This window comes from Poecilia reticulata, linkage group LG12 (genome assembly GCF_000633615.1).
Source record: "Poecilia reticulata strain Guanapo linkage group LG12, Guppy_female_1.0+MT, whole genome shotgun sequence".
NCBI lineage: Eukaryota > Metazoa > Chordata > Actinopteri > Cyprinodontiformes > Poeciliidae > Poecilia > Poecilia reticulata.
Window position 1 is genome coordinate 14,697,902 of NC_024342.1, and position 70,451 is coordinate 14,768,352.

General features: G+C 38.1%; 6 protein-coding genes and 1 long non-coding RNA gene across 9 annotated transcripts in view; 2 read left to right on the forward strand and 5 right to left on the reverse strand.

Annotated features, from left to right (window-relative positions):
• rc3h2 (ring finger and CCCH-type domains 2) overlaps nt 1–140 on the reverse strand; it is a 31,998-nt gene extending 31,858 nt beyond the window's left edge. Inside the window, exon 1 of the mRNA XM_008424022.1 lies at nt 48–140. The gene's annotated coding sequence lies outside the window, so the exon portion shown is untranslated. The remainder of the gene's footprint in view (nt 1–47) is intronic.
• A 939-nt stretch (nt 141–1,079) lies between these two features.
• LOC103473643 (zinc finger and BTB domain-containing protein 26) lies at nt 1,080–8,745 on the reverse strand. 2 transcript variants are annotated; one of them, XM_017307935.1, is made up of 5 exons: nt 8,660–8,745; nt 6,536–6,603; nt 3,135–3,459; nt 2,848–2,922; nt 1,080–2,557 (listed from the first exon to the last, which is right to left on the reverse strand). In XM_017307935.1, the coding sequence occupies exons 3-5, from the start codon at nt 3,441–3,443 to the stop codon at nt 1,508–1,510; spliced, it is 1,434 nt and encodes a 477-aa protein (XP_017163424.1). In that variant the 5' UTR covers nt 3,444–3,459; nt 6,536–6,603; nt 8,660–8,745; the 3' UTR covers nt 1,080–1,507. The 2 variants fall into 2 exon arrangements, with proteins under 2 accessions (XP_017163424.1, XP_017163425.1); XM_017307936.1 differs by lacking the exon at nt 2,848–2,922.
• An 18-nt stretch (nt 8,746–8,763) lies between these two features.
• jak2a (Janus kinase 2a) lies at nt 8,764–43,440 on the forward strand. The gene is made up of 24 exons (XM_008424029.2): nt 8,764–9,061; nt 20,171–20,423; nt 27,249–27,372; nt 27,504–27,624; nt 29,506–29,651; nt 30,748–31,042; nt 31,150–31,269; nt 31,933–32,090; nt 32,193–32,304; nt 33,014–33,200; nt 34,585–34,706; nt 35,966–36,100; nt 36,183–36,270; nt 37,114–37,241; nt 37,381–37,519; nt 37,727–37,878; nt 38,136–38,286; nt 38,511–38,644; nt 38,944–39,133; nt 39,300–39,424; nt 39,517–39,689; nt 40,265–40,382; nt 40,548–40,661; nt 40,736–43,440. Exons 2-24 carry the CDS (start codon nt 20,189–20,191, stop codon nt 40,841–40,843), a joined length of 3,375 nt encoding a protein of 1,124 aa, XP_008422251.1. The 5' UTR covers nt 8,764–9,061; nt 20,171–20,188; the 3' UTR covers nt 40,844–43,440.
• rln1 (relaxin 1) lies at nt 42,435–45,168 on the reverse strand. The gene is made up of 2 exons (XM_008424028.2): nt 44,566–45,168; nt 42,435–44,308 (listed from the first exon to the last, which is right to left on the reverse strand). The coding sequence occupies exons 1-2, from the start codon at nt 44,756–44,758 to the stop codon at nt 43,962–43,964; spliced, it is 540 nt and encodes a 179-aa protein (XP_008422250.1). The 5' UTR covers nt 44,759–45,168; the 3' UTR covers nt 42,435–43,961.
• Nucleotides 45,169–45,354: 186 nt separating this feature from the next.
• plgrkt (plasminogen receptor, C-terminal lysine transmembrane protein) lies at nt 45,355–57,177 on the reverse strand. The gene is made up of 5 exons (XM_008424032.2): nt 57,051–57,177; nt 56,557–56,645; nt 47,150–47,280; nt 46,852–46,961; nt 45,355–46,080 (listed from the first exon to the last, which is right to left on the reverse strand). The coding sequence occupies exons 2-5, from the start codon at nt 56,635–56,637 to the stop codon at nt 45,953–45,955; spliced, it is 450 nt and encodes a 149-aa protein (XP_008422254.1). The 5' UTR covers nt 56,638–56,645; nt 57,051–57,177; the 3' UTR covers nt 45,355–45,952.
• A 3,001-nt stretch (nt 57,178–60,178) lies between these two features.
• On the forward strand, nt 60,179–68,275 carry LOC103473645 (programmed cell death 1 ligand 1). Of its 2 annotated transcripts, none has more exons than XM_008424035.2 (9): nt 60,179–60,282; nt 61,710–61,779; nt 61,964–62,220; nt 62,716–62,812; nt 63,310–63,576; nt 64,374–64,484; nt 66,785–66,850; nt 67,037–67,087; nt 68,103–68,275. In XM_008424035.2, exons 2-9 carry the CDS (start codon nt 61,716–61,718, stop codon nt 68,117–68,119), a joined length of 930 nt encoding a protein of 309 aa, XP_008422257.1. In that variant the 5' UTR covers nt 60,179–60,282; nt 61,710–61,715; the 3' UTR covers nt 68,120–68,275. The 2 variants fall into 2 exon arrangements, with proteins under 2 accessions (XP_008422257.1, XP_008422256.1); XM_008424034.2 differs by lacking the exon at nt 60,179–60,282 and adding an exon at nt 60,450–60,623.
• Nucleotides 68,276–69,914: 1,639 nt separating this feature from the next.
• The window catches only part of LOC103473646 (uncharacterized), a 5,015-nt gene continuing 4,478 nt past the window's right edge, over nt 69,915–70,451 (reverse strand). Inside the window, exon 3 of the long non-coding RNA XR_535055.2 lies at nt 69,915–70,005. This is a non-coding gene — a long non-coding RNA (uncharacterized LOC103473646). The remainder of the gene's footprint in view (nt 70,006–70,451) is intronic.

Here is a 70,451-nt window from a genome sequence, read left to right on the forward strand (position 1 = left end):
CAAAATAAAAAAGGGGGGCTAACGGTATAAGAAGAAAGCGTCTCTACCTTGACTCCCGGTGTTCGCAGTGGGTGAAACATGCTTGCTAGCAAGCAGAGCCGCTCTGCCTCTTCTAGTGGTGATCAACACTTTGCAGCCACGCAACGCCGCCGTTCCTCTGCTTGGATCTCCGGATACCTGCCCCTGAGCCTTCCAGGACCCCACTTTACTCTTCATGTTTCTAAAACTAATTTATCTATCTGCAGCATCATCGTCGAAATGCCCTCTGTCTGTCTGTCTGTCTCAAGACTCCGGCTGCGAGTTTTTTCCCTCTTCCTCTTGCAGCTAAAACCAGAGCGCCACTGCCTGCTGGATGCTTTGCACAGCATTCCGTTTGTGCAAAACAAAAACCACTAAACTGCAGACAAATTACGAATTGGGTGTCGCGGATCGCTCCAATATCAAAACTTTCCGCCAATTTCGCCATCTCACGGTTTTCCCCCGCTACTCCTTTCGCGCCGCTAATCCCTTTCCCGCTTCTCGTCGTTTCGCGTTACTTGCGTAACGTTCCTCCGTCACTAAGCAAAAGCGTGTTTTTTTTTTCATTTGTTTTATAAATATGTATTTTTTCTTTTTCTTAGTAACAACACATTTGCTTTCATATTCTCAGAATAGCACTGTCTTTAACATTTCTATGATATTCCGGGGGCGGGGGTAAGGGTAGCTAAATTATTTTAGCATAACTCCAGTTTTACTTGGCAAATCAGCAATTTAAAAACAAGTGTGCGGTTAAATAATCTCCACTCTAAGTTCAAATTGAAGTGAGACTCAGGGAGGCGGATTCTTGGGGCTTCGCCTTCCCAAGCCACAAGGGGCAGCACGGTGAAAAACTTATTTATTTTTTTATCACCATGTTATTCCTTCATCAAAAACATACCTGGAGTCTTACTTTGTTTTGTTTATGCACATTTGAGACATCCATGAATCTCCCGAGGTAGCACTGGAAGTGCAAAAGGGATTGATTTCACCATGCGCCTCATTTTCCACGCAACAACTTGAGAAACTTTCATTTCAATTAAAAAATATAACAAAAGACAGAATAAGGAGCTCGTCAAGCTTTATTAGTAGAACATGCACAAATGAATTGTGTGCAATGTATAATTAAATTTAAACTGTTTAATTTAGGAATGTGCATAGTGAGTGAATAAAATATTCAGAGATGTCAAGCACAGAGTCAGTGATAGGTAATCCTGTTCATTTTGAACACCAAAGAATTCACAACTAAATTAAAATAACCTTGACAATAGATATCTAACATGAAAAACCTCTGAGACATGAGGCCCACACTCTTGTCATCTTTGGAATCTTATATAACATTTTGCAGATTTTTTTTTTTACAGTCCCTCAAAAAAAGCTGTCCTTTTGCATGTGCATGTTTTTCTACAACTGAAGTTGGAATCAGATGTCCAAAAAAGACAAAAAATAATAATAAGCAGCCAGAACATACAGCAGTGATCGCATTTTAATCCTAACTTGCTCCTCCACCCTTCTCCAGCACATCTGTCGGGCCATTTTTCTCTCCCTTTAGGCCTGTAAAATCTGACTTGTTTGTTGGGTTCAAACTATGCTTGTGCCCTGTGTGCAGGTTGAGGTGTTCTTGCAGCCAACCCTTTTGGATGAACGTTTCATGGCACAGTGGACATCTGAAGGGCTTGACGTCAGGGTGAACGTGTATGTGCCGGGTCAGTTTTCTCTTCTGGGAAAAGCCCTCCCCACAGACCAAACAGGAATACTGTCTGTGTTCCTTCAGGTGGCCCATGTAGTTCTCAAGGTGCTGGAAGATTTTGTCACACTTCCTGCACAGGTATGGTCTCTCAACTAGGATGCTGTGTGAAGCCTCTAGTAGTACATCCTCGCCAGGCTTTGTGGAGTGTGCCTCGGAGAGGTTAGATATTTTTGAATCTATCAGGCCTCCACCATGTTCCAGTTGAGCTTTGTGTGAATTATCTTGTTTTTCTTCATGTCCTACTTGTTTGTGTTGTTTTTGGGAGATGTCCACCAGCTTTACGTGATCTGCAGCACTTCTAATCTCTAAAGCTGGGAATGAAATGAGGTCTTGAAAGACTTCATCCTTGAGCGCTGCTGTGGGGTTTTTCACACCTTGCTCTGACTTCAAGGTGTCAAGCTCAAATTTTTGATCCTCTGTTGACTCCAATTTAGGTTTCACAAACTTCATGTCTTCTGTAGTCACATTAGTCTTTTCATTATCCACCTTAGATTCTTGGCTGACCCCATCCATTGCCTGACCAATAGCCACTCCTTCTTCCTTTGTCTTATCTTCCTGGATGCTGGTGCTGGGCTGGGCCACATCCTTTTCCCTCCGATTTTCAAAACTGGAACATAGCCAGCTTCTCTCTGGCTGCTGGTTTTCAGTTTCCTTGGAGCAACTTGCAGATTTATTGGAAAACATAAGGGGTTTAAGGAACTGCATCACAGCTTGACTGCATTTCTCTACCACCTCGCTCATCTGGAGGATGCTGGCTGCGCTCAGGTAACTGACCAGTTCTGCCAAAGGTACCTGAATAGCAAAAAAAAGGAAAAACCAAATATTAATTGCATACCATTATCAATTCTGGTGAGATTATCTGTCTCTGATAAAGAAAAGCCTTTAACAGCCAAAGGAAGCCTCTATGTTTCACCAAGCAGATGGTACGGTCAATAAACAATAATAGGAGAACATCAGGTATGACCGCTTTCCCTTTTCCTGTTGAAAAAAAGCCTTGGGGATGGTGTGTTGAAGACACTTAAAACACTGTTACAAGATCTCGAATACAAAATATCTTTATCATATCAGGATGACCAACTCACATTGACTCTTAAGCATGGCGGTGGAGGGAGTATGGTTTGGGCTGGAGGACTTTTTCGTTGTGCAACTTGCAGTAACTGAATCAAACACACCATTCAATGAAATCAAAGTGGACAAACAAGCAGTGGCACAATGTTGTTTGAAAGGGAGTTTGTCAAAGTTCTTCTACATCAAAACCGCAGACTGATAAAGTCAGGCCTATAGAAGCTGCTACTTCTAAAGGCGCTTCTACAAATGTGACATTGTTTTTTTTTTCCATGACTGCATATCTGCTGACCGAGTACTGCACCTCGAGGAGTCCAGTGTAGCAGGACAGCAGCAGCGTCTTCGCCACTCTCGCACTGGAAACTGCAGCCACACTCATCTCTGCCTGGTCTTCATGGAGCAGGAACTGATCACGGAAGAAATCAGAGGATGCTGCAAGCACCACCCTGTGGCCGTGAAAGTGGACAGACTGGTCCGCAGAGGTGTTTGGGCTTCCTAGGACGAGCGTGATGTCACAGAACCGATGGTCTTCTCTTAGAGCATTCATCTTATGCAGGACGGAGTTCCCATGGGCAGGCAGACTGAAGTACAGAGTGTCACAGGAGCTTGACATGATGATCTTCCGTTATCTAGAGTGAATAGATAGACCACAATTTTACTTTTTAAAGACACTGTTGTGAGTCAAAATTATTTCTTTCAAATGTTTTGTATCAGTCATGGTTGAAAAGCTAACATTGATTCAACATGTAAGTCACCAGTCACTGTTTGTATTATTTAAATATCAAGGCTCCAACATGGATTTAATGATTCAGCCATACCATATTTCAATGTTGATTCACTCCTATTTTACTGTCTTGGTAGGTTTGCAATCGCTTGCAATAGTGTAATACATGTTCATAAAGCAATTATAAGAATTTTATTTTAAAAAAGAATTGAAAACCATGTATTAAACTCTTTCTTCCCCACAACTATGCAACACTTTGTTATAGATTATTGCACAAAAAATACTTTTGCAAAAGTAGTAGTTAAAAGCTATTTTAAGTGTGTGTAATTAACTTTCAGTTACAGTTATGGTTCATATAAAAGGCAAAATACAATTATCAAGAACAGATTTAAAGAAGCAGCCCCACCTTGTTCTGCAGGGTAATCCAGGTATAGTAAACAAAACGACGCTTCTTCAACTTTATTGGTAGAAAAAGGAACTAAATGACTTTTTTCAAATTTTATGCACTTGAGAAAATAATAACTGGAAATAGTTCCTGCATGCCGGAGGAAAAAAATAATCTCCCATCTCTGAGGAGTCTGCCTGACTCTGCGATCCATCTGCTCTGTACTGCAGACTCAAGAGATTCTGATCGACTCTGAAATCCTTAACTCTTTCAGTGCTTTGAGTAGGCCACAGCCAACTCTTCTGGACCTGCAGGAGAAGGCGTGAAATACCCAAAATGAACCACATGGTGGTGGTATTGCTCAGCAATAAACTTATCACATACACTCATTCGCTTCAGACTGCAACTCAAAAAGTTGAGTTGAAACTGGAGCCACACTCCTCTCTACTATGGTCTTCATGGAGCAGGAACTGATCCTGGAGGATTTTGGTTTCACCCTGTGGCTGTGGGCAGACAGAGCTGCTTGGGGTCCAAAGGATGAGTAAGATGTCATGAGTTCATTTTGTGATAAAGTTCCTACGACCATGCAGAGTGAAGTCAGAGGCCAAATTTTTGAAGTCACTGATAAAAACAGTTGGCTTTAGAGAAAGGTTTCAGATCTGCATATGCTTTGGTTTTGGATGTTCTCGTCACAAACAAGTTCTTTTTGATAACTGATTCTCCTCCCTGCTCATCTTTACTTTCTGTCTTATCTGGTTGGAGATGTTCCCTTGTTGATTTGCAGTGGCTTTATTACTAGTTTCTACCTTAGTCACACAACAGGTCTTAGTTTTCAGTAAGGATTCATTTTTCTGTTTTTGCAAGTTCACTGAGTCTTTGTAGTTGCCCCAGCTTGTCAGTTGACGGTTAGTTTGACCTTTGGTGAATTCTGAAAAAAAATCTCCCTTACAAAACTTCAGGTTTTGCCCCATCAGCTTAGATAACAAATTAGTTCTCTGTTCCTTCTTCTTGCACTCAAGTCCCCTTTTGGCCTGTTAGAAACGAGATCAGCACAGCATTCTTTTACGAACACCTGAACAAACCTGATCTTTTGTCAATTTCTTTTTAATTCATGTGAATTCTTTAGCAAAGTCGGCGCAAAGTATCTGTGGTAAACATCAAAATGTACTTCAACTTCCTGTCATAATATGTTTGAAATTAGTTAGAGGATGTGGGTCTATATGTGTCATACGAACAGAAGCAGGGGATTCAGCCACCAAATGTTGTACATCTGGACCATTTACAAACTAGACTGAAAAGACCTGGGGCAATTTTTGAACACACCTGAACTCCAATAACTTTTTGATATATTATTTTAATCTTTTTGTAAGTTGCCACTGATAAATCATTTCAGACAAAGTAAGAAGCAGAGTTAACCCTCAGACATGAAAATGTCTTGATCATTTAAAAGATTGGGAATATTCTTACAAAAAGTCCTGTTATGGACTCATTAGATATTCAAACATCAAGCATAAGATATGAGTGCTTTATTTCAGAAAAAAAAATTGCAAACAAGTAACAGAAGCAAAACTGATGGTGGACAATGTCCAAACATTGAATCTGAGAGAAACTGTTCTCCCAAAAAGTATAAATCATTAGTGAACTGCTCTCTGCTCAAGATAAGAGAACTTTATATTCACCCTGAAATTTTGACTCAGCTTGTCAGTACCAAATATATAAACGTTTATGTGATAACAGTAAAAGAAAGGAGCAACCGAGGCAGTGTGGGAGTAACCTGCAGAGATTATTGTGGAGGGACAGAGTTTGAACAGTTCATTCAGACACACAGACCTGACTTTTAATTATTCATCAAAAATGCATGATTGTCAAGCATATGATGTGATGATCATGTCTAAAGTTACCACATTTACAGGCGCTGAAATTTTATTTGGTCCATTGTGTGGAAACTGAGGAACATTTTGAACCTTTCAAATGAACTTGTGAGAACCGCGGATGATTTTTTTTCCTGAACGTTTCTCAAGCGTCACATAACCTAAAAGAATGGTTATCAAAACGTATTAATATGCGTCAGAATTTTATGACTTTTATGAGATCTACACTTAGCGGCCACTTTATTTGGTATGCCTTGTCAGAACCGGTTGGTCACCCTGCTGCCTGCAGAGCTGCCTTGATTCTTAGTGGCATAAAAGATCAAATATATCAAAAGCACAAAGATTTTGGTCTATATTGGCTTCCTGGCATTATAGCTGTAGATTTGCCAGCTTGCACATCCATTGTCTTAAGGTTACTCATGTCCCAATCTTCAATATTGCAGATTTAAGTATTGCAGATGGTTGCTAAGACTGGGTTGCGCTTCCTCTCCACTGTTATCACATGCTTTCTGAAAACGAGGGTGAACAGTTTGATGCAAGTGTGTGGACTTTCTCAGACAGAGTACTTTTAACCAGTGGGAACAACACAATAAGAACGTCTTATGGTTAATCTTGTTGATGTCATACAGTGGGGCTGCTTCTCTTCAGCAGGGACAGGGAAGCTGATCAAAGTTGATGGGAAGATGGATGGAAATAAATGTTACAGGGCAACTGTGGAAGCAAACCTGCTGGACGCTGCAAAGCACCTGAGACCGGGATGGAGGTTGAGGTTCACCTTCCTGCAGGACAACAACTAGAGATACAACAAAAGGTTTAGATTAGATATGCACAATATATGGAATCATAATCATCAATGATTGTAGTATAAATGTTTACAATAGGGTGTTTGTAAAGGACTCCATGGAGGCTGTATTTGCAAAGTTATATTTCAAGTGAAGCACATTGATATTTTGCGTATGTACCTGTCTACCTGGACAGCTTAGCCAAGGCTAGAAGAGAGTAGGGGACTTGTCTGTGAGTTAGGTATTGAACATGTTTTCCATTGCTTTTTTGTGTAAAGCAGGAAACAGGAAGTTGGCACAGCATACTTGTTGCTAAGATATGAGACTGATGTGCTTTGAGGGGTTCTACACTCCTACCCTGGAAACTAAATGGTTACCAACATTTTAAATGGTTAAGGGACGGCAGAGGTTGTATCTAAGGGTGCACTCACACTGCAGCCTCAAGTGACCCAATTCCGATTTTTTGACTTAATGCGACCTGTATCCGATCTTTTCATGGCAGTGTGAACATCACAGGTCAGATTCTTTTTCGAATGTGACCCATATCCGATTCAAATGCGACCTAACGTTCAGGTCGCATTCATCCGAACTGAACGTCACTGATTCTCAACACATCTCACTCTTCTGCGTCCTGATACGCGCAACCGGGAAGAAAAACAACAAACATGATGGACTATATGAGGATTAAGTTGTTAATCTGTTGCTCCGGTCAGACAACAACTTCAAATATGTAAGCTATACTCCACCGTTAGCAAGCATGTTTACTTCTGCTGAGCACTGAGAACACTGAGAACGCTGACGCTATCGCGTCCTCTAGTGAGCATGCGGGAGACTTTCAGGTCGTTTGCCCGTTCACACTGCAGAACACATACAGGTCGCATTTACTGGCGGTGTGAACGCCCCGGCAAAAAAAATCGGAATTGTCAAAAAATCGGAATTGGGTCACTTCAGGCTGCAGTGTGAACGCAGCCTAAGAATGTCATCATAAATTCATATCTTCCTAAAATCGTACATTCTTCATCTAGGAGACATTTGAATTCCAGACCAAAATAAAACAGAGAGCATATGGCAAAACCTCTCTTAAAAATGTCAAATCTGACAGAGTTTTAGGTATTCTGCAATGAAAATTTGAAAAATAAATTTAATAAATAAATTTAAAAAATCAGTCTCGAGATGGGAAGAATAGGGTTTCTAAAAAGTGCTGACTCAAGACCTGGAGAAAACACACACCGCACTTTTCAGATTTGTGTTGGTGCAAGCTTGTGAAAACTATGTATAATTTTCCTTTCATTTTCTGATACTTTTACTTGTGTAATATTTTCTTAAGTAATGCTAAATAGTAGCTACTCTTCCCCTATCTAGTTACTTAACTGAACATTTTAATTTAGCGTAAACCACACACCCACAGTGTCATGGAGATTTCTTGTAAACACACAAACTTGTTAATGGTATTTCCTATCTGCTGAGTGGCATTTGGAGCACTAGCAGAACACATAAAAGTTCTCTTGGCACCGGTGGTTGTTCAAACACACTTATGTCTTCAAACTGAATTCAAAAGTTTTATGCTGGGAAAAAGTGAGCTTTGAAAATGTATCCTTGTCTCTTCATTTGAATTCTGTGAAAATTTTATCTATACTTATTTTCGGAGGTGGTAGGAAATTAATTACATTTACTTGAGTAATATTTTTGATTACATTGTCATTTTAGAAGTAGCCTATACTTTTTTTATTTTTACTATGTTGTCATGGATATAATAATGTTCTAACCAAACCTACACCACACGTTTACATGCAAGAGGGACTTCTTACTGTGACATTTTTGAATGTTATTTTCTATCTGCTTCGCCATTTGGAGGTCAGGTGAACATACAGTAAACAGTGTGTACTATATTTATAAAAGAAAGTTACTCAAGTACCCGAGTGTATACTCCACATGAGTACAGTTATCGGCAAACTCCATCAACCTTAGGATTAAAAAAGCGCTTATTGTGATCAAATAAAAAGCTGGTTTGTTGTCCGAGGATAAATTAGAATGCGAGGCATTTAGTTGACTGTGGATTAAACGTACCAAGAAGCAGAAGATGAAAACAACTCGCTTGACCTGGCATCCTGCTCCGCCCAAACCATCCTCGTCATAGCGCAGTCGGTTTCCCCACTGACGGACGGAGTCAGAGCAGTAGAAAGGAGTAACTATCAGAGGTTGTACGCTTGGGTTCATGTCATTTTGTTGTTGTTTCTTACTTCAACGAACGCAGCAAGTCGTAATAAAAACACCTTCCGCCGAGTGAACAAGGTGGAGAAAGAAATGCGGGGAGCGACAGAATGGCAGCCGGGGACAAATTAACGGAGCGGCTGTCGACGACTGGAAATTGTAGCATAGCTAGCTAATGCGGAGCCGACTTCTGGACTTCACGCCGACCTGAGTTCATTTGCGGGGAACTCAGAGCAGCAACACATTGCAACAAGCTGGGTAAGAGTTTGGTCGTAATATTGCATGTGTTACGCTGTAACCATCTTTCTTCACCGATTGCTTATTGGCTTCTCAGTTAAGGTATAAAAACGCTGTTTTGTTGTTGTTTCTGGTGACGTGTTACTTGATTGTCCGTTTTGCGGGTGAAAATGTTGGCAGACTAATTAGATAAGCTTCAACAACTGAAGAGAGAATTGTAAAACACTTAATTTTCTGGTGGACTGTATTGTTCAAGGTCATACGATCGTCATATGATCATCCTTCAGGGTAAAAAAAACTAATCCATAATACTTACTCAGACATAACTTGAGTTCCTGAGGTCGTGTTATAATTTGCACAAGTAGCAGGTACATTTGCAAAATGTCTAATAAAGCATGTCCAAACAAACGATTGACTCTGATCGAACTAGACAGCTGCAGAGTTTTAAAAACCGAACCTCGCTAATAATTATGTCCGTGAATTTACATTGAAAGCTGAGAAATGTTTTAATCCCCTAAAATACCAAAAAAAAAAAAAAGGCTGATGTATTTATTTGAGATATTGTCATGAAACGTCTAGCAGATTTGTTGAATGTTTATCTTTTTTTTTAGTAGTGGTTGGAACAGCCAAATAATACACAGTGCATGTTTTTTACTGTTAAATATTGTACTTTTAAGTTGAAAAACTGTGACAGAGCAATATGCACGCATTGATATCAGTTGTGTAGACATGTACTACACACTTTTTGCTTTACTGCTAGAAAACATTTGGTGTAATATGTAATGCAAACAACTGCTTGGTCAAAAACTGTTGTGGTAATATGCTCTGACATCATAAGTCTGAAAGCAAGGAAAGTAGTGTGTTTCTCTATAGCAGCTTAAAAAGTCCCTGCAGCGAACAGCTCAGTTGTTTTGTATCGTTATATTTGTTCTTTTCCAAATATAAATGAAGTTTAATGTGCATTCATCACTTATACATCTCATTTTATGCCCTTTATATGTTGTTGGAAATTCCCAAATGAGACTTTTTTTTATAACTTTTAAAATCTCCTGTCCTGTCATTTCACTTACTTTTTGGATTTCAGTGGTTGACTTCATAACCTCTTCCTCCTGTGTGATGTCTCGTTGGTTCTTATCTTGGTTTTGGTATTAAAAATTGTTAGGTCTATATATTTGGACACTCGCAGGCTTACCAGATTTCTGTTTACCTAAACATTTCAATCATACTTATATAATGGGCCTGGGTTTAACGCTCAGTCTCTCCTGGTATCCACATTCAAAATTGGATGAAAGGTTTAGGAGTTTCAGCTCCTTAACATGTGCCATCTTCTTTTTAAAGCTCCAAATGTAATTGAACAATTGACTCAAAGGCTTTTTAATGAGTAGGTGTGGGCAGTTCCTTCGCCATGCCATTATCAATTAAGTTGATTAGAGGCCTGGAGTTGATTTCAGGTGTAGTGTTTGCATTTCGAAGATTTTGCAGTAAACAGACAACATGATGACAAAGGAGCTCTACATGCAGGTGAAACAAACATTGTTTGCTAAGCTGCAAGAACAACAACAAAAACATATTTGAGAAATTGCTGCAACACTAGAAGTGGAAAAATTCAACGTCTGGCACATCCTGATAAAGAAAGAAAGCACTGAATGATTATCCATGTTGTCCTTTGAGGACAACATGGATAATCGCAGAATCATTTCCAGACACCTCTGTCACAACAGCCGACCAGATGAGCAAAACCCTTTAGGAGGGAGGCATACCAATATCCAAGTCGACCATAAAAAGAAGACTGCATGAAAGCAAACAGAGGGTTCACATCACGGTGCAAGCCACTCATCACCCTCAAGAATAAAATAAGCAAAATCGGATTTTGCCAAAAACATCTAAAAAAGTTAGCACTGCTCTGGAAGAACTGTCTTTGGACAGATGAAACCAAGATCAACCTCTACCTAAATGATGGCAAGAAAAAAGTATGAAGAAGGCAGAGAGAAGCTTCTGATGAAAAGCGTGCCACATCATTTGTAAAATATGGCAGAAGCAGAGTGATGACTTGGGTCTTTACGGCTGTCAGTGGCGTTGAGACACTAGTGATAATGATTATAGGACAGAAACAGTCGATTGAGTTCTGAGGTGTTCAAATCCAGTTAAATGTAGTCAAACAGATTGATGTGTTGTGTTTATGGCGTTTCGTAATGCAAATGGACAATGACCTAAAACATTCAGCCAAAGCAACCAAAAAGTAATCCAAGTCTAAAAATTTGCTCATAAAACAAATTGTAAAAAAAAAAAGTGTGAAATGGCCCCTTGGTAGGTGTGAGTTGATGCATAGTCAGTGCAAAACATCCTGAGGAAATCAGATGTCTGTACCAACGATGCAAAGGGATGAAAAACCATGAAATGATCAAAACTGCAAAATAAAAAAAATGATAAAGGAATTAAGTGGCTGATTTAATAATAGAGTTGTTTGGGTGTCAGTGAACGATTATTGTGCTAAATGATTAACAAAGTCAGTAAACTGGGGGAATGTGATGATGTTCAGATGGTGTATTAGCAAGGAGATGATCTCTGGAGTTTTGTTATTGTCTGATTTTTTTTTAGCTATTAAAAGCATTTATAAAATTAGTTGCAACACAGGCAAAACCTATTTAATCTCCATTTAACAGAAAACATCTCAGTTTCGTCAGCTTTGCTTTTCGGGTCTTCCATCGACTCCCTCTTAAATAATTTGCCTTGTGGTACATACTTTTGAGTTTGTCCTAAATGTTCTGCTTGTAGTCATGCTGAAAGTCGTTGAAATATTAATCGTTATAATATATCAGCTTCTTCAGTTCTATGTGGACAAAAAAAATACATCCAACATAACAGCTGTTTTTCATCTTTGGTCATCTCAGCATGTTGTTTGTCAGTTTTATGCCGTTCTGTTTGCATTCTCAGCATTTCTGTGGTCATTCTGGTTGAGCCTTTGCTACTAATTTCCCCAAGTCTAGAGATATGGAGATATTCTCATTCAATCTCAATAATGGCTTGGGAGGCCTTCAAGAGAACATTGCAAGCATATCAGGGACACATATCAGTGTCCCAGAAGAAGGATCACAGAGAGTTCATATGTTTTCATCTGGTAAAGGGATTATCCATTTGCAGAAGAAGACCTTATAGAAATGCGCTCTTCTTTTCCCATTTGAACTAAAACTGTGCAAAAGACATGCATCTTATGATTTAATATTTTATTTTCAAAGAATCTTACTTTTTTGTTAAGTCTTTAAGCCGCTTCGAAAAACTTCTTTGCTCTTCTAATAACATAATTGACAGTACCAGACATTTGAAGCGAAAGCCTGAGTCACATTGCTAAACAATGCTCTTATTTGACTGGAGTGATGTTTTATGTAGATGATTAATTTCAGAAGTTGGCTCGTCAATTTCTCTTCAGAACAAACTGTTTCCAGTTCAGATGTCCTGAGAATGTCTCTTTATTCAGTTTTTTTGTGTTAAAGCTTTAAAGTTTGCAACGTTTGAATCAGTCTTGACAGATAACGCTAATATGGACTCTTATTCTGACTCTATATCCTGTTAGAGGAACCTCTCGGAGGATACAGTAAGTTTACATTCGTCACATCAAACTGTGCTAGAGTTATTTTTTCTCCAGCAACATATGTGCTTTTCTGATTCTGGTGTAGCGTTTCACTTGCATGTAGGCAGGGTTGATTCATTTGACAAAGAGACTTCAGTTTTCATTCTGGGTTTTACTGGAAGAAAACAATTGGTGACAGACATGTTTGAGGGGAAAGTACATTCTTGGTGCATCTAAAATCATGTCTTACAGTTTTATTCAGGTCAGAAGAGCGAACTGCTCTGTCAGCTGGTATAGTTACAAAAAAATGGTGTTGGCAGGTTTAAAATGGAACAAGAAGAAACGACAAAGTCTTGCCTGAAAGATGTTCAATTATTGTCATGTAATGCGATTAAAAAACTCCTGTTTGGTAATGTTGAACAGCTTGTCCGACATTGCCAGGAGAGAGTGAAAAATCCATATCAAATAATTTCCAAATTAACTTAATTGGTTTTTGATCAAAGTATTTCAAAAAGCTGATTTTCTATTATGTTTTGTTTTAACTTTTAACAGAGCAATACTTTCACTTTGATATAAAACCGTAGTAAGCAGTGTGTGAAAACAAGTATGAACACGTGCAGGAAAAGGAAACTCCTGCACACCCGCCTTACTTTCATGGCTTTATTCTGTGGTTTGTTCTGTACGTTATTCATTGATGATGTCATGTGAAAGGTTTTGCCAAAGTTCCTCAGGTGTGACGATTAGGGTGTTTTTGTTTGCCAAGCGGCAAATATCCCCAGCACCTTTGTCGAAGATGTGTATGTGCTGAAAGAAAATAATGCATACAGTACGGGAAAAGGCAAGAAATTAAAATAAATAGGAAAAGAAATAATTATTTTATTTAAATATTTGTTCATAATAAAATCAGCATCTCTACAATTTTTCTCATAGAGCAAGCTTTTAGCTGCTTAAAAGGATTCCCAATAGCTGCAGTATGATTTTCATCCTCACACCTGAATACTGTTTGCGCAGCTCTGTTTTGATTGTTTTGTAAGAAAGTGTTTCTAAAGCATTTTAAAGTTATGTTGCACTTTTTGGCCAATTGGAGTGTTTAATTTAAAATGTGGACTACTATGCAGATGGACATAGTTAATAAATAAGACTGTTGTGTTTTTTTTTTTAATAAGATGCGGACAAAAAAAAATAGTCTTAGAATGAAAATGTCACCAAGTGTTTTGTCTTTTCGCATATTTTTCATATTAAAAAGTAACCCATATCTTGTTTTTGCCTCTGAAAGGAGACAAAATAGAAAAAATAACAACAACAAAAATAAGTCAATTGTGTGAGAATGTAATCATTTATGTATGCTCCAATCTTCTGAAATATGAGAGGAGAAGGCCAGCTGCTTTCCTGTTGCCAAATGGACATTCGAGGCAAAACCTGAACTGTAGAGAAGGTGGATATTCATTTGTCAAATCAGTAACAAATCAATGTAACATTTCAATTATGACAAATAAGAACATCTAAGATAAATTTAGATTTAGTTACAGCTGCAGTTCATGCTTGTGTCAGTTGATCAGATTCAGTATAAGTGTTATAAAGATTGGTAGTGTTAGTTACAACCAGACGCGATCGAATGTTTTGCAAATGATTGCTGCAGCACTTGTTTGAAAATCACCTCATCTTCTATATGCTTCTTTTATATTATGAGCACAGTTTTAATGAGTGAGTTTTTCTTTCTTTCTTTTTTTTTTTTTACTTAATTAACCCGTTGGCATTTGGGATAAATGAGTCCATGATGTATTAATAACTAAGTTTATATGCACAACAATTTTCTGTCTACTGACCTTTGCAAACATTTTACTTTACCTCAATTTATGTTGCTTAAAATATCTCGTTAAGCGCTGATTGCTTAATTACTTTTGGTGTCATTTGCGTTCACAAACAGCCTCAATTACAGCCGAACCACTTGTGGTTGGTGCTATATCAAAATGGCTATTTGTTGATATCACCAAGGTAGGCTGGATCTAATTTATGCACAGTGGATCTAATTTATGCACAGTTCAGTCTTAATTTCGTCTTTACATATATTTAACTTTCTTTGAAGCATTTTTTTTTGTTAAACTTAGATTTTACATTTTTAGTTTTTTCCTGTACTAAGCTTATAAAATGTTTTTCTGATTTTTTTGTTGTCTCTACAGACTGAAACAAGTGAAAGGTTTAGTTTACATGGATCAGAAGTGGCAAAAACAGATTTTTCGATATTTTACCTGCTGTTGTCAAACAGGTTGGATCAAAAGAAATGCTGAACGGATGATTGATGTATCTTTTAAAGAAATCAAAATCACTGTTGCTTAAAGAATATGTGCAGGCGAACCACACACTAGGAATGCTTGGGAACTTGTAAACCTTCTAAAACAAATATACGGTTGCATAAGCAAAGAAGGTGAGCAGTACCAGTAAAAGGCAATGTGAACTTTAGACAACATTCCTGAGAGTGACCAGATTCTACTTCTATTTACTTTAGCTTAAATGATCTATCCTGTCATTTGGTTGCAGAACAACTGATTCAACTGATATTCAACTGATAGCACACTGCAATGTGTGTGTTCATTAGAGATTAGAGTTTATTAGAGATGTGCCGATCAGGTTTTTTCCTGCCGATACCGATCTCCGATACCAATCACATTATTTTTTTTATCATGAGCACTACCGGTTACATTATGTGGAAAAAGGAACCATGAATTCACCTTAATTTAGACAAAACCTGGTTTTTAATAACTTTTTCCAAGAAGAAAACTAAACAAAGCAGGCATTGTGCAAATTGTACTGCTATTGGTAATACTATCTTTAACAGACTGATAACATATGAAGGCTCTGAAGAGGCTAAATAATGCAAGGAGCCAAAATAAAACCTCTCAACATTGCCAAAAAAATTCAAGTATAAAACTTAACATTCAAAGGCAAATACAGGATCCATTACAATAAACAATCCAGAGTTACTGAATGAAAACTTCCTAATAGCATGGCGGCTAGCTGATTACTGCTAGTTTAAAGTGGCTGTTTCTGACTGAGCGGAATAATTGTGCAGAGCAGGGAGGAGATCGATTATTTTTTTAGAGATTATCTGTCTCATGTTAGGACAGCGAAAGTTTTAATATGTATGTAAAATGTATTTTTTTAAGTTAGATGCTGCAGCTTTAAGCAAAGGTTCGGTGTGAGAGTCACTACCAGATGGAGCAGAAGCGGCGCTCCGTCTGTGAAACTACTACCTGTGAAACTACTACCTGTAGTTCGTAGCGGCGGTTCAGCAGCGAGAACAGAACCACATCGCAGCTCGAAGACTTAAATAATTTTGCGGGTTATTTGTTTAGCTTTCTGACTGTCATGCTAATCCAGGTGAGTGTTTGTAGCTGTGCGCTGCTTTACCTGCTATCTGATCGTCTTTTTTACTGCAGTGAACCTCGATGTAGCGAAACTCCGTCAAGTATGGTTTTGTTTTTATGCCATATTAGATTCGTTGTGTTGATGCATTTTGACCTGCTTCACCCCACGTGCTTCAATTTAACGCCGCAACACACAAACTTCCCCATTCACTCGGTGCCTTATAGTTCCACATCGCTTAGGATTTGTTGCTGTGCGCTTGCGCAGTGTGAAGGAAAGAGGAGACCAGCTGCAAAGGCAGGCTGCAAAATGAGATGCAGGTGATCGGTTTGTGTGATCGGCAACAAGAGACCGTGATCGGCGATCACTGATCATACACTTTTTCACGGAAATTGGCCGATTATGATCGGTGGCCGATCGATCGGCACACCTCTAGTGTTTATGTTATGTGTCTGCGGTTAGTGACTAGCTATGACATAGACAAGAACATGACTGGGGAAATGGGAAGTTTTATTTAGTATGTTTTATTTAGTATTTTAAGGGTAAGACATCCAATATCTACATTTTGCTATATTTTCAGAGATTTTTATCTCCGAAAATAGAATGTTCCTCACCACATACTGAGGCAAGTTTCACTTTTAGAACGAATATTTAATCCTAGAATAAGCGATCTGCTCTTTACTAATCAAAATTATGTATTTGGTTGTAAGGTGGGCTACATTTGGTATGATTTGACATCTTGAGATTTTGTACTCATTGATCTTCTATAACAAATAAGACTTGTGGTTACGACGGTGCAGATAGCGCAGCTGGTTTGAGGTGAGGACTGTGAACATTTTTGAGACGGGTTGTTTTGCACAGCTTCTCTGTAGCATACAGATGGTGTAGCTTAAATGATCTAAGCTACACTCTCCCCTACTCTCCCCTACTGCTGACTCCTCCTTCTGTTTTTATATCAGTCTTTGAAGGGGATTTCCCTTTCGAAGCGACACAGGCTGAGTTCAAAGGTGTTGATGTTTCTAACTGACTGGAGGTTTAATGAGGAGATGAAAAAGCATTATTTGAATCGTTATCATTATTTTACATAGTTTTCCTTGGTTGCTGCTGTTGACAAGTGTTGCTGTTGGAGTTTTCTAATAAGTCACTTGAGAAGGTTTTTGGCCTTTTCAGCTGTGAGTCAGTGTGAACCGTCTTTGCCAGCTCTTCCCTTATGGACACCAGAACCTTGCAAGTTTTTCTCAGAAAAGCACAAAGGTACTTTCCTGTCAGGACCATGCCTCATTTTTCTGAGGGGTTGCTGTTTTCTACTTTGCCAAACCTCTAGAATGTGTTTTTTTATGCAGTCTTTGCAAGTTACATCATAGAATTAAATGATTTTGTCAGCATAAATCAATGAGGTCAACTGATTCATTGCTGGCATTTTGCCCTGTGGGTTTCTACAAATTAAAAAAAAAAAGAAAAAAAAAGTCCATTGAAGTCTTTAGAGTGCTCAGCAGTCGCTGTAGAATCTTATCTGAGGTCCTGATGCTGGGCTCTCTACCCGTCAACTTCAGTGTTTTATATATTGTTTGGATTTGATTTTTGGCATACTGAATGTATGGCCAGCTTGAGAAGATACAGGGTACAAACTGCAAAGTATCGGAAAAACATGCAGTTTTGCTAGAATTGTTCAATATTTCAATAATTTCTGTGTTTTACCTCACATTTTCACCACTTGTCTCATATTTTTTCCAATGTCCGCAACACTCTTCTGAGCTTTACTGTCAAGACCACAAAAATCTCAATTAGGTGCACCACAGAAATGGCCAAAAATATTCTTGTCATGCAGAGCGGGAAAAAAAAATGAATGCACTTAAATATAGTAACTTATCAAGTACTGAATCCAAGATGTTCAAGCTGCAGTCTTTGATATATTTTGCACATATCATCGGACATACACACGAACTGGACCAGAAGTTTTGGTCGGATCAACCACTTAGATTCCTTTGTGGTGAAGTGAAATAGTGATAATATTGTCATAGCTGATGTATAATCAATACCCCTAAATAAGTTAAAATTTAGAAAAAATTTTTTTTGAAACTTTGAACCTATAATATGGATATTGATGATTGTTTTATTTGCTTTTTGTCTGGTAATATGTGTTTTAGCTCCTATGCACACAGAAACCAGTTAGCCGTCCATTTAAGGCAAAAAAACAACAACAAAACAATAAAAACAACCACTGACTAAATTAGTTATCAGAAAATTACCATACCTTGCTATGTTTTACTGGTCTAAAAATGAATTCGTTGGGGTTAAAAGAAAAATCTCCAGCTGGTCAACTGTATATAAAAGAGAGATTCCCATAAAAAACCTGGAAATGTACCAAAAAGGTTTTTGTATGGGAAAAACGGCAAAAGGAATGTAATGGCAGGAATGCAATAGCCGATGAAGCCTTCTGAGAAGATTCCATTCTTTGTTTACCATTTGGTCAATGTTTTTTTTATGAAGATGGTTTAAAAAAAAGCTTTCATATTCTAAAGAGAATACAATTTACTATGCAGACCAGGGCACAGATGAATTCATGTGTGTACACAAAACATATGCATAAGCCTTTTTCTGCGTATCAAATAATGTTTATTAGAGGAGCGTGAGCTGAAAAGTTTTATACCTTACAGAATCTGCTTGACTTAGTGTGCAGAGCGTTGTAGAGTATTTCAATTTCTACAACATGATGATATTGCTGGTCGATCTTAACAATAAAACTTTAGGCCAAGAGCTAGTTAGAAATATATCTATTTTTTTCTGTTTATAGTGGTTATAATCTCAATGTTTTCCACATTCACTATCTGTATTTGAAAAACAGCCTCCAAGTTTTATTTGAAATGAGCGACTTTGTCATGATACTTGCCTGTGTGACCCATTTTGGGGACCGTGCATTGACCCAGAGCTGCTGAAGCTGGAACTGTGCACCTCTGTCAGTGGCTACGCTGTGCTTTTGTTTTCTGTCTTGTTTTAACCTGACCCAGTTTGAAACCGCTATTGAGTCATTTGTTCAGAACATATAATTTCTTTTATTTTTTTAAATGTTTTCCTGTTTGGTAGAATTTGTTGCATTTGTACTTCTACTTATACTAACATCCTGCATGAAAACCTCATAAAATAGTCAAATGATGTTGTTCTGTCATCTTTATCTAGCTTTTGCTTAATCCAGCATCAATGCACGTAATTTGCATTGCAGTGCTCCATCAGAATTAAGGGATAAAGACTGAAGGTTTGTCAAAGTTATTGCAGTTCTCCAAGGAACAGCATTGTAACTTTAAAGGAAGCGCAACATGTTTTTGATTGAATTGTCCAGTTCATGTCAGTTGAATAAGAGGCACTTGTAGCTGCCAGTGGACCGGAGTGATGATAAGCAGTAAAATGTGACTGAACTGATATCCATAAGCCAAACAAGCATGACTGATAACACACATCTGACTCCCTGTCTGCAGGCTTGGTGATAAACGTTTTGGGTGTGTAAACAGTAACAAAAATGATGAGTGAACTGTCTTTTTTCTTTTTTCATTCTTCTCTATAGGCTTGTTTTAAGTTTCCAACCATGCAACCTCAGCAATGTCAGTGTAACCTAAAATAGAGGATTTAAAAATATTTAGCACTGCTGTCCCTTACAAAAGCTTTCAGACTCTTAACATTTTGTCATATGACAGCCATAAACTTGGACCTATTTCATTGGAAATGATCTGATAAACTTATTGTAGAGTATAATTGAAGAAAAACAACATATGGTTTTCAAAACTGTTTTACATATTAAAATTATAATAAGTGAGGCATATAATTGCATTAATGTCATTCAGTTAATATAGAACCACCTATTGCTGTAGTTATAGCAGCAAATCTTTCTGGGTTTGTCTACCAGATTTACACAACAGACTTTTCATTTTTTTGTCCGTGGAAAATAGCTCAAGCTCAGTCACTTATGTTCAATATGTTCTTTGAAATATTTGCTTTGCTGTATAATTATTTAAACCTACATTTTTATGTTGGGAAATCAAGATAAAACCAAGATTGCGATTTTTCTGCAAAGGAGTTGTGTGACATTTTTAACTAAATTGCCCAGCAGTGAGCCAAAAGCTAACTCAACTGCACAAATAGACACATCTTCAGGAACCGCTGCCTTCACTCACTTATTTTTTGACTTATTTCTCCTTTTGTTGCAGTTTTTCAGTAAAGAGCACATGGCCTTTATTCTGCTGACAGACATGGACCCTCTTTCTTCCAACCCGACAACAGTTGACAGCTTATCCACGGACCCTGACCCCAAGCAGGAAATAAAGGCAGTTACTTTAACTCTTCACCTTTACCACCTGGGAAAGACTGAAGGACGGGGCACCTGCTCAGACGACACCCTCACATTTCCACCGGGAGAGTATGTAGCAGAGGAACTGTGCATCACTGCTGCCAAAGCTTGTGGTGAGTCACATTAGCATTTCAGTTCTCAGATTTAGCCTATACTACTGCCGTTTTTTTTTAGCTATTTGTTGTTTAGGTCTTTACTTAGCAAATCTTTTAATGGTTTTTGCACAAAAAAAATTATCGATATCGCAAATAGGAAACGCTTATATAATGATATGTTTTTCAGCCATATCGTCCAGCCCTAACACAAACTAGTACTGACAACATATTAGTCAGTACTAGTTTCTGTTTTCTTGCAAGTGAACTCTGGTATGTTTTGGTCAGTGGGAAATGCAAACGAACTGTGCTGTGAACCAAAGCTGGCTGCTTGCCTGCTCCTAATACTGGGCAGCTTCTTGCGATGAAGCCATTAGGTATGAACTCCAAAGAGAAATTTAAATTCTGCAGTCATTTTCTGTTGCTCCATTGCTTGTTTATGTTGTGAACAAGCTGGCTAATGGAAATGAGTTTCCAGCTAATGAGAAACAAACTTACTGAAGATGACTCCTAAAGAGCAGTAGGATGATGCATCTCTTAGGTTCTGTGCCAACTCCTTGCTGAATTTCTTTATTCTTGCCTCTTCATCTGCTATTTATAGTTTTTACTTGTTACACTTGTTGTCTTCCACTGATATTAACTGTCTCATTGTGGTATGTGCAAGCAGAGGATGCTTAATTGGATAAGAAAAGCAAGTAGTCAAAATCCAAAAGAAAACTTTGGAAACATTCTGAAGCAGCTGAGCTTTTGCCTAGCAGCGAACTCCTCCCTCATGCCTTTCCATCTCTGCTCCTTCAGACTAGCAGCAGCAGCAATTAGCGAACACCTGGTGGAACTGTGCATCTGCTGAGCTTATCATATGACCTACTTCTCAGTCCGATGCGCCTAAGAAGTGTTGTAAACGTCATAATGAGAAACATTGTTGTGATGAGATGCTGAAGGTGAAGTGTCAGAAAGAGTATTATCTTCTTAAAGAGACAGAGGCCCAATTTCAAGGTATCAAATTATGAAGTTTTACGTTGCATTTTATATATTCAACATAGTTGTAACAACTGAAGGTAACATAGTTACTTAATATTGCAATAAGGGTGCACTATAATACCATACCTTTAGCCAAAAAAATCTAAATGACAACCTTCAAATAATAACATGGTCTTAAGGTCTTCATGTTTTTTTTGTCATGTATGTACATCTCTGCCTCAGTTTGTCCAGTTCAGTCTATCAGCCAGTCTATAAATATGACCAGTATAGTGTTGGCTATAGGTGTCCTTTGAGCACAAATGTCAGTAACTAAAGACTGTGTATGAATAAAGAATGACACACATGCGCTGCACCCTTGTGGTAATGGACAGATTCCACAGGCAGTCAGCAGGGCATACTAAGATACTGGATACTAACGTATAATTTCTGGAGTAAAATTATGGTAAAAAGCCCAAACAGGTGGAGCTTTTGGTCCGATTTCAGGGTATTTTGGTTCTTAAAAGAAAATGTATCAAGATGACAAGTCTTTTTGTTTTACTACACTAAGAAAAAGTGATTTATTTTATTTTTTTACAACTTTTCCTCATAATCATTTACAGACAAAGTTTGCTAGACAGTTAGAAACAAGGGAAGTACTACATGCAAATCTGTGGGAGTCAGGGTAGTGATGCTGCTGTTACAGTGGTTGGTCCGTTAAGGACACATCTGGAAAAAATAAAACTCTTTTGCTTCGCTTTAATGCTTTTCTGTTTTACTCTTGGGTTGGTGGCAAGTAGAAGTTCTTAAAAAAAAAAGCATTTCCCTGCAGCCAACTGCATCTTGCATTGCTGAAAAGTCTTGATTTTGCTTTTAGCATTTAGACAATTTTCTCTTTGTAATTTAATGGAAAAAGCTTTTCTGTTTTTCATAGAAAACAAAAAAAATATGATATGTATCATTTCCAGAAATCCACAACAAATCAAATAGGTACTTTGGTATTATATTTATTGAACTCAGTCTGCTTTCTCATCTCATCTTGTTTGTTTTTTTTTTTTTTAGATGACTCATACGTGGAAGTGTTCTGTTTTTGACCTGCTTCTTACCCGTATTTCTTCATCCACAATCTCTTGCTCCATTTTCTTTGACTTCATAAATAAATTATGCCTCTTGCTCTTCCTCGCGTTTATCCTCTAATTTTTCCCTCCGTCACTCTTGAATTCCTCTCCAGCTCAGTCTGGTGTTTATTTCCACGTAGGCCTGTCACAATAACAAATTCTGCCGAGCGATTAATTGTCTAAAAAATTATTGCGATAAACGATAATATTGTTTTGAGACCTTTTGACACTGATTTAATGGAAATGACTAATAATGCATGCTATTTCCTGCCATAGATAGATACACTTTATTTTCAAAAGAACACATAACACTGGAACTAATAAACTAAATAAACAAAACAACCAAAAACAAAAATAAAATGGATTCTCTGTCTCCATTAACAAAAAACGTACTTGAATCAAAACTAAACAACATAAAGCCAAAGTGGAAATAAATACTGCATTCAACCAAAAGAGTCTGTATACTATATTGCCCTTCAGTAATCACGAGATTTAAATAGAGAAGATGGGCACATCCGACTACCTGATGCAGTAGTTCATACTACACTATTTTTTGCCCATAATTTCCCCTTATAACAATCTTAGATCATTGGCCGATCCAAGATTGTCGCTGGTGATTTCGTAACCGATCATCCTGCAGTGTGTGGTGGGTTACGGTAGATCGTAATGGCCACTCCGATCTAAATCAGGGATTTCCCCTGACTGGAAGCGTCGATGCAGCCCGTTGAATGTGACAGGTAGCCAATCAGAAAGCACGKATTCTCCTCTGTGCTTTCTGAGGGRAAATTACRGAGGGRAATCCCAAACAGCTGACACAGCGCAACACGAAGTCCAGCGGACATTGGAGGTGATATGTGGAAACAACATTAATATTTATTCAACATTTTGTGCAAAAGAAATGACATGGGGAGGAGTTGGAGCCAAATTGCTACCGCAGTTGATAAACCCCGTAAGTTTTCAGCTGTTCTTCACTAACGTGACATAAATAGTGATTCTTGAGAATAGGGAGAAAATGGGTTTTAATTTTCCCATATATTTTTTATTATTATTTCTCAACCTTTTGTATGCAAATATGACAAATAATGTTTTGGAAATGTAAAAATGCTAAGGTACAGGCTCCCAGTTGCAACATTTTTTTAAAAATTACATTTTTAATCGACCTGACCCAGAACTTTGTCATCACAATCTGACAAAAATAAATATAAAATGATTTTTAAAGTACCCTATTAGTGATATTTTTACTCATTTTACAGACAAATGCTTCTCAAGAAACAAAATAAATATTATTTAAAACAAAAAACAGCAAAAAGTCCGTCTGACGGAGTTGACACTGCATGACGGAGTTGGCACAGAACTGAAGGTGGTGACAAACTAGGGAGTAAAATGAAAAACGTGATACATGTGAAGTAATGCAATTTATGTAAAATACATTAAAATGAATAAATTGCACATTTAAGTGAAATTTGACAACAATTTCAATGAAAGAGTCACAAAAACTCTGATGGAGTTGATATCTGACGGAGTTGACAAAATGCCAAACTACCTCAATTTATATGATGTTAAATTGAGGTAAGTCCCAGCTCGGAGGCGAGAGGGGGCCGGCCGGTCCTCCGGGGCCGGTCGGGGCCTGCCCCACTCCGGTGTGGCAGACCTGAGCCCCCCCTCTCCCTCCGTCCCTCCCTCCCGGTTCTCTCACCCTTCATCAGGTTCATCAGGTCCATGAAATATTTACATTATACCAAAATTAAGCTTTTATTTCACACAATTTCATCAAAGTTTTGTAAATTGTCAGTTATGGTGTTGACACATCATGGTTGTGACAAACAACAGGATTAAAAAGAAGAAAAAACTAAAGATTAACATAAGCTAACCAGAGCTAACTAACCCTCTAGCAAAGGAAGAGAAAGGAAGAGGTCACGGGGCCCTCAGAAGTTCTGGTGCCCCCCAATAATGCCTGATTTTTTTTTACATTCTTTTCATGTCTCACGGTGTTGACAAAAACTAGGGACAAATTTCAATGGAGTTGGAAAATATATAAAAATGATTTTTAATTCAATTTATTGATACTTTTATAATTATTTATATGACTACTTATACTTAATTGTCATAATATATAATTTTAGTATTTCTTTAATTATTTTAAACTATTGTAATGTATTGAGTTCTGCTCCTGGACAAGGGATTTTACAGGCATCATCCACCGACTACAATGTTTAAAATAAAAAAATATTCAGCAAACACCTGGAAAATATACATTATTGTGCTCACATGACCCAGGTTAGTTTAGTCAGATATTTGAAAAAATTATATTTTGTGTATATTTTATTCAAATTTTGTGCTTTATCCATAGGACCTGTTTTGTCCCTATTCTCAAGAATCACTTCATTCAGTCAGGACTTTACTGACTCTAGCCACATGCATCACAGGTAGATTCTAGTAAAGCGTTGATTAATGCCTGGTTTTACAATTAGTTAACTGGACTTGTATTATTTTGTGCCCATGTGGCTGGACACTATACGGCACGACAAACCCAATCGAACCGTTATACCTAGGATTTCTGTCAGGTTTTGAAAATGGGCCGACAGTCTGCCAACAACTTGTGTAGTGTGCGCTGGACATTACACTAAGGAAGAGCACCGGAGTTGAGCCTTTTTTCATTCAGTGTCATCAATAGAAAGAAAAAAAGGCAGGAAGAGACAATAAAGCCGATAATTAAAATGAGGTTGATATCATACGATTAATTGATTTATCGTTTATCACGACAGGCCTATTTCCACGTCTCTCTTTCCTGCTGTCTCTCTCTCTTTTTGTCTCTTTCATGGTTGAACCACATTTGTGTCACGTGTGACATTGTTTTCAGTGGTTGGGCACGATTACAGACAAACATCGTTGTTAAGTTCGCTTTCTGGTGGTTCTGAAATATTCCTGTTACAATAACAGTAACAGTAACAACATGTAACAATAACATGGTAATGGCTTGTAGCATACAATGTATGTTAATGCAAGAACGCATTTGCAAAGATAATTAAACTTTAAATTCTAATGAACACTAACTCTGGAACTGGAAGACATTTTAAATATCCAAATAAATAAACAAAACAACAAATAAAATAAGTTGAAGGCTCTGGAAACGAAATTGTTTTAATTTATCATGCAATTAATTGATTTACATCACTGCAGTCGTACGTAGTGATGTCTGCAAAAATGTGTGCTGCACTGCAAAACATTTTATTTTCCATTTCATATTACATAACTTCTAAAAATAGCGCAATTCATTCAATTCGACTGTGCATGTAAAAACTTTGCCTTGCAAAAGAATTCGTACCCTTTCAACTTTTGCACATTTTCTCACATTACAACCACAAAACCTCAATGCTTTTTCTGGGATTGCATGTGATAGACCAATAGACTATAGAGTGTCTTTTGTGAAGGGGAAGGCTAAGGATGTGTGATTTGTACATTTTCTTACAAATAAAAAGCTAAGCAGAGTGGTGGGCATTTGTGTTTAGCCCCCATAAGCAGAACCACCATATTAATGCAAATCTAAGCTTCTAGTCTTACGTCTCTACCAGATTTACATCTAGGAACTGAAATTTTTGCCGTGCTGCATCTGCAGTTGTGCCATGCGTTTTCCATTTCCAGATGATTGAACAGTGTTCGGTGAGTTGTCTGAAGGTTAGGACTTTTTTTTTGGCAAACCATCACTGCCTTAAACTGTATGCTACGTTCGCTTGGATTTCTGGGGCAAAGTCATTACTCTGTATTTGATTTAGAGGTGTTTTTGCTAACCGTTTATACTTTTCCTTTATTTCATAGTAAACAAACCCAGTTCACTTGTTTTTTTTTTTTATATGTAGGCATTTCATATCTTAATGAACATTGGGATTTGACTTGTTCAAACTTTGACATTACTTCCCCTGTTGTGGTTCGGCGTACTTCCTTTTAAGCAGGACTTCTCTTCTCTTGCACTTGCCTCACACGTGACTGCTTCCTGTGGTACAATGACATTTTCTGTCTGCCAGTTCCAGTTGATATGATTGGTAAAACTGCTCACTTTGTTCTGGTGCAGACTGAAAAACGGTGTGAGCGTAAGACACAATAACGCAAAGACAATTGGACTTAGTTTTGAGTAGTTTGTCACTTTTAGGATTTAATCACAAGATGGAACACATTCAGTTCAAACTGATTGTTGCCGTTATTAGATCTGTCACCCTTTATTGCAAAACTAAAAGTTTTTGCAACTGACAGAAAACAGAAGGATTTTTCATCAGACAATGCTAAGCTTGTAAAAAAAAAAAGGTACACTACAAATCTTTGGGTGAATAAAGAAATGCTCACTGCATCTCAGGTTTTTCTTATTACTGAAGAGATGCTGAGGTAACATTTGCGAGGTGGTTGGTGGTTCTCTGGGGAATTCTCACGGTGTTCAGCGATGTTTCTGTAGACCTGAGACGAAAAGGTTTTGACTGCAGTAAACCGCAAAAATTCAACAAAGTAAAATTAAAAATCTGAAGTTTTAGCAAAATGTTTTTCCTGTTAAGCACCTGAACTATTGCATTGGATTCTTCATAACAATTAAGATTTTTCTTTGATTTGGTTGAGTGTTTCAATGCCGACAGCTGAAAAAGGTGCCTTATTTTGTTATTAAGTATCAAAAAGGTGGGTTAATGTCACACTTTCCTATAAATCCACGCTCTAGTTTTCGTTACGGCATTTATATTGGAGCTAAACTAAAAATTTATATTCTAAAGATATTTGTTCTCTCTTTCAGGAATTAGCCCGGTGTACTGCAGCTTGTTTTGTCTGATGAGGGAAAATGACCGAATTTATTTTCCTCCTAATCACGTCTTCAAACTGCACAACTCAGCCAGTGAAAACCTGCTCTTCAGAATCAGGTAGCAAACTTTAGGGTTTTTTTTCTTCACTTAAAAAAACCAACCAAACAAAAAAACTTATTTCAGTGGTGAAGATTTGTTTTCTAGTGTTGCTGATTTTTCTTTTGTTCTTTGACATGCTTTTTATCCAGATACTATTTTCCAGGCTGGTATAACAGCAGTAGCTCCTTCTACGCCCATCGTTACGGCTTGTCCAAAGAGATGGAAAGCCCGGTAATGGACGACTGTGTCATGGCCTACCTGTTTGCTCAGGTTTGTCTTAGTTCCTCATGCATTACAGCAGAAAATGTAGCTTAAGGACTAATCTTCTCTACTGAAGCTCCAACACTTTTTTGTTCTCATTTGCCCTTTTTAATTAAGATGATAAGAAGAGCTGCTGGGTGGAGATAGCTTCTTATTTCCTTCTCTTTGACTGACTGGCAGTCTGCATGTCCTCTGTGTCAGCCCTTTGTTTTGTTTAGCTATGAAAACAGGAAGTGAAGTAGTAAGAGTTTTCAAGAAGCGCAAATGAGGAACAAGACTCACTTTAGGATTCCTCGTGTTTGCATGACTCTCTGCATGCAGGCCTGTGGTTTTGTGTATATGCCTGAGTTTCAAAATAATTTCTGCTTTTTTTGTCCTCACATTTGTGCAAACTTCGCATGCACACACACACCACACCACTTTGGTTTGACTGTTTATCTCTAGGGCAGTGTTTTTCAACCACTGTTCCGCGGCACACTAGTGTGCCGTGAGTGATCGTCAGGTGTGCCGTGGAAATTATTCAATTTCACTACGGTACGGTATTTTCCGAACTATAAGCTGCTACTTTTTTCCTTAACTTTGAGCCATGCGGATTGTAGCCCGCTGTGGCTTTTCTGTGTATTTTTCTTCAACCACCAGGGGGCTCTCTAGCAGCAAGTGAATCATTGGAAGTCAAAATTGTAAATCAAAGAAGAACGGCTAATTTTCATTTAGAACAAGCACATGCTAGCAGCAGGCACGACGGAGAAATGTTTTCATATCATACAGTTTTTAAGTTGAGGGCTGTTGATCTGGCACTACAGGAGGGAAATAGAGCCGCTGCACTTAAGTTGGGTGTGAACGAAACCATGCTTCGGCTTTGGAGACGGAGTGCAGCGTCCAGCAGATTTATTAGGACGAGGCATTCTGCTGGGTCCTAATGGAAAACCGAGAGCAGCTTCCAGTTTTTATTTTATTTTATTAATTGAGGGTGCTAGTATGGTGCGCTCTATAGTCCGAAAAATACGGTAATTGGTTTTAAAAGATTTTTTGAAAATGAATTGTCTGCAAATAATGCCATCTTCGAGTATCTGTAGTAGTAGGAAGAGCTTTGTCTTTCTTCAATTTCTGCCAGGAAATTAGCTGTTTTTATCCAAACATGCACAGGTTTCACACCAGGTGGGTAAAATATACAGATATGGACATTTTGTACATGCAACTCTTCATATTGTAACAGTGAATATGAAGTGAAATGTTTCCCAAATATTATTGCTTCTTTCAGAATAAGAATTATTTTCTGTATTCTGGCTATAAGATGCTTGTGGATTAGTTTGTAAAACAGTTTGAAGTTTTCTACAACTTCTTTAAATTTAACACCACAGTGTTGTGGCACTGTTCAGGGGTATTTTTGAAGTGGACATGTTAAGTGCAATTTGAAATAAGAAATGTAAAATGTGATAATACATTTTTGTGTTTATTTGATTCCTATTCGAGAGACTTTGATAAGAATGACTATATATAGGCGGCTACAGAGTATCTTTGTTTCCATTTTTGGTTGGTGGTGTGCCTCGGGATTTTTTCAATTAAAACAGTGTACCTTGACTCAAAAATGGTTGAAAAACACTGCTCTAGGGTCACGTTGTCACCATGAGCAGCAGCCAAGTTTTTGTTGTATGTATACATGCACAGTAGTAGTTTAAAGGTTTGAGGTTTAAGGTTTCTTGTCTCCTGATACACCAGAGCACAACTTTATAAATTTTTAGACTCTGATAAGTAATTCAAATACTGTTTTTTTTTTTAAATCTGCCATCCAGTCACAGTGACCTGCCAACATAAAATGTTTGACCTGCTCCCTTCGCTGCAACATTTATTTTTAACATTTACACTTTTGAAATCCTTCACCTGTTGCAGTGGCGCAGTGACTTTTTAAATGGCTGGGTTCATATTCCGGTCAGCCACGAAGCTCAGGAGGAGTGCCTGGGCATGGCTGTTCTCGACATGATGAGGCTCGCTAAAGAGAGTGACCTGTCAGCGGTGGATATCTACAATGATACCAGGTATTGGATGCTTTCCTTCCTCATTTGTACTTATATAGCACTTCTATCAAGTTCAGAACGCTTCATACTAAAGTGGGTCATTGACCTAAAAGGCACATATTCACACGCTGACTGAATATGAAAAATGTTGATGAAACATAGAGCTGCAACTGCGACAAATTTGGAAACTCCTCTGTTAATTAATTTATTAATTTATTGAGTAATTGGATAGCCATGTTCGACATCATTAGGCTTCTTTTGGAAGTACCATACTACATCTGAAATTAAAATGTCATCTATAGTTTGATTGCATAAAAGTATTTCTGTACAGCAACTCTGTAACTAACATAGTGTGGCTTCTACTGCATTTTTTTAATGTATAAGTGGCAGGTGTTCTCCACGAATTGGCACTGAATAGTTCATCCATCCATCCATTAAAGCCGTAACTTTTATAAATATGTTTTTTATATTTATGCCAAAACTACCACTATGTTGTGACAGTATAGCATGAGATATATGTAATCAGAAAAACTCAAACTCGTCTGCCTCCTCCCTGTGGTTTTGCAGCCATTTGCAGAAATACAATGCTCAGTCAGAAACAACCAATCAGAGTCTTGGCGGTGCTCAAACCCTCCCCCTCACTCCCTGCTACTCTACAGCTAGCTCTCTACAACGGAGCCTGTTGTGAACATTCAGGCTAGTTAGCATGAAAACAGTTTTTCTAAATACTGTAATTTGTTTCTCCGCCAGCAACACATTGAGCAGGGCATACACAAGGATGATTGACAGTACCAACACAAGCCTCCTAGCTCTGACTGGTTGTTTCTGACTGAGAGCCGTGTATTTCTGCAGATGGCAACAGTAGAACTTGGAGGCGGTGGAGGATCCTGATCTTTTCAGATTGTCAGTCTGATGACAGTTTTAACAAATATGTAAAAAAAAAGTGCTGTTTTTTCAAAAGTAAAGTTTAAAATGGTATTTGTCTTTCCATTACTTTCTTTTTTTCAGAATCAGAATGGTTAGTGTTCACTTGCTCGCCAAATGAGATGTCTTCAAATTTTTTTTTTTCTCACCTTCATCTCCATCTAAAACCCGTCTGACCCCTTCCCTGCTTTAGCTACAAGTCCTTCCTCCCCAGATGCATGAGGGACCGCATCCAAGAGTATAACCTGCTGACCCGGAAGAGGATCCGCTACCGCTTCCGACGGTTCATCCAGCAGTTCAGTGAGTGCAAAGCCACTGTATGCAACCTGAAGCTCAAATACCTGATGAACCTGGAGATGCTGCTGCCCTCTGTGTACTCTGAGCGCTTCCAAGTGACTGACCTGTCCTCGCGAGAGGTTACCATCGTGGTGATGGGCAACAAGGGCATCCTTTGGTCTAAAGGAAAAGGAGAGGAGGGAGCAGAGGAGGTAAAGCCGACGCTTCAATGAAAAACCGGAGTATGTTGATGTGCATGTCGAGTGATAGGGGACAAGTAAAGGAAAAAAATTCCCCTGTTTACCTTTTATGTGACTAGGAGCTGGAGTTATATTGTGATTTCCCAGAGGTGATCGACATCAGCATCAAACAGGGCAGCAAGGAAGGCTCAGCAGAAAGTCGCATCGTTTCCCTCACCAGACAGGACAATCAGATCTTGGTACATTTTGCTTTCCCCTTTCCGCACAGCTGTTACTAATAACTGTAATACGTTTCAGATGTTATTATTGATGAGTCTAGAGCAGTGGTTCTTAACCTTTTTTGAGGTACCGAACCCCCCAGTTTCATATGCGCATCCGCCGAACCCCTGAGACCGACTCACCAAACCCCTGGGGTTCGATCGAACCCAGGTTAAGAACCACTGGTCTAGAGCTAATTCACTGCACATGCATGACATCCAGGAAGTCTGTAACTTCTAAGTCATGTCTTTTCTTTGACAGCGGCAGCAATATTAAGGCTTTACTTGGAGCAATCTGTTCCCTATGCAAAATAGCTGCAAAATTATTGACAGATGTAATCAAAGCAGAAGGAGAAGGAGCCTGAGATGATGTATTAGCTTCAAAATGTAATATTCTTTGCAACTCATGCAATGCTGTTCAAAATTACTCATATGGACACAAACTTAAGTACTTCTAATAAGTGAGAAGGATGAACTTTTAAATGACATTTTCAAGGACGCAAAAAGTTTTGTGATTACCGTGTATTCACATTTTTATGTGAAAAAGCAAAAATATTGATTTATGTAGCACAAAATTTGCATCCATTTCAATACATCTAGTGCAGAATAACAGTGCCGTTGAATTATTTTCTTTGCACCTCAAAGGAGCTGGAGTTCCAGTTGCTCTCCGAGGCCCTGTCTTTTGTTTCTCTGGTTGATGGATATTACCGACTGGTCGCTGACGCCCATCACTACCTGTGTAAAGAAGTTGCCCCATCGAGACTTCTCGAGTGCATTCAGAGTTACTGCCATGGCCCTGTATCGTGAGTTCCTCTGTTGTTTACTACACCGGCACACGAAGCATCATGCCCTCGCAACCACAAACCTTTTAACGCAGAGGGCACATTTTGCCTCTTTGATCACAGGATGGAGTTCACAATTAGCAAGCTGCGTCGTTTGGGTAACTATCAGGGCCTCTACATCCTACGCTGCAGCCCCCGAGAGTATGACAAATTCTTCATGTCCTTTGTTGTTGGGGTAAGTTGTTTTTGAATTTCTTCCCCTGTGTCTCATTTGAAGCAGCAGGTTCAAGGATTATGTAACAGCTATTATTCAAGGAGGACAACATTTTGTTTTTAGCTGCACTAAATGCTTAATTTAATATGCAACGGTATGCAGAATTTGGAAATATACCTGGAAAATCTTCCAGATGTTTTTCTTTCATTTATTTTAAGTGTCTTTTCCTCCACACTTTTATTCTTGTCTTTGCTTACTTTCCTTGTTCCGTCATTGTTTCTCTTGACCTTCACTGTTTCATTTTTCCTGGTGTCTGTCCTTGTCCCTTCTCTTATTTTCTTGAGACTTTCCGTTTCAGCTTTCCATGTGTTTGTTTTCAGTTATTTTCTTTATTCCCTGTTTATTTCTGCCTCTCTTCTTCCCTTCACTATTTCCTTGTTGTTGCTCTTTCTGTTTTATTCTTCCTTCATTCATCTCTTCCTTACCTCTTTTCTTGCCGTTTGTCATTCAGTTTCTGGGATTCCTGGTATAAATCAGCGTATGGAAAATGCAGGCTTTTCCACATGTTCCACCACTAGAGGGAGCAATTGGGCTATTTTTGTGTACCTATTCAATCTTTTACTCCTTCATTTTTATTTGTACCTACAGTACCACTGCTTTTAGTAACTGTAAATTTAATTTACAAAGAATAATAATTACACATGTACGGAAACTTGTTTTTGTTTTTCAGTATGAAACCATGGTGGATTATAAGCACTGTCAGATTGTGAAGACAGAGTCGGGAGAGTTCATCCTGAGCGGCGCCAAAAGAAGCTTTGGTTCTCTGAAAGAACTCATGCATTGCTACCAAAAGGAGGCGCTTCGCACCGATGGGTACACTTTCCAGCTCATCAGGTGCTGTCCACCCAGTCAGAAAGGTCAGAGTTCAAATTAACATAACACAATGTTGAACGTAGGGAAGCGTTAGGTATCGTTTTCTTTTTTATATGTCATCTCTGTACTTTAGTTTTAACAGTTTACTCAATTGTATTTTTGGTATCTTGGTTTGCTCACACATAAAAGGACATGAAACCATTTAGGGCTGAAACGATTCCTCGAGTGATTCGAGTACCTCGATTATTAAAATTCCTCGAGGAAAATTGACCTGCCTCGAAGCTTCGTTAATTTATGTTTTATCATTTAGCGCACCGTGTTTCAGCCGGAACATTATTTGCGTTGCGCGGAGCTCTGACTTCCGCCTCTGAGTTGTTGACGGAAGCTACGTGTTAGCGGCAAAACGTCCAATCTTCAAGTTCGGCCCGCGGGGATTTTACTGATTGGTGATAATTCCGGGTTTTCATCGTTTTTGTGGGACCAATAAACATCCTTAAAATGACCGGCGCGATGCTGGGAGTTCGGCAGCCTTTCTGCTCCGGAGCTGCTGGTTGAATGGCGGGAAGAAGCTGAGGAGGATTTCTACAGGTGAGCGGAGAGACTGAACACGGCGGGCGGCTGAGGGTTGATGCTTACAGGGTAAGAGCAGCTGTACGGACGAACCGCACAATAAACTTATATCATCCGGGTCTGAACAAACGGGAGGCGGAACATGGCTGGTAGATGAGTTTCTGAACGGAGGAGCCGTAAATATCCCGTGTTGCTCCCCCGGTCTACAAAAAAGTAACTGGTAGAGAAGCTCAAATGTGGAAAAAATAGACTGATGTTGATATCCGATAGTAACACTGGTGTTATGGAAGATTTACCAATATTTTATTTCATAATTGTTTTTATCCGATTACTCGATTAATCGTAAGAAAAATCTATAGATTACTCGTTTACTAAAATAATCGTTTACAACAGCCCTAAAACCATTATAATACTGAAAACAGTACAGCCCAAGTCGGTCAGCATTAAAGTGCAGACATACTCATATACATCAGTTATAACATTACTGAAAAGTCCATTTATTTCAGTAACACAATTCACCAAGTGAAACAGAATATATAAATTAAATATAAACTGATGTTTTTACGCCTTTTTTTTTTCTCTCAATTGCATATATTTTTTGTTCAACGCTAGTGGAAACACTTAATAATTTAAAGTTAGAATATTGAAGTGGACCAATACTACTTTAGATGCTTAAACATTTCACAAAATATTGTCATACTTACAACTACATTCAGTTTTTGAAATAATTTCTGCACATAATTTTCAATCCGTTTTTAAATTATGAAACTTGTTTCTTTATAAAATAAATGTCCTCTAAGGGTTGTAGTCTTAAGTCCCCCCCACCTCCAAGTCCTATTTATCTTTATGCTTCCACAGATAAATCCAACCTGCTGGTGTGCAGAAATAACCAAAGCACAGATGTCCCTCCGTCTCCATCACTTCACAAACACATCAACCAGATGGTTTTCCACAAAATCCGCAAAGAAGACCTTGTCTTTGTAAGTCGATGTTTAATGTCACCATTATCACTAGCGGCCATATCTACAGCTCTGTTCTTGTGATGTACAATTACTGGGAAATCAACTTTTTGTTGAATGACTGTTGAAAAGGTTACCTTTTTCAGACTATATTTCTTATTTTAAAATAACATAAAATTCAGAAACTTTTTTTTTATTTAACTTTCCTTTTTTTTTTTTTTTTTTTTAAATTTATGAACTTTAACTGATTAAAAACACTACTTATTAGCAGCTTTTTGCATCAAAACTCCTTTCACTTGGGTTCAATTTAAATACAAAGGTTGACCTATGTTTTAAAAAAATTTTGTAAAATGAGGTTACACTGATCATAAGCTGTTATTTAAAATAAGCATTTACAGGAAGTACTGTGCAGTATCAGGAATATTTTTGAACACGGGCCTATTATCTCATAAACAAATGTAAAAATCTAGAAAATGATCTTAGGAAATGTATGACATTTTTAAATTAAACATTTTCAGAAACTCTGTAGGAAATGGCAAAAGAGAATAAGTACTCTCCCAAATGTGTCCACATGTACATATAGAATAATAATTTAAAAAAAACAAAGGCTGGATGAGAACCCAAATTTATCTAGCCAGTACACATAGTGAGTGTGGGATCTCGGGTCATAAAATCTCCGTAGAAACAATCTATTTTAAAGATTTTTACACATCTTTACCAGCTATGGAAATCATTGGAAAAGGCCTTCTGCGTTCTGGGTTCGACTCTTTGTTGCAACTTCTTCTTTTTGATATTTTCAGCATGTCACTGAAATATCTCAGTGTAAATCTGGACATGAACTGTGCACGTATGATAATAATACAATAATGCTAAATGTAGAAACAAAATAAACAGAAAGGACGCAGACGTCAGTATGCAACAACTTTTGATTATAAACAGTTTTTGCTGCATCAGCTGCAGTCCTGCAGGACATGTTGGAGTTTCTTTTCTTGTGACCTTTAGCTTAGCGGATTTTTAATTTCTCCATGAAGGTTTTTTTTTATTATTATTATTATTTTTGCCAAAACACAGTACTCTGACATAGATCAGAAACAAGGAAAAAAATGACAATTTTCCCTTCCTCAAACATATTGAAAACATTTTTTGTTTAATAATTTGGAGCTTGTTTGAGGCTTCTTCATTTGGAGACAGTTATTTGGTTTTTGGTGGGGTTTTGTCCGAGTGAAGTAAGGACTGTCATACTTTTTGAGAGTGGCTTAATGGCAATTAAACTGTTTCAGAATGAAAGTCTGGGCCAAGGAACGTTTACGAAGCTCTTTCGCGGTGTGAGGAAGGAACTGGGTGATTACGGGGAGGTTCACCAGATGGACGTGGCGGTCAAGATTCTGGACAAGGCTCATCGTAGTTTTTCAGAGGTTGGTAATGTTGAATGAGTTAAGCGATGATAATTTCAAGGGTTTCGATTGGAAATAATTATGTCCTGGTTTTCTTCCTCAGTCCTTCTTTGAGGCCGCCAGCATGATGAGCCAGCTGTCCCACAAGCACTTACTCCTCATTTATGGTGTGTGTGTTTGTGGCGACGAAAGTAAGTAACGTACACAGAAACTAAAAAGCATGCTTTCACACAATTATGGCAGATTGGTGAGTTTAGCAGAAATCTGTTTCTGTGTTGTTGTTTTTTTATATTCATAATGAGAGTTGGTCTGTTTTATATTCAGGAACTAAGTAAGTATTCTCTAAGCCTCTGCCATTGTTTTGGACCCACAATTCTCAACATGTCTTCATATTCATTGATGTTTATGGTCCAGAGGCGGCTTTCCCATCAGACTGAGGTCTGAACATTTCCTTATTCAGCCGTTCTGCTCTGGCTTGGCTGCTCTGTTTGGAATCCTGTTAAATGACGGAATTTGGGTCAAGATGTGGTTGTTAAACAGATGGCCTCCATTTCTGTGGGAGAGTTCATTGGCATGGGGTTAACACACACCTGAATGCTCCATGCCTGCAAACCACAGAAAATGCTTTTTATTAGTTCCTGATGCATAAAGTCTAAACCTGAACAAAATGTGGTTCCTTTTGAATCTTCCTCCAGCCTATGTAAACTTTTGATACAATCCAGTTTTTACAGGTCTGGAGACAACATTTCCAACCTTTCTGATCTATTTTTTTTGTCTTTTTTACCTGTGAAAGTTGGAAAAGATGACGGAAGCTGAATGCATCACAGAGCAAGAAATACTTGTTGAATTCTGGTGTAATTTTGTTTTTGAAGAATTGAGCCTAAGTTGGAACCTTTTTGAAAGATGTCAGAAACCTGGACACAGTATTAAAAAATTAAAGATAAAACTGTCAAAGTATTGGTGGAGCTGTTCTGCTTTACTTAAATTGTAGGGACCAAATCAATATATTATCTCGCTCTTTGTCTTCATTTCAGACATGATGGTGCAGGAATATGGAAAGTTTGGCTCTCTGGATATTTATCTGAAAAAGAAGAAAAACTGCATCAACATCACCTGGAAGCTAGAAGTGGCCAAACAGTTAGCCTGGGCTATGCATTACCTGGTAAGACTTTACAAGAAATTCACTCTGTCTTGTTCTGAATTAACTGTTTGTCATTTTAATTTTTGAGGCCCTTCAGCGGGTTCTAGTGCATGTAAAAAGAAAAAAAAGAAGAAGTCTGTTTTCAATTTATTTCCTACAGGAGGATAAAAGTGTAGTTCATGGGAATGTTTGTGCCAAAAACATTCTGCTGATCAGAGAGGAGGACCGGAAGACGGGCAGCCTGCCTTTCATCAAGCTCAGTGATCCTGGTATCAGCATCACCGTTCTGCCCAGAGAAGGTGAGAAACTTCACGTAACGCCTGAAGGCGCGTACGTCACTCCCGTGTGAGGCCATGTGAAAATAAAAAGCACCAGAACTGCTTGGTGTGATCTTCTGCTACCTGTACAGACACTGATCATCTCCACTTTCCATTCCTGTAACTCCTGTTTTTTCTCTCTTTTCCTTTTTTTTTTGTTGTTGTCTTTTTTACACATCTGCTTCCTAGTTCTGGTGGAGCATATCCCGTGGGTGCCCCCCGAGTGCATCGAAAACCCGCAGAATCTGAGCTTAGCAACCGACAAGTGGGGCTTCGGAACGACGCTTTGGGAGATCTGCAGCGGGGGAGAAAAACCGCTCAGCACCCTGGACTCCTCAAAGGTCCCACAGCTACAAATATATGTTTGACAAATATTGACCTTGTTTTACTGTTCAGAATGAATTCGGTGATGGTTAAATTTGATTTTAATTCATTTCTCCTGCATTTTGAACAAAAAAAAAATGCAAACACTTCCTCCAAACTCGGGAGAAGTGATGAAACACATGCCTAACGAATTCTGCGCACTTCACGTCCGCCTTAACCACGTTCGATCATTTTTCCGTGTGAAACTTCTCAACCTTACTGTGCGCATCTGCAGAAGAACCTGTTCTATGAGGACAGACACCAGCTGCCGGCTCCGAAGTGGACTGAGTTGGCCAACCTGATAAACAGCTGCATGGACTACGAGCCTTTACACCGACCCTCCTTCAGGACGATCATCAGAGACCTCAACAGTCTTTTCACTCCAGGTGAGAAAACAAGTAGAAGTAGAAAACACGCTTGAGTCTACAATCAGAGTTTATCTTGTGTGAACTACCAGTGAGCAGGAAGTCTATAAACATAGCAGAAAACTACAATATCCAACATGTTTGTTCACTGACTACAGTTAAATGTTTAGCTTTTATGCACCACCTCACCACGTCTTTTTGCTACCGATGGTGAAAAGGACATTTTTGAAACATGATTTTTGCAGATTATGAGCTGCTGGTGGAGAGTGACATGGTGCCCAACAGGACCCGAGGGTTTGGCTTCCCGTGGGCCTCAGTGAGCCAGGAGCCAGCGCAGTTTGAGGAGAGACACTTGATCTTCCTCAAGCAGCTGGGCAAAGTAAGCCAAGCTCTCTGTGAATGCACAGAAACAGCTATCATTTACTTGTAGTTCACTCGCTAACTGTTTGTATAAAGTAAGCGTCCAGCTTTGTACATTTTTAGAGAAATAATGTTTTAATTTAAGCCACTAGCACAGATCTACGAACCAGCTTCCTTTGGAGAAATATTTCCTAACGGGGCATTTTCCAAGTCTATTGCACAGAATCATATTTGTTACTTTGTGTAGCTGTATACGTTCATCTATTGTTGTTTCTCACCAGTGTGTCAATGTGTTCTCATTCTGCCTGAACGCCGCAGGGCAACTTTGGCAGCGTGGAGATGTGCCGGTACGACCCGCTGCAGGACAGCACCGGGGAGGTGGTGGCTGTGAAGAAGCTTCAGCACAGCACGGCTGAGCACCTCCGGGACTTTGAGCGGGAAATCGAAATCCTCAAATCGCTTCACCATGAGAACATTGTTAAATACAAAGGAGTGTGCTACAGTGCAGGTGCGGAAAAATGCCTCAGCATCTACCTGAAAATGTTTGTTTTTTGTTTCTTGTGTAACAGCCAGTTTTTACCAATGACACGTTCACACTACCTTTGTTTTCAATTAATTTCCTACCGTGAAAACAGAAGAAATCCCATTAGTATTGAACCATCTTCTCCCTGTAGGAAGAAGAAACCTTCGTCTCATCATGGAGTACCTCCCCTTCGGCAGCTTGAGAGATTATCTCATCAAACACAAGGACCGCATGGATTCCATGAAACTGCTTCACTACGCGTCGCAGATATGCAAGGTAACACAATGGAAAAACTTGCAGACAAACTGTGAAAAACGACCTGAAGAGCGTGAACCTGATGCTGATGAAATCACAAACTTGTTTTAAAGGGCATGGACTACCTCGGTGGGAAGCGTTACATTCACAGAGACCTGGCCACCAGGAACATTCTGGTGGAGAGCGAGATGAGGGTGAAGATCGGCGATTTTGGCCTAACCAAAGTGCTGCCACAGGACAAGGAGTACTACACTGTCAGGGAGCCTGGGGAGAGCCCCATCTTCTGGTGAGGACCGTAGGGGAGGAACTATGCTGTTTTTGTCTAGGCATATGTTTTTGTCAGAAAGAAGATGGATAAACAGCGACTGGCTGTCAAGAAGATGTAGAAAGATTAATGAAGTTGTTGTGGTTTTTAAACGGTAAAAGAGGCAGGTCAGAAATAGATTTGTCCAGAGTGCTGTTTGTCACCCATGCATCAAATAATATGATTAGAAAGACACTCCGTTCTGTATGAAGAGTGGAAGTTTTCTGAGATTTGGACGATGATTCTGGAACACTAAAATGCAATAAACCCCCCTATGTGTGACATGGGAAGACAGGATCCTTTTTTTTCCTGGTGTGATAATTTCATCTTTTGTATTCATGCCACATCCATCCGCAGGACTACTTTATGTAATTTCTGAATGCTGAAAATTGATGTGAATAATTAAATCCCCTTATTTTTAAACGGTAAAGGATGGATTTTTTTTACTCTGTAAAAAGCAAAAATAAAGATCAGAATTTGACATTTTTTATCCGGTTATTGGATTATGATAATAATTGTTGGTTGCAGCCGTTATAATGTCTTGCTGTGTGTTGCAGGTATGCCCCCGAGTCGCTGACAGAGAGCAAGTTCTCAGTAGCATCAGACGTTTGGAGCTTCGGCGTTGTTCTGTATGAGCTCTTTACCTACAGTGACAAGAACTGCAGCCCCCCAGCGGTACGGCGCCTCTTTGTTCTTAGTTTAACGACCCACCTCACACTTAGTTTATATTTCTTCATCCAAGTTGAGTTTGAAAACAACCATCAGTTTTACTGCCTCACATATGTGATCGGGATTCTTTTATTGGAACAATTATTGAGAGCAAACTCCTCTGTGTTGCAGGTTTTCATGGAGAAGATGGGAAATGAAAAGCAGGGCCAGATGATCGTCTACCATTTGATCGACCTGCTGAAACAGGGATACAGACTCCCTGCTCCTGAAAACTGCCTAAAGGAGGTCTGCAGCAGCTACACGTTTAGTGTTTATTGCCGCCATGACGTGGCTTTAATGTCTTCCTTTTGCTCCTTCAGATTCACAAGATCATGATGGAGTGCTGGAGCAGTGACCCGAAACTGCGGCCCACATTCAAGGCCCTGATCCAGCAGGTGGAGACCGTGCGGGAGAGCAAGGACGGATGAGACGGACGCAGCGAATTCCTGAACTGTTGTCTCGCCGGTGTTGACGCGCGCAAGTCAGTCGTTACACAACGTCCAGAGTTACCAAATGGAGTTTAGGTGGTGGCTGTATTCACACTCGTGGCAGCTCGACCGCTTCATGAAGAAAAGACTGAAATGACGAGTACACTACAGCTAACTCAAAAGATTTCCTCTGATGTTTTTGAGTACAATTCTACGTTTTTTTGTTTTGTTTTGGTATTTACAATCCAAACTGCATTCCGAACAGACTTTCAGCCACGTGGCTGCACTTGAAATCACGAGGAAACCGAGAACTTCCAGTTCTTCGCCAGAGTCGGTGCTAGAGTCGATCTTTAAGTGGTTCTGCCTTGCTTTTCCACCACTATAAACATCTCATCTAATTGTTGTTTGGTACCTCCATCTTCTGAGAATGTAGGCAATTCAACCATACAAATAGAATTTATCCAAGTATGACTGCAAACAAATGCCCCAATATAACCAACTGGGTTTATTAACACTTCTAAGAAAAAAAAAAACAGAGCTTTTTGAATGCCTGATCTAACACAGCTGTTAGAGAAATATTTATTAACACCACCTGTGTTGAAGAACTGAGTCAGAAAGGAGAACAATCAGCTCTGACCACAGCCATAAACCGGCTTACTTAAACTCTGAGATGGATCAGAGTTTTTGCAAGATAAAGCGACTTGCAAAAGTATTTACACCCTGAGAAGTTTAACAAACATGTGAAGGCTTCACCAACAGCTGCATTAATACAGTTTAAATCTTGCACAGGCGGACTGGATTAGTAATGAGGTGAGTTCTACAGGGAATTACCGAACCGAACCGCACATTAACCGGTTAGTGCACGACTTGCCAGTGGAAAATCACCTATGGTGAATCTGGGTAGGCAGTTAGAGATTAGGGAGATGGCAGATAGGCCTTCCAACCTCAAAGACTTGGAGCTCATCACAAAACGTAAAACATCAAAGACCAGTGGAAAGATGAAAAATCTGCCCTGTAATTACAGGAAGAGCTGAACTGCCTTTGTGCCAAGCAAGATTTTTTCCACTGATTGTTGAGAAAAGTATAGTTTTCAATAAATAATGGAAGTTGTGAAGTGACAAAATTTAAAAAGACTTTAGGGGTAGGGATAATTTTACGTGGCACCGTAAGTCATACACTTTGCATGGTGGAAAAAAAAAGATTTTAATATCAAAGATGTTGACTTTTTAAATGTTTGCATCTTTTTATTAAAAATGTAGTTTAACAAACACGAATGCTCAACAAGTAAATGCTTTGTGGAGGAAGCATTGTGTGAGCGATCATCAAGTTACACTGTAATGCCTCTGGAGGTTTTTATTTTAATTTACATATACTTTTTTTTTTTTAATGCATCACACATTCTGAATGTTACAAGGCTTCATTATCAGCCTATGAAAAGCTTTAAAATAAGTGGATGCCTATATTTTGTGCAAGCAATCAGTTTATTTAAAGATTTTTGTGATTTCTGGTCAGTTAGATATGCTGTCTTTTGATGTGTATATTTGCATTACATTACCAACCATAAATGAGTGGTAAGAAGGGCTGCTTTGTATTTTTTTTTCTTTGTTTCATGTCACTATTTTGGGAATATTTAAAGGGGAACTATTATGGAAAGTTCACATTCACACTTCAATTTGGGTCTCAGCTGCTAGTAAAAAACAGTTCAAGGGATTTAAAACAAAAAAACACCCAGAAAATACTTTTTTTTGTAAATAAGTTCATGTTTTTTGGTTTCAGGGAAACGAGCCATTTCATAAACCTCCCAATTATTCAGTCGCAATCGGTAGGCCCTGCCCTGTTACCTAGCAACCTTAGCAGAGCTCCAGCATGTTTGGTCAGCTGGTTTTACTGCTGTATGCGTTATACAATGGCTACTAGAAAAGACAAGTGATTTGTTGTTGACTTAATGTATAATGTAGGAAAGTGTGTGTGTAAACATTGACTAGGGGGGCGTGGCCAGCAGCAGCTGATATGGATTTAAAGTGACAAGATGCCATTTAACATCTCATTCTGAAAGGAGCTCCAAATAAGCAGAAATGAGCAGACTGCAATCTCATCTAAGAATGATTTTGTACAAAAAACCCAAAACAAAACATGTTTTGTAGACATAGACATATCCAAACTTGTTCCAGAAAACATAATAGGTCCCCTTTAAGACAAAGTACGATGGATATTGATGACTGAAGGCTTTAAGGACAATACGCATTTTGTGAAATATTAATCTTTAATAATTGTTCAACTTTTTCTGCCATAAATGACAAACCCTTATTCATATTGTTTTTATTTAATTCAGTGCCATTACTTTGTTAAAAAATATTATATCTCAAACTGCAAAAATTCATAAAACATGTTGAAAAATTGGAACTTAAAAGAACAAAAAGAAGTATTTTGTAGTCAATTATGCTTACTTTATTTAACGCTGTGAAAAAGGGCATCTTTGTTTCAGTTGTGCAACTTTTACTAATGATGAATTTGTGTTTATGGTCATATATGTTAATTTGTACAGCGTGAGTTTATTTCGTGACCAAAGATTTTTATAAAAAGAAACCTTTACACTGCTCGGTTCTTTCCCACGTTCATTTCCAGCCGGTTGGATTGAGTTTTGACCGTGAAAGTGAATGATCACAAATATTTGGCGTAAAAAAAAAGAAAAAAAAAAGATGCGTTTACTTATTTAATTCACAAAAGAAAAGATTTGTTAATTTGGATCATAAAGTTAGGATATGGTATTGTTTTTCTAAAGTCTGGATGTTTGTTTTTGATGGCAAATAAAATTCATTTCTTTGCCTTTTTGCTATCAGAGATATAAATAAAAATGCCAAGAAAAAGTCACTGTCATTTAAGCATAATGACTCTGCAGGACGACTCCTTAACACAGTACTTAAAATTTATTCACGTTTCAAGGAAGGCGACAGTCGACATACAGAACATGAATTTTATTAAAATAAGTTCAAAGACAAACAGTTAATGGCTGCTATTAAACAAATATGGACCAAATGTTTCTCTTCTTTTTGCTCAAACCAAATTATTGTACAGTGCCTAATCTCCATCATCACACCAGCCTTTTCTCCTCTCCGCCTCAGCACAACCGTCCGATATCGTTCTTGGTGCAGCCTTGGTTACAGCACATCCCCGCCACGCCCACAGAAAAGTTTCTCTTCTTCTTGCTCGCCACAAGCCGGTCGGCTGCGTCTTCATTCTCCTCCGGCTCTCCTAACGCTATGGACTCCCTCGGCAGGTCTGGGAAGCTCGAAGACGATTGTTGTCTCCCGTTTGTGACTCTGAAGAGGGTCAAGAGGTCAGCTAGCGAGTCGGGGGCAGCAAAGGGGAGAGGAGAGTTATCGTCTCTGAGATCTGTGTCATGCTGCCAGGTCCTCCGCTCGGCTTCGGGTGCAACGTCACCGAGGGGAGTCCAGTGGAACGGCTCTGGAGGAAGAAAAATAAATTTTAAAAATTGTGCTAAATTTATTAAATGTTCTTCTGCAGAGATGATTTTAGAAGATATGACTTTCAAAACCGTTTCAGCTGATCATAACATTTCTTCCAACTTTGTTTTTTTTCTAATTTTATTTAAATCTCGACTGTTTCACTGAGAAATGCAGATTTAATTTTTTTCCCACCACATTAATAAAATCTCACTGTGAGATTGAGATCTCAATAACAGAGAAAATAGTTTGACTCACCCTCCTCCTCTGTGGACCGTTTCCACCGGGAGCCCCCGCAGGTGAAAATGACAGCTCTGATAAACTCTCTCCCGCACAGTTTCACCCGATAGTCCCTGGGCATGAGCAGTCTGCCCATCACGTCGGCTCCCACGCTGTTGCACGCGCCTCCGACGCACATAACGGCCAAGGCAACGGTCACCCTCCACAGCATCTTCGCTAAAGGCTGAAACTGTAACCTAACTGGGAAGCTGAAAAGATTTTTTTTTTTGTTTTTGTCAGAGTTGATGATCCTGCTCCTGACTTTTTCACCTGCAGAGTTCAATTAAAGCCCATTGAAACAGCAACAATTGCTCTCGTTTTTCCTGCGTCTTGCTCCTGTGGTTCTCTCTGAGCCAGTGGCCACAACCTTATATACTGTAGTCAGTAGTTCAATCGTGGACTTGTGTGTTTCTGCTGCCCGCCCTCCCTCCTCGCAACACACACGCACGTCACTTGGATTGATGGCACTGACGTACTTTGAGTTATTTCATTGCTGCGATAATATAATTGCGCACACAGTTTATGCGCGTAGATAAAAAAAAAAAAAAGTACATATAATGAAATAAAGATGAATAAAATGTTTTGGATTTTTTTATTCAAGAAAGCGACAGATTATTACAAAATAATATCCGAGACAATGTTATTTGTTGAGACGCTTTACCAAGGTCGAGAAAGAGTTACATGTTGTCCAAAATTTGATGAATCAAAATCCAAATTTTGATTCATCGGTTAGGATTTTCATTCTTAACATATTCCAAGATTATTATTTTTTTTTTATTGGCTTTACAAATACTTTCAATATGTCAGTTGCAAATTATGCGAGTAAATATAAATGTACAAATAAAAAAGCTTTGGTTTGACCCCAATTATTGAGCAGTGAAGCAGAAACTGAATATAAATATGGCATTAAATACTATGATAACAGCAGACAAAAACACGACTACTAGACTAATGAGTCGTTGTACCAATAAATAAGTAATGATGGACATTCTGCCCCCTAGTGGTCAGAAGTCATCACCTACGGTAATTTGTCAGGAGCAAATAATGCATTATTGACGGTTTCTGCTTGTTACCATCACTTATATTTTAGACCACAACAGCACAGAAAATGTATACATTTAACTCATCTAAATCAGTAATCTTCGTCAAGCCAATCAGCTTTCAGCAATGACCGCTATACAAAATCAAAACGGCTACAGATTTATTTCAAGGTTCATGATGTAGACTTGGTGCAAACCGCAGACTCCAACACGTTCAAGGAACCCAAATTGGACCTGACAGCTGTTCTCTATGATAAAACAGAAATAGCACAGGTGAACGCACCGGTCGGACGGTTTGGATCTTGACTCGTGTCACAACTGATGAATCACTTCTCCAAAAAAGAGATGAGGCCGGTTTTGGCCCGGCGGGCCTTCTCTATGCTCTCGTACGTCGGCGTCCCCAGAGGCAGGTCCAAACGGTCGTGCTCAGACGCCATGATATTCTCGGCCTCGCCTAAAGGTGCAACGAAACCAAACGTAAATGGAATGCGGCGTATGGATGTCGTCTTCGACCCAAACATACGACAGTCACTTTTCTTCTGTAACCCAGAAACATTTTCTCGAATCAGTAGTTCTGCCTCTGAAAGTCAGTATGTTTGAGCTGAACTACAATCAGTTCTTCCTGTAAGACATTTAAGTAAATTCATAAGCATGAATGATCAGTTTGAACCTTTTAATTATGCTTCTAATTCTTGTTTTTTTTTGTTTTGTTTGTTTTTTACTAACACTGGCTTACATTTCTGAATATCCTAACTAATTTTCAAGGTTCTTAAACAACATATGTAAAATTTTGAAGCTGTATCTGTTAGATCTACACAATACATTTAAAACTGTTCACCTAGCTTGTTTTTAAAGTGGCACATTGACATTTTATAGCACAATCAAGTAACTATATTACTTTTAGTTGTTATAAAAATGGTGTATATCTATGTCAAACATGACTTAAAAGAAATGAAAGATCAAATCAATCAATCAAAGCAACACTCCAGGTATGTTTTAATAAAAATAACATTATTGCATGATATAAACCTAAACAAACATCTCATTTACCCTACCCTCTCTAAAAAACATTTAAAGTTGTTGTGCCATCCTGCCACCATTGTCAAACAAGAGCCTGAATGACTTTAAAACTCAAAATCAAATTGCTATTTATGCTCATGACGCATGTTTGTTCATATCTCAACAGAAAGAACATGTTTCTACATCTACATCCCAATAGCCTCACCTCTCATCCGATAAATGAGCGTCCCATAGGCGCTGTCCATCTGATAGGCAAATACGAAGCAGAGAGGAAAAATCGGAGCCAACATGCCGGGTTTTTTTCTTTTAATGGCTCTGAGGATGAACAGACAAAAAGAAGAAATGTGTTCACATGTTTTTGGCAACACGTTTTATATTCGTCATCACCCAACATCCTTAACAACCAAGCAGCTGTGTTAACTTGCGTAGGTCGAAGCAGGCTTGCTTCTCCCAGCGATTTATTCCTAAAGGAGTGTAAACAGTGTGGCTGTTCCACCTCTCACCCTGCTGTTAGTCCCAATGTGGCCACTGCAAAGAAGGAGCCAAAGTATTTGAGAAACTCCCTGGACCAGGCAATCTGCATGGCCATCTGTCTCTCTCTCATCTGGTTCTGCATCAGAATCTGACGCTCCATCTATGCAGAAACACACAAGCATGAACAGATGCGCATGAGGAAAGAGGACGTCATTAGACACTGAAATACAAAATGAAATGTGCATAAAGAACTTTCAGGTGAAAATAATAAAATAACATTTCAATTTTAAATAATTTGGGTTTGGTCCTTTCAGAATTTATCCCTACAGGAGCTAATCTGTTAAAGTTGAACTTAATGCCAAAAGGCAAAATGCTTGACAAAAAAAAAAAAAAAGAAAAAAAAAAGTACTTTTTGTTAAAACCGTCGCCGTTTAAGGTCAGATAAGTTTACTGTAATTACCGTTTGGCAAAAACAAGCATGATGGGAAGTTATATACCAACTACAAATTCAAAACTCTACATGACTCAAGTTTATTGAACTTTGTATCCACTCAATTCTTAAATAAAAATAAGTATCCAGGACTGGCGATATGGCTTAAAAGCCAATTTCTGACTTTAATGGACATGTTTCATCACACTTTTTTGTTAAAAAGAAATAAGCAATGACAGAAAATAATTTAAAAAATAGGCTTTCAACCATTCCCTCTGTGAGCTGACCTGAATTCAAACTTAAAATAAATAGCAGCTGTGAAACACGCCTAACAAACAAGATGCTCTCCCGATGCTTTCCTGGGTGGGCCAGCATCTACGCAACTACGCAAACCCAAGGAGCGCATTAGTGAAAAAAAGATCCAGATTTTCCAAAAATGAAATCTTCAAAAACAAAACAATTGATTACTTGATAAAAATTTGTTCATTTCCCAATCCAGACGTATCATGTAAAAGGCTTATAGGACAAGTTTCTCTATATTTTTGCATATTTCCCACATTCTAAACTTGAAACTACAGAAGGAGTCTGCCATGTCAGACGCTGCCGGGGTTAAGTCAAGGTGGAGCCAGTCAGTCAGTCCAGGGTCAGGAATGCTGCATCCGTGCTGATTAACCTCAAGAAGGTCAAAGCTTTGTTTTTAGTTTCCTGCTCAACACACACAGACACACGCATACACACACGCAYACACACACACACACACACACACACACACACACACCAGCCTGCGTCCATTTAGACGAATACACGCATCCTGCAGAGCCCGACTGAGTGACATTCTCAGTTAAAAAGCCTTTTATTTCCCAAAAGTGAAAGTGTCAAGGATGAGTTTTTGTTTCCAGCCACCAGGAAAGTGACTCTGACCTGCTGATGATTCACAGCTAGCATTCAGCAGAGCTTGACAATGTATGTGAAAATGGTCAATTGGACCCTTTTCCACCAGCTGTTGATTTGACAAATTTACACTGACAGGTGCATTGTGCCAATGTCAGGCACAAGAAATAAAATTGCACAATTAACACAAAAAGATTTTCAAGTCATAAGAAGCGACACCTAAGTTTTGGTGAAGAAAATGAGGGAGGTGCAGGGGTGGGGAAAGATGGGACAAATGAAATGAATTGAATTCTTAGGAAACTGAACAAAACAGAGGCGTTTGTTTGAATGAGTCAGAAGCAATTTAATAAGACTTTATGAGGGAGTTGGCCACACTTTAATTCACTCCCAGCATGAAATGTCTTTAACTTGTCAAACGCCAGGCAAGGCCACTCAGTGACAGTAGGCATGATAAATAGCCTGGCAACCCGTCATCAGCCACATTGGTCATTTCGCTGAAACTAACGTCCTTAGCAAGTCGAACACATTCAGAGTCTCGCAAAAACATTCGCTTTGAATTTCTTCTTTTGTGATCAATATCACACCCCCTTAACTTTAATTCCTTAAAATAAAATCTACAGCAAACAAGAGTATTTATAAGCAGTAAAAAAAAGAAATTAATTCTAATTTACTTATTAATCCTCGTTAACATCAGAGGTTGTTAGAGAAAAGTCAGGGAACAAAGTAAAAATATATTGCTTTTATAAAAAATAAAAAGGAAGAACCTTCAGCAAATGATTGGTGGAAATTTTTGTCAAACCAAATGCTAAGTGGTGAATGCATAATGCCTATTGGTGCATTTTTAGCACATATCAGGGATCTTATTGTAAACACGTTGCATAAACTGAATGTTTGAAGTTCTATCTAAATATTCCTAATTTTCCTAATTTAGCTAATTTACCTTCAAAAGACTTTAATACATGGATTTTGTGCTAGATTCAAATTTATCTACAGTCCAATATTCTCATTTGAATGTAGATTAAAATGCACACCACACTTATCAGATCTTATATTTGTACAGACTATGAAAACTGCGACTTTCCCTCCATTTAACAATAATGCAGCACTTTGTATTGGTCTGTTGCATACAGGGAAGTTTGTTGGTTGTCACATGAAATGTGGAAAAATGTTCAAAGGGTATCAAACCAAAAATACAGATGCTTTTTATAAAGTGGCCTTCTTTCTGTTGGTTTATGTGGCCTGGCCTCTTGTGCAACATTAACCAGATGTTGTCAGGTGATCTAGCTACTTTTGTGCGTTTCCAGCTCTACATTAACTCCAATTTGTGTTCATGTGAGAAAACAAAAAAGGTCCCTGCTGGTAAAGACGTGACGTGTTTCCTGAAGGAGGCCAGGTGGGTTAATTACAGACTTAGGTAAACTAACGCTAGTTAGCTTTGGCAAACAGAGAAACTACTCAGCAAAGTTAACCTGTAATCACGAGGCCAAAGCGTCACTTGTGGGTAAAATTACAGTCTGAGCTACTTGCACTAACAAAGCGCAATCAACTCTTAAACTGAATAAATTGTATTTTCCTTAAATATACGGTTGGACTGAATGCTAAGAGTATGATCAGCCGCTGTGAGTTTTATAATACTTTAACCAACAACGGTCAAATGTGGCCAAACAAAAGTCCTACGCAAAGGAGTTTCAGGAAGTCTTGAGAGTTTTGCAAAGGCAATAAACATACAGATGCATCAGCAGGACTGAGTGCGAGTGATTCAGTCTTTTCATTACACTCTGCAGGAAGAGGGACAACATTTGTTTAGGCATTACTTTTTTGAAAGTAATGCTATAATGCGAGCAAACGCTCTCAATGTTGCAGAGCAACAGAAACCTCACAGAGTCAGTCTAATATTATGCAAAGACTTCAGAGTTCAGAGAAGAAAAATGGTAACGTCAAAGTCTCCAAGAGAAAACAAGAAGTCATGTAGGGCAAAGAGATGCTGAGGCTCATTTCTTTCTGATGCTTTCTATTTCTATCTAAAAATTAGAAATGTTTTGTCTTAGTTCGCTTTGCATCACTTCCAAATATTTGACAAGCTGGAGAAATGTTTTTTTTTTATTTATTTTTATGAATGTTAACTGGAAATATCTATGTTCTAGAAACCTTAAAGATTACAAGACCCAGTTCCTTGAAATTATCCATATAAGAATTACACTTCACAAGTTTCCATGAATCTATGGCAGACATTTCTGCAGTGGCAAGTGTTCGAATGTGGAGTTTGGAGTAAACAGCTAATGGATAGAAGGAAGGAAGCAAAGAAAAAAAAAGTTAGGAGGATACAGAAAGGGAGGCAGAATACAAGGTGAAGACGAAACAGAGGGTAGGAGGAAGGACACAAGCAAAGAGAAGATGTGAAATTATGAATGAATGAAGTAAGAGAGAAGAAAACAAGGACAGAAAGAATGACGGACACGCAGAAGGAAAGAAGGACACAAAGGAGAAGGTAAACACTGAAGGAAGTGAAGAAAGGTCATTTGACAGGAAGGACGACACAATGGAAAAAGCCAAAGGGAGGATAGCAGGTAACACAAAAACGACAGAAAAGAAGCAATGACACGGGGGAGAAAAGACAGCAGGACACTAAAGAGGAAAAGGAAGTTGCCATAAGGAAGAACATGAGGACGAAACTGAGGAAGGCAGAAACAAAGAACAGAAGAAATAAAGGAAGGCTAACAAGAACATTTACTAGGATGACAGGAAAGACACAAAGGATCTTAGGACAGGAAACATTAAGTCTGTGGGAAATGAACAAAATCTGGAAACATAAATAGCTTTACACACCCATACTTTCATTGTCCATACTTCTCCACACTGGAGTTACAAAAAGTATAATTTAGCAATGTTTCAAACGTTAAATGAGCTAAATAGCTTATCGAATAAAAGCACTAGTCACAGTTACACTTACTGCAAAAGATCCCTAGAGGGAAACATGGCCATTCAGAGTCAACGCCTGACTACCATGACTGTGACCTGGGAATGACTGGAGGTTTTTTAACCATGTGTTCTTTTAGGAGTTTCAGCAGAAAGTTTCACACCTCTATTAAACGTGAAACCAACCCTTGGAATCCACTGATAGCACCAGCGACACGTGCTGACCGCACCGATGACTCGCTCCAGGAAGTGGGAACTTACAGCAGCGTTAGAGGCGAGCGCTCCGGTAATGAGAGAAGCTGAGTAATGTTTCGAAGCAGAAACCTGCTGAGGCAGAAACTAATACGAGTCGATGGTTCTAGAAAGTGACGATGGTGCACATTAATGAGAACAGAAACCATGAAATGACCCAGGTGTATACATTACACTTAACTGTAGAGAGAAAAGTCAAGTAGAGTACTTACTGATTTTTCGTTGAATCTGAAACAGACTGCTAAGACTAACTTAGGTGAACGAATTCAGTCACTGCTCAAACAACTGCTTGGTAAAAGTCAATACGGAGCCCATTTGGGATGAGGTCCAGCTAGTCCAGCTTTTGATCCAGATGCCCCAACTCTGACTTTGTGTATATTAATGTCTAACTCCAAGTTTATCTGTACAGCACATTTCAGTAGCTCAAAGTGATTTACATAAAACAAAAGTCTGTGCAAAAAAAAACAAACAAACAGCTTCTGTAAAACATAAGATGACTATTTAGAAAAGCGTCCTAAGCACATATGGAGGAGGAACCGTGATGCTGTGGGCCTGTTTCCCATTCAAATAGACTTGGAACATTGTTAAAGTCCACGGCTTAATGACTGTTTATAATATATCACAGCTTTTTGAATAGCTGGTTGCTTCAAACAAGAAAACCCAAAATTAGCTCATTATTAGATCTCTAATGCTTCTTCAGACACAAAGTTTAAAGAGTTCTACCAGGATCTAAGTCCAATAAGAAACCTGTGGGGTGAGCTGAGGAGAGGCAAACATGAAAGACGTGTCAGAACCGATCTGAAGAGGCTTCTTCACAGCAGGAGTACAGCCAGGCCATTGTCTTATAACACTCAAAGGATTTTCTCAAGATAAGCGTTGGAGTTTCCTGAATCTTTCAATAAGTGATGATGCAATAAAACTCTTTACAGACATTGCCAGTAAATATGGAACGGTGTTACCGGAATGGCAGTTTTAACTTGATGACATCTTAGTTGTTCTGAAAACTTTGATGAGAATTTAATTCGGTGTGCGTTCTTGGAAGCGGTACGAAACATTCGCTGGCGACATCACAGAGCATGACAAAAGTGGTTTTGAGGAAGGCAGCACAAGCCGAGACAGTGACTGGAAACGGCAGCGAAGAAAGAGTGAAAAGAAGAAATGAGACATGAATCCAACCTGAAGGTGGCAAAGTGAGAAGAAAATGAAGCTAAATCCAAGCCAGAAACTCACTGACATTTATAAGGGCTTCAGCCTGAATCAAATTTGGGCAAAAGCTTGAGAAAAGAAAAAAAAATGTGTAGAAATCATCACAAATCAGCCTAGATATTCACACTTCACTGTAGCAGCTGTGGGGAGGGGAAGTCAAACAACACAGAGGGAAGCACACACTCAAAACAAGTAGCACCTACATACGATCGATGATTGCTTTTTATGCCACCCTGATAAACTCAGATATGTAGTAACCTGGAATAACTAAGTTTCAAAACAAAGTTTTAACCAGCACATCTCATAGATCTCAGATTAGTTTCTTTTAAGGCTTTTTCTCTCCAAATAACGCCAAATAGAAGAAAGATTTACAGACATACATGAGCTCCCGAGGTGATGACACACTTCCCAACTAACATATTAGGACATTTAAAGTTAGTCAGCCAAGCTGCACCAGAAATGATCTTGATCTAACCAAACCTATCAACTGCAAATGCACAATACAAGAATGGTAGGAGTGGATACGATAATCAAATACCTTATCATGGAAATCACACCCAAAAACACTTTTCATTTTGAGCGGTTAAACACAAAGAAACTCCACAAAACCCCACGGGGTTCATGCCAACTTCACCCACAAGGAGTTTCCAACCGACAACCTTCTTACACTTGACCACTGCACCATCATGCTGCCCCCTGTCACAATCTACCATGTGCTCAAAGAACACAGAAGCAACTCAACGAAATTCCTGGAGGGATTACATTTCAGGGAGGCTTCTCGGTAAGATGCGAGCAGAAGTTTACTCTCTGCAATTGTGCAACTCGGTTTCCAAATGCTCTTTGTTTAACTTTTCTACTGGCCTCAAGTTGACATTTACATGCTGTCCCAACCCAATGGAGAGGCGTTCTTCCTCTTTGGCAAAATTATTAAGAATAATACAAACAAGTTTCACCCTCATGACCCTGCAAAGACAGAGAATGTAAAAATGAATGAATGGAAATCCTACTAAAACTCTAAATATCATCTGCAAACTAAAAAAGTTGCAAGGCTAATGATTTGCACCTCTCTAAAAGGATGCAGCATTTTGAAATAATAATTAAAAAAAAGTACATCAGTGGAGCAAAACATGGGCAGCTTTTCAAAAGGAATAAAGCTGGGATCTAATATCCAGTGTTCATTTTCAAATGAGAAAACAATGTAGAGTGCAAGGCGAGACCTTGGCTCACCTCCACGCTCACATTAACACAAAACATGGTAGAGAAGAACTGCTACAGCCAGCAGCCAAACATTTTCCGGAAAAGAAGACAATACCTACGTCATTCCATTGCTTGCATTAGCTTTAAAGGCATGCGTCAGAAAAATCAGACCGATATCCAGTAAATGTTATGGTGGATCTCTGGAGGCCATTATTCAAACACAATGACTGAGTAGCTTTGACTTAAGGCAGCGGCACGACAGGGATCAATTAGCCGTGACCGACGGGACGTAAGAAAACAGACAGAAAGACATTTCTGACATCTTAATGCAGGGGGAGGCAACAACGTGGCTTTGTGTAGACATTTTAAAACGACAAGGGTCACTCCGACTTATTCAATTAGGCAAATTAAATTTCAAATGCAAAAAAAAAAAAAATAATAAAGTAGTTAAATTATTTCATATAATTGACCAGTAACAGCTCTCACCCTGAGTGACCCAGGACAGTTTTACTGCATGTTTCATCTACTCTACATTTTTTTTTTTTTTTTTTTTTTTTACATTGCTTAAAGTGTGCAATTAAACTGTATAGAAGGTGATTCTGGGTGTGAACTATAAAAACTGAAAGCAGCTAAAGACGGTTGAGGCTATGAAACAATGCAGAGCCACTTCAGTAACGCATAAATATGCATCTAATATCCCTCAATCAATCACCTTCAGGACTCAGATGAGGGTGCCGTGAAATTCAATTGCCAAACCTTTGGCATCACTGTATTGTGTTGTATTAGTCATAATCTTCCACGTTTAAAGCTGGAAAAAAAAAAAAAAAAGAAAAACCGAGAAGATTTCAGGTAGACCACAGAGAGACCCTTTTGGGTGTAAATTGTATAATTTCGTTGACATTATGACACTCACGAATCCCACCTGCTGCTCGACGGCTGGCAGGCATGAATGAATCAAACTAAATTATCTCTAATGGAGAACATGAGTGGGGAGGGGAATAATATTTTGTTTGAATTAAAGAAAAAAGAAAAAAAACACGGAACAACAAAAAATAATAATGAGAGCAATAAAATCCTGTTTTCTCCAAATGGAAATACGAGGAAAGCTTTGAAACGGTGGGTTTGTGACTCATAAGCAAAACAGAAAAGCCCGACGGACACGACAGGTCAGTGTTTCATTCTGATGTATGGAAGTAACATCTACCCAGGTATCCATGCCGCCATATTTTGAGTACGTTATTTAATGAATCCAGGAAACATCATGAACATTCATCCATACTATCCTGGAAGGTATTTGCATTCATCTCCCTTTACTCTGCTATCCATAAATAAAATCTAGAGCAACAAATAACCTCCTCCATTTATGTTTCTTATTTCAGAAACAGTAGTGTAATAGCAATGATTAAAACCAAAGAACACAGACAGGTAAGGAATACATTTTCAATTATAAATGGTCTAAGTTACGAAATGTTCACCTCTGTATCATGTCCGACAGCTCTGTGGAAAGAGGAGATGTCTTACAATCTGAAAGTTAAGGGTTTAATTTCAGTTTCCTCCAGTCATATGTTGATGTGGCCCTGGCACCTAAACCAAAGCCAATCTGTGTATTGGTATGAAGGTGCGACTGGTAAATGTGGCTCAAAAGCGTTTTATAAAATCAGTCCATTTACAACTGTTTGAACAGTAACAGAGTTTTTTTTTTTTTTTTTACCTCATGAGTGGATATCTTGGAATTAAAGATGTTTATTAGCCAGTATAGAAACCTTTAATTATAGGTTTACAGAAGGTTTGGTGAAATATAAATTAAAATAACATTGTGTTGCTGCCCTGCTGTTCTTATTCAGTTACTTTCAGAAATAACATCTTGTCTCATCCTTGAAAGGATACGCAGAATAGCAGCGACAGACATGATGAGACCAAAGATCTTCTCCTAACGCATTATTCAAATGTTCAACTTGGTGATGCATCTGCTGCATTATGATTAAATCTTCAGTGCATGAGCATGGTGACGCATCCTGCTCAGCAACGACTAAGACCAGAAGAACATAAGCAAATATCTTGACTTTCCTGGATATATATTTGAAAGGTATACATGTTATAAACGTATAAGTTTGTTAAAAGACAAGAAACACAATTAAGGAGAACATGGGCCTGCTCATGAAAATGGCACAGTTGAAAAATAAGAGACAAATCTGCCATACAATCTGCCAGTCACGTCAACTTAAGATGCACTTTTCTGTGCACCGTTCAGTCGCAATTTTGCTAGAACTCAGGCTTCTCATCCGGCTTTTTAGTTAAACACTGCACATGTGACTCATTTATAAGATTCACTTTTTTGTTTCTCAATATTGAAAAAGACTTAGTCTATTAATAATTGCTGTGGAAATACTTTATAGCTAATCGGTTTAACTCATGACCACCAACCTAAAGCAGTCCACAATGATTTTATTTAATGAACTGATGCATCTGATTAAAAATGCAACAACCAAACTCCTTCAAAGTACAGCACCAGCTTTTAATGGTGTTGGAGTCACCTTGACTTACCTGCAACCGTGAACTGTGAAGCATGAACTCCTGCTGCTTTTGCAAGTTTGCGTCCATGGATTTAGACATGAGAAAGCCCATGTTTGAAACTGAGAAGAAAAACATAGAGAAAGACGAAAAGTTATTCTGCAACTGAAACAAAAGCAACAATATTTGTTCATGTTATATTGACCTTGCCAGTGCTACAGAGCAAATAAGTCCTTGTTTAGCATGGGGTTAACTAAAATTCCATGCTTTAATTAACCCAATAAGCAAATATAAGCACATTCGCTTATTGTTTCTATTATAAAGACGAATGATCTGCATTGTGCATTGCTAAAAAAAACTTGAGACAGTTTCATATATATTGTTTGTTTCAGTTAACTCGGCAAACAAGTGAGAGGAGCTAATATGGCTAACCTAATTAAATAGCTTATTCTGTTCCTCCTTAAAAGATTTCGTTTTAATCCATTACGTTTAGGTTTTGGCTAACTAAAAATAAGAGTTTTACGTACCTAGAATACTTTGAGATGTAAAAGTAAGAGGAACTATATTACAAACAGAGAAACATTCAAGGATTTTTATGAAAACAAAGGCAACGTGAACTGCGGTCCTAGAAACGGAAGTTTATTAATGCCTTACTTCCGGGAAGATCTTCAAAATAAGTTACATATTATTGTTTTTATTCGTCAGTAGTTCACGTAGAGATGTCGGTTTTATAAATAACAAAAACTATTTCTTAGTTTCTGCACAGATTAGAGTTAAAGGTGGATTAAATCTGGTTGCCAGCTGCTGTTACTATTTTGTGTGCAGTAGTGTCTCACACTGCTGCAGAGAAAAGACAGAGAAATGGCTCCCTCTGTTGAAAAACAAGGTTTAAAAGGTTATATTTAAAAAACAGAAGTTTTAATTATAATAGTTCTTTTTAAAGTTAAAAATCTAAACTAAGAACCTGAAGGAAAAAAAAATATTTATACATCTCCAGAAATGAGGAGGAAAATAAATAAAAAAGCTGAAGATATGTAGAACTTCTTCCAAGTCTACAACACATTTTACACTCTTTGTATGTTATGGACATATATTCAGGCTACACCATTTGATAGTTCTATTATTTCTAGGAATTTATGTATTAGAACATAACAAAATCAATTTGTTCTCTGCTGACATCAAGAGTAAAAACACACAAATGTTTCCATAATTTCAACTTTTATTGAAAAAAAGATTTAGCCTGTATGTCCTAGATTCATCCAACTTGAGCAGAATATGTTTTTCTCCGTCAACTCTTCTAGACAAAGCAAAGCCAAATTTCTTGGTATCTCTGTCTTCTTGTGAACTTTAACCTTCACCATGTTAAGGCGAGATGTAGAAATGACATGGACTGTAGCACTCGTCTTTTTTATTTCTCTCATAGCTGCATGGTTGACTCTTGAGGTAAAACCATTAGGACGTCCTGCTGTCTTAGTTCTTCTTTACTTGTGAATATATTTGTGCTGTGCTGTGAGCACTTCAGATTTCTTATTTGTACACACAAACTTGGTCAATAAGCTCCTTCTGAATAATGTTTCTCTATGTAGAATGATGGATTTTTTTGATTACTTGTGGATATTATAACCCTTCCCAGATTGATGGACAGAAACAGATACTTCTCTAAAGAAATTGCTGACGTCTTTCCACCTTGGTATTGTGTTAAAGCACACTCCTATAACAGGTGTTCTTACCTTTTTATGATCAATATGTGAATTTGATTAACAGCACTAAGGGGTTATCTTCCCATTTACATCCTGTGGGAACATCTAAGGAGGACTAAGTTTTTCCCAAAATTTTTGCCCAAAAGCTTTTTGTTTAATACACACAGGCACCGAAATATATGTTTGTTTCGCCAGTGCTTTAAAATTATAATTCAAATATTTTCTTCAGACTAACCTGAAGAAGGAGGATAACCCAGAAACATTAAGATTGACTTACCTTTCATTGGGACTGTAAAAAAAACGGGAAAAAAAATATTAACAAAAAATTTTTTACCAGGACTCTTTCTGGTAACATCATTTAACACTAACATCTGAAATTAGCAGTGGAAAAACAATTTCCACACTAGAGTTTTCACCCATCTCAGAAACCTTCCCTGATAGGTATCATTTTGCCTTGAGTCACAGGGGGAGGTAGCATTAACAACAACAACAGCTTTCCAGGAGATGCATTGAAAAATGGTAAAGGATTTTAAACTCTGAGATAACATTAGAACTGATAAAATCAGACAGACTATTACCAAACTGGAAGGAGGATTTGTTGTGTACCAGCACGGACAGGAAGAAAAAAGAATCACTGGCAAACCCACAAAATTTTCCCCAGTCTCATTGTAAAAATATTATAGTGACATGTGCCAGAGATAAATAGTTAAATTATCACATACCTTTCTTGCAGAACAGGTGGGAATTCCACTTGGCTGGCAGCAAGGCTGTGGATGGAAACTCAGGGTTATTTAAATTTCCTGGTTTTTTTGGAGATTACATCTTGTGAATGTGTCTGTATTGTGTTGGGAACATTGTTGTTGTTCTGGATTGTACTTTTAGAATAGCATTTGCATACAGTGCTTGAAAAACCATAAATTGTTAGCTACATGGCACAAGATACAAAAAAGAAACAAAAGAAAGTTATAAATCAACAAATTATTTATTCAAAAATTAGCCAACAGTTTTCCCTTTGTCTCTTTAAACCAGGGATCTTGATATTTTATTCAACAGCTCCAGCCGGTTTGTCTAATTCATTTATTGGTCGTTTTGGTCATTTACCTATTTAGCAGTTCTGATGTTTTCTTATTCAACGTTTCCACAACCAGTTACTTTCAGGGGACAAAATAGATTTGTGCAGTGGAAGATTTGATAAGAGACAGAAAAAGATATGTTGATTCAACTTTTTAAATAAACATGCGTCAGTCACTGGCAGAAAGATAGCTACATAGTTTTCATACTGTCCCTAAAGCACTGTCCCTCCTCCACATGTTGCTGCTCACTGCTAATCAGCTGGCTGACCCTTACAAGTCAGCTATTTAGAAATATAGATGGCCAAAAAACACATAGTCATAGTGAGAGAACTACAAGTGCACCATGCACCCATGTGGTATTTCTATTACTAAGTAATATACTTAAGTCGAGGTCCTACCTGTTGCCTACCAGAGGTGATAGCTGAATATTAACTTGTAAAGTCACCCTGTTATGCTTCTGGACTTACTGTATCCTTGTATATTCACCTAGTCATAAGACAAATCGAATAGTTTCAGTTTTGAGTGAGTAGTATATTAATACTGTAATAACATATGAACATTGAAATTAATGCCTGTGGTACTTTTTACTTTAGTTTTTATTCTTTTATGTTATTTACTGTACGTGAGTTTTTATTATGTTACTTTACGTGCGACATAATTTGATTCACGGTTTATTAAAGAAGCTCCTGGTTGCTCATGCTGGTGAGAAATTATGGTTAAGGTCTTGCTTAAGCGAAACAAAAACAAAACAAAAACAAAAAAACAAAAAAAAAAACGCGCTGTCACTTTTACGGTAATGGTGATTGGGCTGGCTTTAAAAAAAAGGAGAATCCCGAGATGTGGGGGAAAACAGGGTATAAAACGCACACTGAGTCAGCTGGGTCTCATTTCTTCACGCCTTCTGGACGCTTTTTTTTACGCCGTTGTCGATTACGGAGAGCTGCCAGTTACGGCGGAAACTGCGTGTCTTCTACTCGTTGTCTGTGGTAGGTCCTCCGTAGTAAAACATGTAATTCGGTCTTTATATCTACATAGAAACAAGTTTAAATACTTCTTTACAGCGTTTACTTACGGTTTGACAATTGTTCAAACACAGTGAACACATAGTATGTAGTAATATTTGTGAAGTCGCTAATGAGCTGCACGCCTCAACTTTATTCCTGTGACTGAGTTAAGTTAGATAAAGGCGTGTGATGGGTGGGTTACTTTAGGAGGAAGGACCTCCTCTTTATTAGAAGCGCTCGAACAGATCACTGGAGCATTTAGACGTGAAGGAAGAAGGAAACAGTACATGAACATACAAAAGGCTGATTGTATCAATCTGCAGGTAGGACAGCACCTTGAGTATTAATCTGTTTTTAGCTTTCTTTTTCTTTTTTTTTTTTTTTTTGCTCGACTTAGCCTTGATTAGTAGCTGCAGGTACCTATTTTTATTATTCATATAGTCATACAAGGGGAATATTTAAAGGTATATTTTAGAACGTTTAAAAAAATAAAATAAACCTTTTGTCTGTCCATTTTAGTAGCTTAACTATATGGTTAATTTAATGTATGTTTTGCGCCACGTTAAAAAAATATATTTTTAAAGGTTAGTTATTTGTTTTGCTAGTACTACAAACTTTTTTTCTTTTCTTTTTTTTTACATGGAAACTGCAAGCAAGGCATGTGTTTGTAAATTACTCCAGGATAGTTTATAGGTTTTTATGCTGTCTTGATTAAGTCTGGACAAGTAGAGGATTTACATTTACATCTCAACTTGATTTTACTATTACAGTATTTTGAGTTTTCAAAAATAAGAAAAAGCCATGATACCACCTGCTAATCGATTGCAGGTACCAACTTTTACCAACTGTGCTTTAAAGAATCTACCTTAACTGTCTGATAGTCCAGTCCTTATTTGATAAGTCGGAAAGTTAGCAGAGACCCAAAGCCAATTTCAGCTTATGTTGTTAAGTCATTTGTGGAAGTCATAGGTGGTAAGCACTAAAAACGTAATACCGTTTCAGTTTTACCATTTTGTACAATATTTCGTAAAACAGATTCATGGCAAAACCAGATATGACAGCTCACTGTGTGAAAATATTTTGTTGTTGCCATGAAGTTCTTTGTTATGACTCATTCTGCCGAAGAAACATGATGTTATCCACAGCTGAACACACATTTTTATATTTTTTGTGGTTTCCTGATGTTATCCAAAATAAATCGCCAGACTAGGTTTACTTGGAACAGTAAGAGCTTAGTCATAGGTCAGTGATGACAAAATGTATATCTCAGCATCATGTGTTGTTGATTATCTGAGTGTCATGCACTTTACCAGAATGTTCAGCTGACCTGCATCTGCAAAGTGTCTTGTGATTATCTGTGACCAAAAGTTTTCAATATTTTGTTTACACTTTTTTTTTATTATTCTCAGATTTCAATGGACTTGGTCATTGTTGTAGCTCTTGTAGTTCTGCAAGTCTCCCTGCAGCCATCTCTTGCAGGTGGGTAGTAACTATATACTTGTGAAACACGAGGAAAGCTTTCCGTTTCCATTTGACACTCAAGCTAACTTAAATCTGCAAAGCAAGCTTATCACTTAAATGAAACTGAGGTTTAGTGTGTGTATGCCATGCATTTTGTGCAAAGTTTATCCTAAAACATCTACTACACATTATTGTCTTGCAGCCTTGTTTACAGTGGAGGCAGAGCACACTTCATATAATTCTGAGTATGGAGGAAGTGTTGTGATGGGCTGCAGGTTTTCTTCCAAACCAGCAAATCCTCAAAATGACCTCAAGGTTGTCTGGCACTTGACGGACACCGGTCCGGATCAGGAAGTGATACGGCTGGTAGACAACTTGGAGAGCTCTGCGTCTTCAAAGTTCAAGGGTCGAGTGAAGCTTCTCACCGATGAACTGAAAAATAGCTGGGCAAAGATACAGGTATTTCGTCTTCTTTTTTAATTTATTTACTTAATATGAACAATACAAACACGCTGGCGTAGACCAGATGCGATGTAGTTTAAGCATTATAGCAAACATGCAATTTTTTTTTTATGCCTGGCCACAAGAAGCTTTTCTCTGTATAAAAAGAAAAATAAAATGTTTCTGACACCAAATCAGTTTCTGTTAACCAAATTTTACAAAACAATTGTCAGATGACTGATGAGACATTTGGGTAATTTCTTAATGTCACATGTTGCTTGCCTGTTTGAACTTGCCAACATATTTTATGCTGCTAAGAATAACTGACGTTTGTTGTTTCTTAATCCTGTTAGGGCAATATGTGTTATGCAACACAATTTTGTGATCTTGTTTTGTTGTACTTCATTAAATGCTTAGAGACAGAAGTAGAAATGCAGCTACGATTCAAGCTCATTTGAAGTAGTTTGTCTTATGGTATATAAACATTGTTTTTTCTTCCATCTCATTTCATAGATATCAGATCTTAGGATCACTGACTCTGGGACGTATCAGTGTTTGGTTCAAACAACAGAAGGAACCGATTATAAAACTATAACTTTGTCAGTTGGAGGTAAGATCATGTTTGAGTCAGTTACGGTGTGCATTTTTTGTTCATTACCACAGAACTTTTGTTCCAGGAATGGTCTTGCTCATTGACTGTTGCACATGGTCATTTCTGGACAGTTAAGAGTAAAACTCATTTTGAAAGTGAAACTAAGCCCATCACTGTTCAGTTTGATAGAGAAAAAGTTTGAGACCTTATCAGAAGCAGTTCTGTGCAGAAGTATTCACACGCCTAAAACATTTTTTTTAGATTTTATTGGGATTTTGTTTGATCTTTCGAGCCAAAAAAAAAAAAGTGTAAAATTATGAAATCGAAGGAAAAGTAGGCATGTAGTGACAATATTGTAACAAACAATCTACTTGTATCCTGTGCCTCCAAAACATAAATATGCTTTCATTTAAGCCAATCCATTATATCTGAACCCAAACACAACATTTGAATTCTTATTTACATTATTTATTCTAATAAAATGTCGCTAATCTTAATTTTTTATTCTTTTCTAGCACAATATCACTCGATCTCAAAACGGATTGAGAGGACGGCACAGGGGGATAAAGTAGTGTTAACCTGCCAGTCTGAGGGATACCCTATGTCACCCGTTGTGTGGCAGGATGAGCGTCTGCAGAGTTACATTTCCAACACCACAACGACAACAACGCCAGACGGTCTCATTAAAGTCGTCAGTCAGATCGAAGTCAGCTCTTCAGAGAAAACAAAATACACATGTAACTTTACAAAAGACCACTCGTCTGCAACATTTCACATTCCAGGTAAATTCTTAACATTTGTGAAGGTTTTTTTAAGATAGTGCTAAAGAGCTTGCTTCAGGAAGGTGCTAAATGACCAAAAAAATCAATTCTATAAGCTTTTAGTGTCTTATAGAAAATTTACTGACTCTGAAAACCAGCAAGATATGAGATCATCTCCAGTTTCCTGTTTTGTTCACGCTTCTCCCTCCTTTATTCACATCTTAAATTAACTCTCAGCCTCTCTCAAGTCGACATGAAAGCAAAGCTGTCTTTGCACCTACCTACAGTGGCAAAGAGATATGAGAATTACCCCCTTCTTTTTACTGCAACTGTAGGTGTTTTGGAACAATTTAACATCGTGTAGGAGTGCTTGGAAAAAAAAATCTGAAGATTTTCTTTTTTCTTTTGATATGCGGTCTGCTTTTTAGTTTCACTGGAAAGTGTATTCTAAAAGATTGGAGGCGGAACTTGATCAGCTTAAAGTAGAGAGGATCCAGGATTCTTTAGGAAACAATGAAAACCGCCAACAAAAACAGTAAAAGTAATCTGGAAAGTTCTTTTGAGGCTCAGCACAAATTCTGTTGCATAAGGCTAAACTACTTCTACTTCACAGCGACTATTAGTTTTGCTTTTGGCCACTATAGGGAAGTCTGCTGCAATTTGTTTTTGGTAAATTTGGTTCTTTCCAAAGTGGTTTAAACAAACAAAAAAAAAACTTCTGTGGACATCAACAAAATGTTTGCATACAATGGCTGTCCGAGATGAATTTTATGTATGATATTAAAAGAGGTTGCTCTATATTTTCTCTCTTACTACAGATGATATACCGCCCCGTCAAGGAGAAAATGACATCCTCATCGTCGTGTTGTGTTTAGGATTAGTACTGACTGCCATTGGTTTTGGAGTGGTCATTTACAGACGCCGAAAAGGTAACTGCCTGCTTATTCTATTAAACACAGAACCAAAACGTATTAATGTCATTTGTCAGTATTTTTGTCAACATTACACTGTCCAAAAATTGGGGTCATCCATCCATCCATCCATCCATCCATCCATCCATCCATCCATCCATGGTCGTGAACTCTGGGTTTTTTCTCAGGACTACCACTGTTTTCTTTTTATGTTTGTTTTGCAGCTTAGTGAGAAATCCCTGCCTGCATTTATAATGTAATCACTAAAGCTTTTTAATTTGTTGGTTTGCAATGCTACTACCTGAAAAAAAAAATCTACCAAAAACCAGACAGTATGAATAGCAATACAAGTCATTATTTGCAGCATATTCTACAAGTGTTTAGATTTTGTTAATAAGCATTTGCACATATATTACTTCACCAATTCCGACCACTTTTAAGTTTCAGATCACTACACAGTTACTGAATAAAGTATTTGAGAAAATTTGAATATTCTCCTGTTGAGTAACATCTACTTGTTTTTTAAAGGAAGCATCAGCCTGGAAAAAAAAAGCTAATAATTTTCCACATTTGGGAATTTTAAATGCCTTTGCAAACATAGATAACTTGTGAAAGAAAGTAAAACAAAAAGTGATACACAGCTAGATCTAGAAGAGATGCATGACAGACCTGTGGGAAAGGGAAGCATCACTGGAGTCAGACTTTCACTTTGGTTCTTTATTTAGCTTCGCTGCATTGCTAGAAAATTCTGGAGAGTCTCTCTCATGTTTTTAGTGTTTGACCTAAAAGCTCAAACAGCCTGATATTACTGCCTGTGCAGTTCGCAACATTTTTTATATCCTTCCTGTTCTGGAGACATGTCGCCTAACTTTAGTTCTGTCGCTAAAGAGATGAAGAAAAAAAAAGACTTTGTGGTAAAATCAACAACAATAAAACATTATTTCAATAAGAAATATAAATCTAGTTTTTTTGTAACGTATGGCAATGACAACGCAATTTCCGCTTGAAAGAGGAAGCATTTCTCAAAATGTTTTTGACGATCTCATGCTTGTTTTAGCGCTGTACCTTTTGTAATTTAAATTGAGCGGAATTTCACCAGCATGTGACATGTTGTGTTTATACTAGTCATGTGAGCATGACTTTGCTTTTTTATTGTTGAAGTTGAGGACTTCATGAATCTGCCTGGAATCACCCAGCTTGGTTTTCATCTGCTAAAAGGGAAATTCACAGCTATTTGTGAATGCGTAGGTGCTTTTTGGGTCCAGCGCTTGTTCACCTTATCATCCAAACTAACACCCCCTTCACTTGTACACTTATTACACACACTTTCAGATAAACGATCGGGCTAATTTGACAAGAAATCCTGTTTGAGTTACGGGTATAGAAATCTCTGGGTGATTAAATTCAGGAAACGTCAGCATTCTGAGCCATACTTACAAGAAGATTGTTTTCACACAAAGTGTTAACTATGTAAATAAGAGACGGAAAGAGAAATGAAGTCATGCTCTTGTAATAACACCTTAACATTATCATACAGCATCTTCCACATTTGTTGGCATCACTATAAAAGTGTAACAATTCTTAAAATAACAAAATTGTTTACAGTTGAATACTTTCACAAACAGAAATAGTAGAAGAATCCAAACTTTAGCTTATAGAGTTGAAAAAGAAATCCCAAATTAAGAAATAATTATTTTTTAAAGACACTGTGGCTTTTTTCCTGAAGCTATTTCTTAATTTCTGCTTAACACAGAAGTGCAAGTATTTGTGTTTCCCTCTTTGCTAAGTAGCTAAGAGAAACTGGCCTATTTGTCACATATTTGTACCTCAAAGTAAAAGGATGTCATGTTATAGTTCCTAAATACTCTGATCCACATTTGAAAGGAAACGGTTACAGTGAAAATGATTCAGCAACATTTAACATGTTAAGATTATGAATAAGTGTGGAAACCAATAATCTTATTAGTAATGTTTGGATTTTCCCTAAATTTTTGTTGTGAGATTATTATAATGCAACAAAAGATAATTTAATCATCTTTACTAAGGTTAGCATAGCATTTTTTGAAAAGTGTTGCGTTTTGTTCCTAAACTTCTAATTCCAAATTTGTTAAATGTGTAGCAAGAGAAATGAATAGAAAGCACACCGTAAACCATCAATTTAAAGCTAATATGTCTTATTTCAATGTAAATGTGCTGTGTTGTGGTTTTAGAGGCAGACAGACCATCCATTGTTTTTTTTCTTTGTATTCATGCTTTCGTATATTTTTATCTAACATTTTGAATCAACACACTAAATCAAAGGTCCCCTTGTCTTTCAGGTGCCAGAACTTCCAGGACCCACAGCTGCCTGGCTGGTGATGAGGAGTCCATGTCTGCAGCTGCCTGTAAGTCTGAACAACTTTGCTACAGTTTAACAGCTACAAAAAAAGTCAATTTAAGTCAAACACTGATATATTAGGATCTGTTATACTAGTGATGATTAAATTAGTTGGTAATTATTAACTCTGGAACTGATTAGCTGAGCGGTTAAATAAGTCCCCTGTTTTCCTGACATGTTAATTTCCCCTCAGGCCTACAGAAAGACAAAGCAAAAGAAGTTGAGGAAATAGTTATTACTGAAGGTAAGATGTGACGCTGAGTTACGGTACTGTTGTGTTGTTTGATGTCGGTTTCTTGTTGTCCACAGTGATATGGTCCTCTACCATCATCACAGCCTTTAGGTTCCAGTAAAAGCTTTTAGTAGAGAAAACAATTATCTAAAAAAAAAAAATAGAGAAATGAAGTTGAAATACTGCACTAAATGCATAAAATAAAAGAACGCTTACTAATGTATAAAACTACATCTAGGCAAATCCACCCATTTTAGACACAATTATGTAAAATTATACGTTCAATAAGGAAGTAAAACAAGAACATCGTTTCTTTTAACACTCTTTCATCGAGTTTGTTTTTTTGCTGCGCGTCCCACAGAGGAAAATCTGAGATTGCGTCTGAAAACCCGTTACTCCGAATTCTGTCTCGCTACAAAGAAACGAGACACCGCTGTGATAGTTTCGCCGCCTCATAAGCTGCAAAACAAGTGAGTCAGAGAGACAGTTTTCCAATCCCATTGGAAAAAATAGCTGACTCCTCTTCCTTTCTAATATCATTTACAGAAAGTCCAACAACTTGAACTGCAGGAAATTAAAACGATTCCAAGGTCAACTGAGTCTTTCAACCCAACTGCACTAATTTCTTACCCATAGACAAACAATTTCATACTCAAAGCAAGACTTTTTTCTGTTAAGTATTTTTGCAACTTATGAAGATGCTCAAAATTTTGCTCATATTTCAGCCTAATTTAATAATTATATACAAAAAAATGCTGCATTACACCTTATTTATATTCATTTCTGTTCTCATCCCCATGATAGCCACTTGACCCACATGGTGAAAGGATAAAATGACCCACACACAATTAAAACTCCCATTTGTTGGTGAATTAAACTGTCCAGAAATTAATTTTATTTATATATATAGACATTTTAATTACTGGCAGTAATTACATTAGTGTTATAAAACCAAGGGTTTGTACTGACGCCTTCAGCTGGTAAATGTTATACAGTTCAAAATTACAGAGCTTCTTTTTATTTTCAGGGAAGGGATGCCAGTGAGACTCCAGGATCTACTCCCAAATAAGTCTTGAAGTCTTGTTATCTGAGGGAGGGACCTCCTGGAGGAGGGAAAGCAACCATAGCTGACATCCTGCTCTCTTCTTGGACCAATGCTGCTTCTAATTTCCTTGATGCCAGCTTTCTGGATCATCTTATATACGTCAACTGCAGCACCTGGAAGGTGACTTGCTCCAGGAAGCAACAACGCGGCTCTCTCTTGGTGAAAAGACATCAGCGGAGAGAAGTTGAGGACTGTTGTGTCCGAGTCCGAGTCTCTGCTGCGATTGGATACAGAAGGGAGCTGCTTCTTTTTCATGAGACTTTGAGGAGGTTTCTAAGTGAAACAGGATCTTGTTGAGCAGTGTTTTTCAACCACTGTTCCGCGGCACACTAGTGTGCCGTGAGTGATCGTCAGGTGTGCCGTGGAAATTATTCAATTTCACTGCGGTACGGTATTTTCCGGACTAAAAGCTGCTACTTTTTTCCTTAACTTTGAACCATGCGTATTTTCTGTGGATTTTTCTTCAACCACCAGGGGGCTCTCTAGCAGGAAGTGAATCATTAGAAGTCAAAATTGTAAATCAAAGAAGAACGGCCAATTTTCATTTAGAACAACCACATGCTAGCAGCAGGCACGACGGAGAAATGTTTTCAAACTCATATCATGCAGCTTTTAAGTTGAGGGCTGTCGATCTGGCACTACAGGAGGGAAATAGAGCCGCTGCACTTAAGTTCGGTGTGAACAAAACCATGGTTCGCTTTGGAGACGGAGTGCAGCGTCCAGCAGATTTATTAGGACGAGGCATTCTGCTGGGTCCTAATGGAAAACCGAGAGCAGCTTCCAGTTTTTATTTTATTTTATTTTTTAATTGAAGGTGCTAGTATGGTGCGCTCTATAGTCCGAAAAATACGGTAATTGGTTTTAAAAGATTTTTTGAAAATGAATTGTCTACAAATAATGCCATCTTCGAGTGTCTGCTGTAGCAGTGACTAGCGGCGTAATCATGTAATGTTCTTACCACTAGATGGCAGTAGGTACAGAACATTTTACATTAAAACAAGAGAATTAGTGATGCATGAATGTTACAGGTAGCGATGAGAGCATCGTATCTAGCAAGACAGTGATGACAGTGATGGAAAAGACAGTGAAGCTCAGCAGTAGTTGGGTTGGAAAGAACATGAGTCCATTTCCCACAACATATCTGTGTGAAGTGAGCTTCTCTAGTCTGGTTACTATAAAAACTAAAAACAGAGAGAGACAGAGTTGTTGAGGAAGAGCTTTATCTTTCTTTAATTTCTGTCAGAAAATCAGATCTGTTTTCATCCAAACATGCTCAGGTTTCACACCAGGTGGGTAAAATACACAGATATTGACATTTTGTACATGCAACTCTTCATATTGTAACAGTGAATATGAAGTGAAATGTTTCCCAAATATTATTGCTTCTTTCAGAATAAGAATTATTTTCTGTATTCCGGCTATAAGATGCTTGTGGATTAGTTTGTAAAACAGTTTGAAGTTTTCTACAACTTCTTTAAATTTAACACCACAGTGTTGTGGCTGTTCAGGTGTATTTTTGAAGTGGACATGTTAAGTGCAATTTGAAATAAGAAATGTAAAATGTGATAATACATTTTTGTGTTTATTTGATTCCTATTCAAGAGACTTTGATAAGAATGACTATATATAGGCGGCTACAGAGTATATTTATTTCCATTTTTAGTTGGTGGTGTGCCTCGGGATTTTTTCAATTAAAACAGTGTACCTTGACTCAAAAATGGTTGAAAAACACTGTTGTAGAGTATTTGTCACATCCTTTATATGCTCTTGAGAAAGATCTAAAGACGAGCTCGACACTGAAGCGTCGAGTACAATCTGCAAAGTACTGAGGACACAATGGCAATGAACAAAAAACATGTTACTTTTTTAAAGAAATGATAGTATGTACAGTTTTTTATAAAGCCCAAATATGCTGCAAAGTAAACACATTTTAAAATGCATGTGCAATAAATATAGATTTTTGTATTTTTATAATTTGTCTTTGTTGTCTACTTAATTAAAGAGACTACATTTCACACACAGCGGTTTATTTGAGGGGAAATTTGAGCTTCGTCCTTTTGTGCAATAATGAAGACATAATATTGGTCTCAGACTCTTTCGTTTTCAAAAAATGTGATAACTCAAGCATACTTTGAGACTTTGCTCGGGTTTCAGTTCTTTGTGCGTGCATGAGAAAAAGAAAGGTCTCGATTTAGATCAGTTGCTGGATTGCAAGCGAAGCAGCAGCAGCTTCTCTAATATCGGCTGAAGATGAGGAAGTGCCTTGACTTT

Coding starts and splice junctions, on each gene's coding strand:
- LOC103473645 (XM_008424034.2), top strand. CDS start 60,588: ATGAACATACAAAAGGCTGATTGTATCAATCTGCAG. Junction 62,221..62,715: donor ATAGCTGGGCAAAGATACAG/GTATTTCGTCTT, acceptor CTCATTTCATAG/ATATCAGATCTTAGGATCAC. Junction 62,813..63,309: donor TATAACTTTGTCAGTTGGAG/GTAAGATCATGT, acceptor ATTCTTTTCTAG/CACAATATCACTCGATCTCA.
- plgrkt (XM_008424032.2), bottom strand. CDS start 56,637: ATGGGCTTTCTCATGTCTAAATCCATGGACGCAAACTTGCAAAAGCAG. Junction 46,962..47,149: donor ACATTGGGACTAACAGCAGG/GTGAGAGGTGGA, acceptor GTTCATCCTCAG/AGCCATTAAAAGAAAAAAAC. Junction 46,081..46,851: donor GCTCATTTATCGGATGAGAG/GTGAGGCTATTG, acceptor TTGCACCTTTAG/GCGAGGCCGAGAATATCATG.
- LOC103473643 (XM_017307935.1), bottom strand. CDS start 3,443: ATGTCAAGCTCCTGTGACACTCTGTACTTCAGTCTGCCTGCCCATGGG. Junction 2,923..3,134: donor GCTACACTGGACTCCTCGAG/GTGCAGTACTCG, acceptor TGTTTGATTCAG/TTACTGCAAGTTGCACAACG. Junction 2,558..2,847: donor CGCCATGCTTAAGAGTCAAT/GTGAGTTGGTCA, acceptor TTTGCTATTCAG/GTACCTTTGGCAGAACTGGT.
- jak2a (XM_008424029.2), top strand. CDS start 20,189: ATGGCCTTTATTCTGCTGACAGACATGGACCCTCTTTCTTCCAACCCG. Junction 31,270..31,932: donor GACAGGACAATCAGATCTTG/GTACATTTTGCT, acceptor TGCACCTCAAAG/GAGCTGGAGTTCCAGTTGCT. Junction 39,425..39,516: donor ACGCGTCGCAGATATGCAAG/GTAACACAATGG, acceptor CTTGTTTTAAAG/GGCATGGACTACCTCGGTGG.
- rln1 (XM_008424028.2), bottom strand. CDS start 44,758: ATGCTGTGGAGGGTGACCGTTGCCTTGGCCGTTATGTGCGTCGGAGGC. Junction 44,309..44,565: donor ACGGTCCACAGAGGAGGAGG/GTGAGTCAAACT, acceptor TTCTTCCTCCAG/AGCCGTTCCACTGGACTCCC.